The sequence below is a fragment of the Diceros bicornis genome, chromosome 28 (assembly GCF_020826845.1).
Source record: "Diceros bicornis minor isolate mBicDic1 chromosome 28, mDicBic1.mat.cur, whole genome shotgun sequence".
In the NCBI taxonomy this organism is placed as follows: domain Eukaryota; kingdom Metazoa; phylum Chordata; class Mammalia; order Perissodactyla; family Rhinocerotidae; genus Diceros; species Diceros bicornis.
In genome coordinates, this window is record NC_080767.1 from 3,362,579 (window position 1) to 3,433,498 (window position 70,920).

Sequence of the window (70,920 nt, forward strand, 5' to 3'; positions counted from 1 at the left end):
TTACTAACCTCTCCATACTCCGAACAATCCTTATAACACGGTAAAAAGCTGTCTTTTCTGAACATGAGAAGAACTTCGCATGGAATTTTAAAAGAATAAAGGAATTTGATAAATTTTTATACTGTTTGTAATACTTTAATATCAACAAGTTAAATGATAATTATGTGTTTTCCTTAACCCAAGCACCTCCCTTCATGAAGTAATCTGTCTCTCTCCTCCTTGGAACTTCCATTGCATTTCATTCCTGCATTGAGCACCATTCGTTTTCTGTTTTGTATTATGGTTCTCTGTCAGTGCCTGTTTCCTCTGTGAAATCACAGCTCCTTGAGGGAAAGTACCCTGTATTATCCTTATTTGCACCCCTTCTAGTTCTCAGCACAATGCCTGGCATACTGTAGGTGCACAATACACATTTTTTTGCACGAAGGAAGGAATTAACCAAGAGAGATTTCTATGGTGATATTACAGCCTCCTCTCCCATATAAACCAGTCCAATAGCCTAGAAATAAAACACTGAAAACAATTCAGAGAACCCTATCTGTGAAATTGCTGGTATGATGTAATTGTAAAGAAGGTTAGCAGCCTCTCCTTTCTCAGCAGCAGTACACTAAAATGGTTAGGAACCTGGGGTCTGAAGCCAGAATACCTGGATTTCAATCTCATCTCCACCACAAATTAGCTATGCGACCTTAGGCAAGTTGTTTCATCTCTCGGTGCCTCATTTTCATCACCGGCAAGCTGTAGCAACTCACAGTACAGCCCCTCAAAGGGATGGTGTGAAAATTAACGACTTAATATATTTAAAGCGTTTAGAACAGTACCTGGCACGTTGTTTACAAGTGATAGCAATATGTAGTACTATATGGACCTTATATTCCCTATTGGCAAGTTCCATGATGTTAAGGACAAAATGAGTTCGTTCTTTCATCCTCTACAGCACCTACCTCGGCGTGTAACAAATACTAGATGCTCCAAAAGTGAAGACGTGAATTGTATTTGAGGTATAGAAATTGAATGCACAAGGAAATGAAGGTATGTTAAAAACGTAAACGCAATTAATGTAAAGGGTTCTTGGCATGTCATTTGCATATCTTCAGTTACTTCTGTGTAATTAGTTGCTAGGTGCTTTAATGACCTGGCCTTTTCCTTGCCCTCTTCAGAGCGCGCAGTTTGGAGGACCGCACGTTACAGCCCTCAGCACTCGGGGCTCCTGACCAGCGGGCTATTCGGACGGTCCGAGGGGTTGCCCGCGGCACAGCGGGCACATTCCAGTGCTGCCTCGCTGCTGGAGGTGACGGGCCAACAGCCCAAGACAGCAGCGCACAGGAAGAGGGGCGCGCCCGGCCCTCGGGAAGGCTCACCCGGACACCCCGCGGTGCACCGCGAAGGTGAGCGCCCCCACGCCTGGGTCGTGGGCCTGGGCGGAGAGGTGGAGCCCGGCCGAGGCTCCGGATGAGTCCCTGTCACCTCCGAGGCAGGTGCGGCGGGGCGGGGAGGGCCGCAGCCCCGCGGAGCCCCTCCCGGCCGCCTCCTCCGGGCGGGCACTGACCTTGCCGCGGGGGCCGGGCGGGAGCAGTCCGGGCGCCACGGAGCCGGGCGCGTGCGGGGGCGCCCGTGGGCACGCGGACCTCCAGCTCGTCCGAGCCGGCCGCCGCGCCCGCGCCCCTCAGCGCCGCACTCCCGCGCGCGGCCGCCAGCCGAGGGGCCCGGGCCGCGCCTCGAGGCGCAGGGGCGGGGCGCGGGGGCGCGCGGAGGTCGCCGGGCGGGCGCATGCGCCGCAGCCGCGCGGCGGGGGCGGGGAGCGTGGGTGTGCTCGGGGCGCGCGCCGCCTCAGCCTGCCGCCCGCGCGGACCGCTCCCGGCGCTCGGCCCCAGCGCGCCGGCTCCCGAGCGGCCCTGCGCGGTGCGCGGCCCGCGGTGTGGAGTCCGCCAGCCCCGGAGCCGCGTCCCGCACCCTGACGGTCCCGGTAAGCGGGGGCGGGAGCGGCGGGGAGCCGGCAGGCGCCCTGAGGGGCGGGCCTGCGGGCAGCGCTCTGAGGTGTGTTGTGTGGGAGCAGCCTCCGCGGTGGTCCCTGTGTAAGTGGACGGACCTCGAGTGTCCTGCCTCTCCCCCTTGGGGGAGTCCCGGAGGCGGTGGGGCCTCCGCCCCCGTGGCAGACCCCTGTGTGGATGGAGACCCCCAGGGCGCTCTCTGCGTTTGCGGGCGGCCCAGCGTGGAGGGCACCGTCCCCGAGAGACCCACTGTGTAACTGCGGGAGGGAAGGGGGGTCTCGAGCTGTCTCAGTGGAAACCCGTTTGGGAACGTAGGGGAGCCTCAGGAGCCTGCGTGGGGGCATGGACCGCACCCACAGAGGACCCCTGTAGGAGAGGGCCTTAGACTGTGCCCTGGAGCTGCCTGGGAGGGGATCCTGCCGTGGGATCCAGGCCAGGGAAACTTCCCGTATGCCCGGAGGACTTCCTTTGGCCTTGATCTCTTTTAGGGCGCAGTGTGCCCCAACTTGTGTCCCTCCAACGCGGTCGAGAGGCAGGGGCCCTGTGGGGCCGCTGCCTCTGTCCATTGCTCCCGTTCGGATTTTTGTGCTCCGTGGGAGCCCAGTTGGCTCCAAGCTGGATTTCAGTGGAGGCGGGAACTTCTGTAGGAGCACAGGACACGAGGAAGGGGAGGACCAGTGAGGCCTCTGAAGCAAAGAAAGGAGATTTGAGCCCCTGGGCCTGACCTTCAGGAAGAAAGCCGTAAGAGCAGGTGGCCAACTGACTGGAGCAGGTCCTGTCAAGAACGGCCTCTGAAGGAAGGAAGAAAGGACAGTAGGATTATTGAGCACCCACGTGCCAAGGACTGGACCAGCGATGTTTCACATCTCATATAATCCTCACAACAGCCTCACGAAATTCTCTCACGCACTTGAGACTCAGGGAGGTTTAACAGCCTGCCCAAGGTCACAATCAGGGATCATTAAATCTGTTTTTCCAAGTTTTTTTGGGAAAAAGTATCAAGGGGAGGCAGAAGCAAGAGTGTATATTTGTTAATAAGTTGCACTGAGGTACCAAGCATAGGGCTTTGCAATAGTATACGCTCAGTAAATGTGCTGATTAAATAGGTGGATGAGGACAGTTTAATTAGGGATGAGACTGCTGCAGGAACTGATTTCCACTGAATCCCCAGATTTGGGAGCGTGGCTTCCTTCACTGGCAACCCCGCTAACCATGCCTCTGGGTGGCTCTGGACTTAATTGGGTCTGGGGGAGGCCTCTGGGTGTGGTCTTTGACTGGACTTGCTCTGGAGAACTAAAGGAACCCTTCAGAGGATGGAGTGTTCTGAGACCACCCTCCCTGCTGCAGAGTCCTTGAGAAAGGAAGGAGAGACAGGATCACTTTTAGGAAGCACGATCCACAGTGTCTTTGTAGCCATCTGACTACATGCACCAGCAGACATTGCTCCACAGTTACCACTTAGGACACTTCTGCCCAGCAGTGCCTCTGAATGACGAGGAGGAGAGTGGGAAAGGTGCAGAGCCAGGGAAGGCTTATTGGGAGTGCGTTGTCTGGGGAGTGCAAAGGGTCTGCGACTGACATAGCGATGCACCCTCATCTCGTCCCCTTGGCTGTGGTAACGCTTCATTCCACCTGAATCCCATGGGTGTGAATTTGGGACCAAGGATAGACTCTGGTTTCTTGTCCACAAATGGAGTGCTGAGGGAGTGAAGCAGTGGAATTCACCACAGAGTCATTCTGGGAGAGTTTTCCTGTTCCCCTGCCTCCCTTCTTCCACACAGCCAAACCTAGTGACCTCCTCCTTTAGTAGAAGTGGGTTCCTTGGGCTCCTAGGGTTACAGAGTGAGAAGAGAGATCAGGCTTGTGAGAAAACAGAACCTGGTTTACCAATTGCTGGCTTTTCTTTTTAACTTGATGGCTGCCTGAAACATGGGTGTGGCACCTCAGGCACAGCTCAATGGAGTAAATTCTGACAAACGTTTATATTGGTTAAGCACCTCCCCATTACAGACCCTTTCAGGTCAAACCCCTCTCATCAGCTTAACACACTAAAATAAAGAAGGATATATATATATATTTTTTTTTTTTTTTAAGGAAAATCAGAAGGAGCAAGCCTGCAAATATGATCTTTGCTCCAATTCAGAGATTTTGTCATTGGGGTTTTATTCCTAAACTGGTCTTTTCACTGAGGGCTCTTGGTATCACACTCATTCATGACCCTGGAAAAATTGCTAGGTGGCTCCAGGTGCTCCCCAAATATTAGACCTTGGATATCACCTCCTTAATGTCCAGCATTAAGATTACAAAAATCCTAAGAATAGTGTCTAACTCTCCCCTAATCACAACATGAGTCTGCAAGTCGAATCATTCCAGAATGGGTGTGAAGGATGTCACCAGGTGGCCTTAATCTTCTGAAAAAAACACTCTCTCCAGGGGCTGGCAGGGTGGTGTAGTGGTTAAGTTTGCGCGCTCTGCTTCTGTGGCCCGGGGTTCGCAGGTTCCAATCCTGGGAAGGGACATACGCACCGCTCATCAAGCCATGCTGTGGCAGACATCCCACATATAAAGTACAGAAAGATGGGCACAGATGTTAGCCCAGGGCCAGTCTTCCTCAGCAGAAAGAGGATTGGCAACGGGTGTTAGCTCAGGGCTAATCTTCCTCACAAAAAACAAACAAACAAACAAAAAAAACGCTCTCTCTGAAGGGAAATAAAAGGGGAGAATGGCTCACCCAATTTCACTTGAGTATACACAAATGTGTCTGGATTTTTCAGCCTTTAATCTTCCACATCTTCTCTGACCACATTGTTATGGTTGTCTTCCTCCTACATTTGCCATCTTTTTGACAGTGCTTCCTTTTCCTTGAATACAAATAGGACCTTCCCTGGCCTGTTTCCCACACTCTCTGTATTTTTTTCCAGTACACCTGTTCCTAAGTGGATCATATTTATGCAAATAGTTTCCTTTCTCTTCAGCTACAGAATCTATTATCTTCCAGTCCCACATGCTCTTCTCCAGCAGTGCTCTTGGTTTCTGCTATCTTCATTTCCCAAAGTGATTTATTCATTTCTGATGGGGATATCATTATCCACTCCACCCCTCAATCTTAATGACAAAGTTCTGACAGGAATTGCTTACCAGCTTTGGACCAAGAAACCAAGACCATCGGTGTCCAGCTGGAGACATGATTATTTTTTCATTATAACATCCCCCTCAGTCCTCCTCCTCTTCCAGCAATCCCCTCAGGGACCAGCATACATTTACTAAGTGCTACCTACTTGCCAGGCACTATGCTAGATAAATATGAGAGTTCCTTGCCCTTGAGGAGTCACATAGAATCAGTCTGCATTTCTCTAATCATTTGCTATAAAGAGTAAGAAAAGGGGCCGGCCCCATGGCGCAAGCGGTTAAGTGTGCGCGCTCTGCTGCGGCGGCCCGGGGTTCGCCGGTTCGGATCCCGGGCGCGCACTGACACACCACTTGTTAAGCCATGCTGTGGCGGCGTCCCATATAAAGTGGAGGAAGATGGGCACGGATGTTAGCCCGGGGCCAGTCTTCCTCAGCAAAAAAGAGGAGGATTGGCATTGGATGTTAGCTCAGGGCTGGTCCTCCTCACAAAAAAAAAAAAAATAAGAAAAGAAAGGGGAAAGTTATAGCTTTATAGAGTATCCACAGGAATCAATGTAGAATATGCCTTTTCCCAGGCATCACTGAAACGCAACTGCTGTCTGGTGCTGCCTCTGGCAGCCACATTCTTAGCCCTCCTGCCATTGCCTGCCAAAATTGCTTTTGCCCATGTGCTTTGAGTGAACTGGCCACACTCTTGGCTTCCTATGATGATAATGACACTACCCTATAGTTGGATATCCTGTGACGGTTTACAAAGCCCTTTTACATACATGATCTTTATTTGCTTTTGCAAAATGTTTCATCGTACTGGAGTCTTCTCACTAAAACAACAATGTATAGGCTGGCTTGGTGCTGTCATCTCTGTGGCCTGGATTAGTTTCCTATCAAGGAACCACACCACCCGTCTGGTTGTCATACTTTGGTGACTGCGTGTTATTGTGATGCTGAAAGCTATGCTACCGGGATTTCAAATACCAGCAGGGTCACCTGTGGTGTACAGGTTTCAGCAGAGCTTCCAGACTAAGACAGACTAGGAAGAAGGACCTGGCCACCCACTTCCAAAAAAATTGGCCATGAAAACCTTATGAATAGCAGCAGACCATCATCGGCTATAGCAGAAGGTGAGAGGATGGCACAAAAAGACTGAGCAGGGTTCTGCTCTGCTGTCCACAGGGTCGCACTACAGTCACCACCTACCAGCTCTTAGGCTAAGGAGAGGAATTTCCTCTTGGTCCAAAGACCAAGGAATGTACTCACTGGTCAGCCCGGGGACTTATCAGGGCTATCCTGCTACCTGGCCTCAGAAATCCAATTCTCTGGGCCTTTTTTTGCCTCCCTGAAATCCAAATACATATTCCCTTCTAAACAAGTATTTTTAGCATACCATCTCAAAAACGGTTCTTTGGGCTGATTCTTATGTGAAGGCAGGATTCCCTGCCTGTTTCTACCCTGCACCCAGCTGGCTTCATACCATCTAAGCCATGACGGAGTCCCCAGAAAGCTCCATGCCTTGGCTTGTGCTTTTGCCTCTCTCTAGAATGCCTTTTTTTTTTTTTCCTTATCCACTGGGGTAACTCCTACTCATATTTCAAAATTTAGCTCAAGCAACACCTTTTTTTTTTTAAATTCTACACTTATGCCCCCTACACATACACATACTCACACTGCATTCTCACAGGCTGAGTGAGGTTCCATTTGTTCCTTCTACCCACAGTTATTAAGCATCTGATTTGTACCTGATACATAGTAGGCCACACTCAGAAAACGTTTGTAGAATCAACAAACAAGGAAGTCACAATAATTATGATGTAATAAATGCATTAAATGGGGCTGAATCTGCTTCAGGAGCCCAGAGCAGAGAACAGGCGGTGCCTGTCCATCTTGCTGAAAAGCTCTGCTTGCTCAGTGCAGTCACACCAGCCAGTCACTGACGGTGTGATGTTCCTTAACTGTCGCTCTGCTTCTGTGGGAAGTCAGCACTGTAGCTTTTCATGAAGACTCATCACAGGGCCTCTGAGGCTACAGATCATGCCATAGTTTTGTCTTCATGTATATTAGAGCTTTGTGAGCTTCCAGTAAATATAAAACAGCAGCACCTTCGTCACGCCTTGTTCTCCAGCTAAGTCCAGGAAGACAGTTTTACTCAGTCTTTAGCCCTTCTGCTCCTTAGAAACCCTAAAAGAGCCCTGTACATTTGGGGTGACTACGCCTTCCTGGGCTGACAGAAGCCAATGCTGCTGTGCTGGATAAACAGCGGAGAATGGAGAAAGATAGGGAGGTGCCAGGTAAACCCCCTTCAGGGTCTGTAGACATTAAAAACTAAGAGTAGCCTGTAGGCTACTGCCGGGCAACAGAACTAACCAGAAACAGCCTCCAAGAGCACTGTGGTGAGGAACTGGGTTCCTAAAGGAACACCCAGTCACTGGAGAACAGCTGGACCATTTCGGGCTTGAATTTCCTCAAGGATCAGCAGAGGGTAAGGAGACTCCTTTTGATGATTTTTGTTTAAAGTCTTGAGATTGATGTTGATGTGCACAGTGAGCTTAGGGTCTGTGCTGAGCATTCTGCATTTTTTAGATGCTGGTTCTCCTGGTTTTCCATACCCTTGTGGCTGGTCACCTTTGTTAAGCATGTGGCTTTCTCTGAGGCTCTCAGACAGTCTTTCAGACACGTGCTTCCTGAAGCCAATTGTCAACCACCTTGAAATTTCTTACCTTTAGGTGCAGATGCTGCTTGTGCTGAATTTCTCCAGCCTAAATCCAGGAGGGAGGGGATACATTTTCAAGCTTCCTACACATGCCCTTATGGCAGTCGCCCTCCTGTGGGCCAGGCCACAGTGCCACAGGACTTGTCATAAATGCAGGGACTGTTGACTTTGGTAATATTAGTCTCTCTTTTCTTATCATTGTGGTTGTGGAAACAGGCTAAATTCCAAAATTCTGTAGCTCTCCCCTGTGGTCGAAGGAATCACCCATAACTGCTCTATGGTTACCTGTTCTCATCCTTGCTAGCCCTGAATTACCAGTCAGGGTCCACCTCCAGGGAAGCAGAGTAGACGTGATGAGATGAGCTGGTGACTGTGTAGTTTCTAGAAATGAGTTCTGAACATTTGGTCTGATCAGTCTCTCAGGCTAACTTTGAGGAACAAAAAGGGTACTGACAGCATGAACTCAAATAAACTTTTTATGTTTCCCAGTCATCTCTGCAACAGTCATTCAACAAAGATCTATAGAACACATGCTCTGTGGAAGGCAATGGGAACCATCTAGGTTTTTCTCCCTCTTGATCTCAGTGAAATACTGGGATTCATTTTTCCACCTGCTCATCCCAGTCTCTGGTTGTTTTCCTCTGTCCCCCAACTCAGGTTTTCTTTGCCTTGTTCCTGCCTAGGGAAGCCCTCATAACCTCCAAGCAGTCACTTTAGTTGCTTTGGAGCATTTTCGACACAGCTGCCATTCCCACGTCAAGAGTCAGATGAAAGCAAGTAAATATACTTCACATTTAGCATGCCGAATGAGGAGACTCCTGCCTGTTAGGAGGGGTGCTCCCCATGCTCATCGCAGCTATGAATCCTTATAGAGAGCTTGGGAAGAGGTTCCCTAGCTGCCTTCCCCTTCCTTCTTTCTTCACCAGCTCCTGCTGTGGAGCAACCCCTCCTCTTACTTCCACTGTTTTGCCCTTATAAATAATCCCACTGCATTGTAAGCATGTACTCTGCAGAGAATGGGTGTCTTGCACACACACATGCCAAGCTGCCCACATATGTCTTACTGCCTGACAAACACATCTAGACAGGCTTCTCTTACCCGAAGGAAGATTCTGGTTGTCATCTGTTTTCATTTCCTCCAGATCATATAGTCGGACGGTCCTATTCTAGCTGCTTGTTCCTCTCTTATTCACCGCCACCTGCTCCTGCCCTCTGAGGTTTTTTCCGTCTTCCCTAGATGCCACAAAGTCTCTGACAGTCACATCATTCTTGGGACAATGTCTTTTTATCCCTCCTTCATCCTTGTTAGGCCAGCAGAAAACCCCAGTTCCACCCACTAGCCAAAGAAGTAGTCATTAGGCATAATTTGTGGGATCTTTGCATCTTCATTTCCTTTTAACTCACTCTTCTTCCTAGGACTTCTCCCAGCAGAGGAGAGGCCAGGTTTTTCTCTCTAGGCACTTGTTTTTACCCATCACTAATCACTACCACTTGTTTCTCTAGAAATTATAGCTGATTTTGTTAATTTCTCTAACGCCCCAGGTGCACATCCTGGATATTTCAGGACACTTGCTTTTAATCATGGTGTCCTTTATATCCAGATTTGATCCTCTCCATTAAGCATTAAGGGTTTTAGCCTCACTCTTGAAGCCTAATTCTGTTGTGTCCTCACAGTTTATCTCAACATCAAAGTCATGTTGATTCAAAATGACTTGGGGTCTTCTTTGGATTTTGATAGTTTCTTTTTAATGGTTCTTCTCTGCATTTTCTGCCCTTATGGGCATAAAGTGGCCTAGAAAATTAACCGTCTCAGGTAAAAGGAATAGCAGTACTCCAAGATCCAGTGGTCAGGACTGGAAAGTGGTTTTTTATTTGTTTATGTTTGTTTGTTTTGCTGGTGGATGTCATCTTCAGTCTTCACGGAACTTCCTTTAAGGATGAACTCCCAAAACCACTGCAATGACATGACTGACAACTGAGATAGCTTAGTAGTGATTCTGGTTATCCTTCAGAAGCTGATGGTTGTGGCAGGACTACAGTGTGTTGGGAGATGCCTGTGCTTGGTTTGCTGATACACTATTAATGAGTCAGTTCACTTACAGAGTAACCCTCCTAGTTGGCTGGCCTGTGTTCAGAACTCTTATTACATTATCTGAAAAAGCCCATAAGAACCAAATGCATGCCTTTGGTTTTCCTCCAATGAATCATTCTTGAACAAGTGAATTTTGTATGGTTATTCCAGGTCTCCAAATAAGTGTTTCTCAACTTTTTTTTCCAACCCATGCCTTCTTGCTGATAAATGTAGATGTCTTGTGATTGCTCCCTAAAACTTCTAATACGATTTCTGGAAGGGGGTACCCCAACTATTTGGAGAGTTAGCACCTTCTGTATATCCATAGGAACTGCGAGGGTACTGTCAAGCTGTGCTGTTTTATAGTCCATGTTACAAGAAAAAGGTGATGGCTTTTAATATTTGCTTTACAGATATAAATATATGGTATAATTGATATGCTTTTTCAGTCCACTGTTTCTCTCCTCTCCCTGGAGTTCTGATTCATACTCCCCCACCCGCCCCAGGAACCACCTGATCGCTCTGATCTTTGTGTTCCTATTGGACTAAAACAGTTTTTTTCTCTTTTTATTTTTATAGTAGGAATATATCACAAGTTATTCAATAATTCTCCTATGGAGGTTATTTCCTCCTTTTTATCACTGTAAAGAAATGCTCTAATAAATATATTTTTACATGTGCCCACAGGTCAAAGACGATCAGCCTCTCGTGTAGAGGAGGGTTTTCTTCAGTCAAAGGTATATTAGTAGCTGTCCATCTCTGCTAGACCTTCCAACCACACAGACTCTAAGAGAAGCTTGAGAATTCCATTCTTGCATCACTCCAGTCAAGGGGAAAGCTTACCTTATACCCTGCAATGCTGTCCTTGTCTTTTAGAGGTAACCATCTTTAAATCAAAAGACAAGATGTAGTTCTCTAATCAAAAATGTAAAATGATCCTAAGGCTGTGTTTTTCAAATTGCAGGTCCAGACCCACAAGGAAGTCCTGAAATCATTTTAGGGAGTCACTGTCAGGATTGTTCTAATGAAACAGGAGAGAGAGGATAGGAAATATCAGGGAGCATCACATGTAGTAAATGTAGGATTGTTTCCCAAAACATTGGGTTCAGTTATAGATCTATGAACACGTGTTTATTACTGTGTGACAGGGTCACGTCATAAACTCTGTTTCTTATGGGTCACAGTCAAGAAATCTGAAAAACTTACCACGGAAGGTTTCTGAGGAAAACACTGTGGCCTTGGAAATAGTAATTGATCGTGAGGAAGGTCCGCAGTGAAGGGTTGTGTGTTGGTTTTGCATTTTCCCTCTTGCTGTGCCGTTCCTCTCACTAAGCTGTGGACTTGTTTTCCCACCTAACCATAGAGCACAGCTGGTGCTCTTGAGGCATGTGGGCACTGTCTGGGGACTATAGGCTCAGCATCTTCAAGAGCCCCCTGGGTCCACAGCCTCAGCAAAAGCTCAAACATACACACTCTGTCCTCTCCACCCCAGCCCCACCCCGACCCAGGCTGCATACCTTCCTTAGGTCACATGGACTTTTAAAAGAACATGAAAAAGAACAGGAGCATTCTAAATGCTTAAGACTACATACTCCAGGCACACTCATTAACAGATAGACAACTGAAGCCTGAAGCCTAAAGCAGTAAAGCAACATGTTCTGGGTCACAGCAGATCCAGAACTAAAACAAGTCACCAGGTTGCCAACCCTAGCATATTTTTATTATATAATTAATGTGCAATGTAAAAAATTAGAAAATACAGATCAACAAAAAGATGGAAAATATATATATGCATTCTTTCTTACAAAAATTAGATCATAACATGAGCATTTTTGTGACTTGCTTTTTGCATCAAAATGTTCATATATTTTGAACATCTTTCCACATCAATAAATAGACTTCTACCTTAGTATTTTTCATATTGTTTGGTCTTCCATTGTACTATAATTTAACCATTCCCCTGTTGTCCAGTATTTGTTTGCAATCATGGATAAAAAAGGACTTTTTAATCACAATTTATTATTAATTATCCACTGGGGTGTGAACAGCTTAAGCGATTTCCTGAATTTGATCAATAAACCTTTCCTCAATAAATCTCCTTTGCCATTGCTCTTTAAAAGACAATATTCCTTAGTCGTATACTTTAATTTTAAAAGTGGGGAGAGGGGATCTTTCCTCTCTTATCAGTCAGTTTTTAAATTCAAAAACGTGGATTGAGTTTCTTTGGTAGCAATTGATAGCAGGGCAAGCGCCCAGGCAGTGTAGGAATTTGCAGCACTGTAGTGCATACAAGAGCTGTTTCTGGAAAGAAGATGTGGCTATCATCAGATATTATGTGTATTAAGGCTTTATTGAAAAATCAAAAAGACTTCTCCACAATTAGTTAATTGGGAAATATTTATTACGTGTCTGTTCTCTTCCAGACACATTGCTAGGCAGTGCAGATAGACACTGTCCAGGGTAAAAACAATCTAATGGAGGAAACTGACATTGATCAGATAATCATCCTATCGAATATGTAATGACAAAGGTAAGTGCTCTGGAGCAGAGAGCATCGTGCTGTGAGCACTCCAACTTGGACTGGGGAGTCAGCAGTGACTTCGCTGAGGAACCGGTCCTTGAGCTGAGCTCTGACAGATGAATAGGCACTAATCCCATGGGAAGGAATGTTCAAAGGTCCCCAAAATAGAGTGAGCATGGCAGACAAAGACTGAAAGAATGCGAGTGTGGTTGGGACACAGAGTAAGGAAGGGAGGCCAGGCCAGCAGGGCCTCACAGGCTGTGGTAAACAGACTGATTTGGAGGACTTTATGCTGAAAGCTGTAGAAAGCCATTGAAGAGTTGTAAGCAGGGGATAACGTAACACTTGAATGTCCCAGAGACATCTTTAATTCAACATGTACAAAACCCAATTTCATTGTCCCTCTTTCTTATTTCCCAATTCCTGTAAATGGCACTACCGTTCTTCTAGTTAGTCAATTTAGAACTGCCCTCTCAATAAGTCAGACAGAGAAAGACTGAATGAAACACTGTATGATTTCACTTATATGTGGAAACTAAAAACATCTAACTCATAGAAACAGAGTTAGAATGATGGGTGCCAGGGGCTGAGGGGTAGGCAAAGTGGGGAGATGTTGGTCCAAGGGGACAAACGTTCAGTTATAAGATGAATAAGTTCTGGGGATCTAAGGTACAGCATGGTGACCATAGTTAACAATACTGTACCGTAGACTTGGAAGTTACTATGAGAATAGGGCTTTAATGTTCTCACCATAACAACAAAAAAATGGTAATTATGTGAAGTGAGGGATGTGCTAAGTAACCTTACTGTGTAAGCATTTCATAATATATATGTGTATCAAATCTTCACATTGTACACCTTAAACTTATACCACGTTATATGTCAGTTATATCTCAATAAAGCTGAGAAATAAATAGTCATGCGTCACTTAACAACTGAGATACGTTCTGAGAAATGCGTTGTTAGGCAATTTTGTCATTGTGTGAACATCATAGAGTGTACTTACACAAACCTAGGTGGTATAGCCTACTACACACCTAGGCTATATGGTACTAATCATTGGGGGACCACCCTCATATATGTGGTCCATCATTGACTGAAATGTCACATGACCTCTCTCCCTTTACCCTTGATCCAGTCAGTTATCAATTTATTCCTAAATATCTCTAATTCTATTTCCGTGATATCAAATAGACTCAGTATCATTCCTGCTGCCATCATTTCAGTTTAAACCCTCTACCTCTTGCCTGGAATACTACAGTAGCCTTCTAATTGGCCCTAACCTCTACTCCTACCCTCTGTCACCTTTTCCCCCAAACAAACTAAGGATGACTTCCTTCCCGTCCTTCAAGGTCCACTTTGACTCCCAGTAGCGTGGTCTCACCTCCCTTTAGGCACCTCTGGCACCTCGTCCTACTCTTCTTTGAGTTCCAACATTAAGTAGCTGGAGTGGTGAGACTCCGTTCTCCTGGCTTCTGTTTCCTACGATGAGTAGTCAGTGCCTTGCACAGAGTGCTGTTCAATAAGCCTTGATTATGATGGAGTGAGAGCAAAGCTAAAATGGACTCTCTGCTCCACTTCACTTAGAACCAGCATTCCTCAGCCAAACTCCACTAAGACCCTTCAGCTAGGAAATGGCAGACCAGCTTTGCAATGTGCCGTGTCATGCCCTCACTTTCCAGTGCTGTGCCTTGGTACTGCAGAGGAAGAGCAGGGATAATGTTACTTTTTAACCTGTAAAGGATATGGACCTTTCTTGAACGGTTCAGAAAATCAAAGCAGAAAATGTGGAAGTGACATTAGTGAAGCCTTAGAAGTGTGAGAAGCACCTTAGAGCTTTTAATGGGCCAGTGGTCTGTGACAGACAGACCCAAGAAGAGGCATAGCTACTAATTAGAGGGGGCAAAGGAGTGTTGGTGACCTTGACCACGTGGTTGGAGTGGTGGAGTTTCCTGACTGCCTAATTCAGGAGTCCTCTAAAAATAGCAGTTCCTTCCCTCTGACTCAAAAAGTAGGTATTTGCGAGCCAGCCCTGATGGTCTAGCAGATAAGGTTCAACTCTCTCACCACGTCCGCAGCCCAGGTTCTCTTCCTGGTCGTGAAACCACACCATCCATCTGTCAGTTGCCATGCTGTGGCAGCAGCTCACATAGAAGAACTGGAAGGACTTACAACTATGATATACAACCATGCACTGGGGCTTTGGGGAGAAGAAAAACAAAAAAAGAGAGGAAGATTGGCAAAAGATATTAGCTCAGGGCGAATCCTTCCCTGCAAAAAAAAAAAGTAGGTATTTGATGTGGATTATCCCTGGATGGATTGTGCACAGCACTTACTGGCGGAGCTTTCCTTCAATCAGAAGTCTGAAATGTGTTGTTGCAGTCTTGCTTTAAGCCTTGGGTCATCTTGTGGGGCAGAGGAGAGACTTGGGTGCTGAAATCTCCAGCTCTCTCAAAGTCGCAGAGGCCTGGGACCCCTGGACTAATTAACTTTAGAACAGGAAGGAAGACAGAGATACCATTTCACATGTGTAGAGTGCTTTCCAGTTTACTAGGCACTGTTAAGCCTATTTTCTACTGTTATACTCATGACAGCCCTGTGAAGTATACTGGGCAGATAGCCCTCATTTCATAGATGGGAAAACCAAAGTCACAGGGCCAGTCGGAAGGAGAATCAAGGTCTTCTGACTCCTTAACAAGTGCTCTCTCTACCATGCTACTGAGTCCCAGAAGAAGGAGAAACTATTTAATATTTAATAGCACTTGCCACTTAGGTGAATGGTTGAAACTGATTGGCCTGATTTGCTCAGTCACTGGCTGAGTCTGGGCCTCTCTGCTTTTTGTCCACAGAGCCATGGGGGTGTTGATGTCCAAGCGGCAGACAGTGGAGCAGGTGCAGAAGGTGAGCCTGGCTGTGTCTGCCTTCAAGGATGGGCTGCGGGACAGGCCTTCCATCCGACGCATAGGTGATCTCCCAGGGTCCCGCCGTGGCACTGTAGAGGGCTCTGTCCAGGAGTTACAGGAGGAGAAAGAAGCAGAGGCAAGCACCCCAATGCTCCAAGAAGAGAGCAGTGTCAACCGTGCAGCCTGGGAGAGGCTCCGAGATGGGCGTGGAGTGGAGCCCGAGGAGTTTGACAGGACCAACCATTTCACACCCCCTGCCTTCATCCGCCCCACCCGGAAGCTGGATGATGACAAGCCTCCAGATATCTGCTTGGAGCCCAGAGAGCCTGTGAGTGTCCAGTTAGGGCAGAATCCTCAAGTCTTAGACCTTCTGATGATCAGGGAGTGGGACAGGGAGTCCTGGGTATTGTTGAAGTGAGGCTCAAAACCAGAACGATGGAACTGAGTCTAGAACAATCTTTGAATTTCTTCCACAAGAGTAAAAATATTAGTTACCTCCTGGGTTAGTCTTAGTCAAAGACTTGAGGCAGTGGGTGATATGGAATGACACCATGGCAGGTCTTCTGCCAACCCTCCCACACGGGAATAGTACTACCCCTGTAGGAGGCATCTGGAAATTTGAGGGGGCATGAAGTTAGTGAAGGTCACAATAACCAGGAGTTGCTACTGGTATTTGGTGCCAAGAAAACCAGGGATGCTAAATGTCCTGCAGAGTCTGAGACAATCTCGCACAACAGATTATTCTTTCCAAAAATGCTAGTAGCATCCCTGTTCAAAAACATGGTCACAGAGGCCTGGGCAGCTGGAAGAGCCTGCTGGTTCTTGTCCTCCAGAGAGAAAGCTTTGTTGCCTTAACACTGGCTTCGGTTGGAGCTATTCCTCCAGGCTGCTCCAGGGAGATTCAGGCCCATGAGGGTAGCTCTGTGCTCAGTGGCCAAAGGATCTTGCTGCCCGTGCTTACACATCCCTATTCCTTCCTGCCATCTTTCCCTAGGTTGTCAACGATGAGATGTGTGATGTCTGTGAGGTCTGGACAGCCGAGAGCCTCTTCCCATGCAGGGTCTGCACCAGGGTTTTCCATGATGGCTGCCTGCGCCGCATGGGCTACATCCAAGAAGACAGTGCAGCAGAGATGACCGAGATGGCCCACACGGAAACAGGCTGGAGCTGCCACTACTGTGTGAGCGTGGACTGCAGGGATAGCGGGCTACTGCAGCATGGGGGACTTGGCACCTTTCCTGGAGGCCAACTGGGTTGCTGGGCAGTGACCTGTATCCAGTAGTAGATACAGGGGTCCTAGAGCTAGGACAGGCTTTCTATACCTCAGTACTGTTGACATTTGGGGCACAGTAATTCTTTGTTGTGGGGGCTGTTTGCATTGTAGGATGTTTAGCAGTATCCCTGGTCTCTACCCTACTAGATGCCAGTAGCACCCTTCCCCAGTTGTGACAACCAAAAATGTCTCCAGACATAGCCAAATGTGTCCTGGAGAAGCAAAATCATCCCCAGTTGAGAACCATTGAGCTAGAGGACTGAAGGCATACGATGAGGCCTAATTATTCAAAAGTAATTCTTGGAGCAATGCTTTCTCTAATAATTAGTCTGTAGTTGTCATTCATGGTACTCATCTGAAAAACCAACCTGAAATCCTAACTAGCTTGCTTCCAACAGGGATAGATTCTATCAGAGGAAAACTTAGTCCTGAGATCCTTACTGGGCTACCACCTGACTCTTAGGCACATGTGTTGTTCATCTCTGATGTGATCATGTGAATTAAATAACAAAGGTTTATTGATTCAGAACTTTGCAAATTATATATAAATGACTTCCAACTTTTTTTTTTTTTTTTTTTTGAGAAAGATCAGCCCTGAGCTAACATCCATGCTAATCCTCCTCTTTTTGCTGAGGAAGACTGGCTCTGAGCTAACATCTATTGCCAATCCTCCTCCTCCTTTTTTTTTCCCCCCCCAAAGCCCCAGTAGATAGTTGTATGTCATAGTTGCACATCCTTCTAGTTGCTGTATGTGGGACGTAGCCTCAGCATGGCCAGACATGCGGTGCGTCAGTGCTCCCCCGGGATCCGAACCCGGGCCGCCAGTAGCGGAGCATGCGCACTTAACCGCTAAGCCACCGGGCCAGCCCACCTTCCAACTTTTAATGAAACAGAAAGCCAGATTCATGTCCATTTCTCAGTGCACCTGAATAGAGTCCAAGTCTTGCTTTATTGATCTGTCGTCCTGCAGATATCTTCATTATTCACTGATTTCAGAGTAAAGAGCATCTGCTGATCCCCTTTTCTCCCTACTGCCGAGAAAGCAAAGATATGCCACTTTCTAACAACTAACACTTTATCTGTGGCTTGTCCATGAGATGAAGTATGGAACAGCTATTTCCAGCCACTTAAACACCATTTCCCCAGCTGGAGTATGCCACAGCAGACCCTGCTCTACAGACCATCTTCTCTAGTCACCACCCCCCCAAATGCCAGCCTTTTGATTTGCAGCAACTCTGCTTTGCAGTGTTCTGCTGATGTGGGACTGGGTTGAAGGTGTCTCCTTCCTAACCCCCAGGAATACACAACTCCCTTCTTGGCTTTCTGTCACAGTCCTACATCATTACCAGCACTCTCTACCTAATGTTTTACAAAGGCTTCTTCCAAGCTCCTCCCCTTTCTTTCCTTCCCTTCACAGCCAGGCTTCTTGAAAGGACTTCATCATCTCCTTGTGGCTCCTCAACCACCTGTAATTTGACATCTGTATCCATCATTTTGCTGAACCGGCTCTTCCTCAGGTCACCAGTGACCTAATTGTCAAGTCCTGTGACCTTTTCTCAGGCATCTTCTTATTTGACCTCTCAGACATATTTAGCACTTCCTTATTGTCCCCTCTTTTTTTAGGGGACAATACACAAAATATGGAAACTAGAGAAAATAGAAAATCAATAAAATCCCATCATACTTGTATAGCCACTGTTATTACCTCCTACATTGTGCAGCTCTCTTTTCTTAGCTTCCAGAACATTCTACTGATTCTCTTTCTACCTTCTTCTCTGACCATTCTTTCTAAGTGTTCTTAGTTTCTTGTCCCAGTCCTAAATGCTGGTGTTTCTCAGGGTTCTGTTGTTAACACTCTTCTTTTTTCACTGTACACTCTCTCTCTGGGTAACTTCATCCACTCCAGTGGCAACAGCCACCATATAAACACTAATGACTCTCAAATCTGTGTCCAGACCTAAATTTCCTTTGTCTCTTGGACTTACCTCCATCTTGATGTCTCACAGGTACTGCACACTCAGCATGCCCCAGAATGAACTCATCTTTCTCCTAAAATCTGCTCTCCCTCCATTTCTTCTCTCTGTGAATAGTAATACCACCCCCACCCCACTAGTTACCAAGGCCAATTTCTCTCCCTCATCCCTCACACCTAGTAAGTCAATAGGTCCTATTGATTCTATCTCCTAATATCTCTCAGCTCTCTCCCCTCATCTCCATTCTCATGTCTTAGCTTAGCCACTTATCTTTTCTTACTAGTACTATGCAACAGCCACCTAACTGCTCTCCATGCCTCTAGACTTTGCCCCTCTAATACCTTCTCCACACAGCAAAGATCTGACTATAGCACTCTACACTTAAAAACCCTTTGATGACTCCCCTTTGCTCTCAGAATAAAGGCCCAATTTGAGGGGGTCAATAAAGGGCATTTGAGGCCTTCACAGTCAGGCTTCTGCCTACCTCCCTCCCTTGTCTTATCATTCCTCCCTACCCTCCCCCAACACACATACTCTTTATGCTGCAGCCTCGCTGAACATCTCACAGTGTTACGCACTGTTGTGCCCAGCATATGCTAGGTGCTTAATAAGTGTTTATTGAAAGAATGGTTTGAGTTCTTTATGAAATCCACAAATGAATATTCATGAAATGTCTGCTCTTGTTTTTTGCTGGTATAATTTTAAGGGAAAAAAATAATCTACTAGAAAGAATCTTTGATAGTTTAAAGATTGTAAATTAATGTTAACAAAATAACATAACAGTGCTCTTTTGGAATTAAAACTTTTATGGCACCACAAAAAACTCACTTGGTTTTAGGAATTTTGTCATGATGGCATCTCTTTCAGAACCATTCTGGATTTATTTAAAGTGATACAACCCACTAGGAGCAGAGTTAGAATTAAACGTTTTTTTTTTAACTAAAATACTCTTTGAGCACAGTCTAACACAGAAGCCAAATATGTAAAATGGATAAAGATGGAGCTGCTCTGGCTGATAGAGCTGGGGATTCACAACCCTGCCTGCTTACTAGCCCCCTTCTCCCTTGCAGCAGCTTCCTGAGGCATTTGCAAGGAATCCCTAGGGTATCTCAGATAATAATTTATAAACCACTACTTTAGTAAAAAGGATTCAGAGCAGGAGTCAGGATACCTGGATTCTGGGGAAAATTCTGCCCCAGAGTTGGGCAACTCAGAGCAAATCCTTTCACCTTTCTGGGGCCTCAGTCCCCTTGATTGTGAATGAGAGTCTGGATTAGATGATCCCAGAATTGCCTTTCAGTTGAAATACAATTTCCATCCCTCTTGATTCTTGGCCTTTCTTTCCTACTGGCCTGTATGGCCACTGACTCAGCTCTTCCTTGTTTTCAGGACAACCTCAACTTGCTGCTAACTGAGGAGGAAATGTACAGCCTCACAGAGACCTTTCAGCAGTGTAAAGTCATCCCTGGTAAGGCTGGATGGTGCTGCTGGATGCAGAGGGGCTGGGAAGAGTTCTCCTTCATACTTTCTAAGATGAACCATGAAAGGAGTATTCTGGAATTTGGAGTGTAGGGGGTAAATGGGTCCCCGTTCCCAACCTGTTGGCCAGCAGGGGCACCCACCCTCAGCCATCGCCTGAGTTAACCTAGCTATGAGAGACAAAGACTCACCAAGAGCTGAGGTTGTAGGGGCTCTGAAGGGTACCCCAGAGGTGAGTGGAGGTACCCCTGAGGCTGAGGAAGGGGTGGGCATGGCTAGCATGGGGTGCCTCCCCACAGATTGCTCCCTGACTCTGGAGGACTTCCTGCGCTATCGCCACCAAGCAGCAAAGCAGGGGGACAGTGACAGGGCTCTAAGTGAGGAGCAAGAGAAGCAGGCAGCCCGCCAGTTTGCAGCTCTGGACCCTGAACATCGAGGACACATAGAGTGGCCTGACTTCTTGTCCCATGAGTCCCTCCTACTTCTGCAGCAATTGCGTCCCCAGGTGAGGGCCAGCTGGGGTGAATGTCCATGGGCTCCTGGGTGACAGAGACCTGGGAAGCATGCCGGGCAGGTTGGCGGAGCACTGGGTACTGTCTGAGCATGGACCAGAACCAGGAAAGGGCTCAGGTTCTGTCCAGTGACAGGTGATCCAGTGCGGAGGCTGGGGAGACTGCCCAGGAAAGATTGATTTGCACTGGACCCCACTGCAACTGTTGGTGCTACCAGAAAGGCTCTGGGCAGCTCCAAAGGGAGGTTGCAGAGGTGGTAATGGAGGTCAGATTCTCTATGGCTTGACAGTTTACAAAATATTTTCACCTCCAAGATCTTAGCTTGTCTCTTCTTCTCCAGAATTCTCTATTAAGGCTTCTGACAGTCAAGGAGCGAGAGCGAGCCCGAGCCACCTTCCTGGCATGCGGCAGCAGGGGCACTATCAGTGAGGCAGAGTGCCGCCGCGCCCAGCACTCTTGGTTCTGCAAACGCCTCGCAGGGGCTCCTTCCTGCAGTGTCAGGTCTGCTCCCTACCAATCCCTGCGCCACTCATATGCCCTCCTCCTTTTTCCATGCCAAATAGCCCTTGGTGTGAAAGGTACCTCCCTGGTTCTCCTGCCAACAGCCAGGAGAGGATCATCCTGTGTGACTCCAGTGGCCAAGGCACAGGGCAGCCTCTGCTCCAAACTCTTGCTCCATGTCAGAAAGCTTGGACATTTGCACATCCGGAGCCATGGGTTCACCAGAGTTTGGGAGGGGCCAGGCCTTTCACTGTCCCACTCCTAACCACATACCCTTGTGCCCAACAGCATGAGCCATGTGGGTCGCATAGCAGACAGCAGCCCAGCCAGGAGCAGCAGCAAGAGCCAGGACAAGGCCCTGCTGCCCACAGAGCATGAGTCCAGGTGAGTGGGACCTCCTCATCTGGCTGTCCACATCCTCAACCCCTCAACAGCATTACCCACTGCCACCCCAAAACAGCAAGTGCCCACCGCAGAAACCAGGCTCCAAGAATGCACGTTTGACTCCAGGTCCATAGGCCAGCCAGTTGGTCTCTCAGTTTGGAAGCACAGTCAGACATAACCATGTCAGGGACAAGCCAGAGCTTCCCTGAGTTTTGCCCAGCTCAAGCCATGCTGCCACGGGGATCACGCCTCATGAGCCTCAGCTCTGCAACAAGCCTCACAAACCTGTTCTTTGCTTCCACTCCAGATTTGTGGACTGGCCTACCTTCCTGCAGGAGAATGTCATCTACATCTTGGCTGCTCGCCCCAACAGCACAGCCATTCATCTGAAACCCCCAGGATAGCATGGAGCAAGAAGCTCAGTTGGGGGACAGTGGCGTTCTCTCTCTCCTTTCCTTTCTCCCTTTCCCTGACCACCCTCTGGTACTGAAACTTCAGGGGATGGGGCATTGCCCGCATCTCAGTTTGTCACTAAGCTTTATGGCACTGAAATCACCATTCCACTCACAACAGAGGCAGTAAATGCATTGCCCAGGGAGAAGCCCTGGGAGCTGTGGCAGCATCCACTCCTGGACCACCCCCTGCCCTCACATCATAGACTGGACCTGCCACTGCACACATACACATGCCTAGCTGTCCATACCTTCAGCAACCTGGTTCTTTTTGGTTGAAAAAGGACCAGAGTTCCTTTGTGAAGCCTCTGGTATAGATGAGGGGTCTCTACTTACTCCTCCTACTGGCCAGTTCTGATTTCTAATAGGTAAGTCTCTGGCCGAGTGATTCTTAATAAGGGGGCATATCAGACTCACATGTTCTCCTCTATTGAAAACCCCTACTGTGGTGAGCCGCTGTTCTGGTGGGTGTGTGCTGTGTCCCTCAGCTGTGTTTGGGTGGGAAAATAGTTGAAAACCACCACTGCACTTCAGCCAATTACTTATTTAAATTGCAGTTCCTGGTGACAGAGAAGGCAACTAGTCTGTGGAGTCCTAATCAGAAAAGGGAGAGGCAGCCTCTCCCAGGGACCCAGCATTCTAGGAATCTCTCAGCCAAGTTGTTTAAGTCCTGATGTCTTTAGCAGAACGGTCAAAAACCAAGGTGAGCCACCCTGGCCCCTGTTTTTCAGATGGGAGCTCATGGCCCAGAGCCCAGGGGACCTGAATGGAACAAGTATGATGGCAGGAGGCACAACCCTTTGTGTTAGATGCTTCACCCAAGTCAGCTACCAGAGAGACCCAAAGCCTGAGCTCCAGTGAGGACAAGGTCCGGATGGAAGAGCAGAGGAGAAGGCTCATGCTTTTCCACCCTTCCAGCTCAGCTGCAGACCTAGAAAAGTGTCCCGTTGTGTGGAGAACAGAGCCAGCCTCTTCCACAGCCCAAGAAAGAGCAGCTCCACAGAAGCTCTGAGCAGGGATTCCTTTGACCCACCCTGACAATGAGGATAAGGGGCTGGAGCTAAGAAGAGGATTGGCACCTCAGCTTTCTTGAGCAGAGCAAGTTGCAGCAAAACCTCACAGGAGGCAGAGGCTTTCCCTTCTCCCATCACTGAGATATGGCCTGAGTTGCTGCGTCTCCCTGCTGCTCACTACATGTCCTTCCCCACCAGCCTAGGGCCTGGGCCTGGCATGGAAGGACTTAGGGGACAGGCAGAGGCTGCCACAAGGCCACCAAGCCTGACCTCCAAGCCCCAGCTGTCCTTCCTAAGTTCTCATCAGGTTTTCAAGTCAGTGCCTGTTGGGGGTCAGCCCTGGCCCTGGGGTTCAGGTTTCTGTTTCCAACCTAATGACTTAGATTTAGCCAGATCTGACTACCAAGAGTTATTTGTGGGAGTTAGCTCAGTCATGCATAAGCTAACATATCCCCATTACTCAAGGCTCTTGTACTAAATTGGATGCTTACAGCATAGTGCTCAGGGTTGAGATGCTCAGAGAAAAGGGGGGAGCTGCAACCAGGGGCATGGTGAGAGCACTATATGGTCTCTTGCAGAAACTGCCTGACCTAGAAGCAGGGTGAGAAGCTTCTGGAGTTGGATTGTCTAGAACTGAAGTGAAGCAGATAGAAGATGAATCTAGGTTCATGTGTATGGACCTGAACAACCCACAGCTTTTTGTAAATACTCCTTAGCCATAGTCCCAAGACTGATCAGTAGGAGGGGCCATTATTCAGTCCAGCCAAAAAAAAAGGAAAAAGAGAAAGCACATGACCCGGGCCCAAGGACTGCGTCTGAGGCAGCCGGGCCTGGGATTTTGCACTGAGAAGATTAAAGCACATTAGCACAAGGGCTCTCACTTACTCTCCTGGAAAATCACCTTCTATGCCAATCGCCTTGGGCTGCTTGATCTCACAAAGTGAGCATTTTGAGTAGTGACACGCTGTAGGCTTTGAGAGCCGAACAGCTTTTTTTCTCCTGCTTTGTCATCAGTCACAGGGACTGGAGGTCCACCTTGTTCCCTGATCCCTCACAAATCAAGGTGATGCGTTCCTCTCTGGAGCTGCAGCTTCCAGATTTCTGTGAGTGACTGGTGAAAGACTGTGGGCGAGATGAGGCTGTCTGTATCCCAGGGCCTGGCAAAGCAGGCCCCAGAGTTCTTCCACAATAGGATCAGGCCCACTTGAGATTACGCCTCTCCCTATTCTAGGACAGCAAGCTTCCTTGGTTGGGGTGTGCTGCAGAGGGCCCAGGGGACACTACTCCCAGCAAAGGATAGAGTTCCCAGCCTACCAGAGTCCTAGGAAGCAGAAAAGCATGGAGAAGCAACCAGCCTCTTCTCTGTAGGCTTCTGGCTTTTTACCAAAGGAGAGGTTCCATTGCTCAGCCGTTTGAAAGTTGGAGAAGCCCCTCCCCAGTCCCCTGTCCAGGCTCTCCCTTTGCAGTATCCTAATTCCCGGAGCCCCTCTGCAGTATGTGTGGAGATGTTCAAACATTTATAAACTTAGTGAAGCCTGTTCCCTTTCCTTCCATCACTGTGACTGTCTGCAGTTCTGCCAAGTACAAAAATTAGTGTCTGACTCTAATAAGGATATGAGAAAATGTTTAAGTCTTTTCCTCTTGGCTGCCCAAAATTGAGATGAGTGCTTTTTCCAAGCACCACCCACCCCACCCCCCAGCCAAGGGAGACTGGGGTTACATACATGCTCTCTGAAGACCACTTGCCATAAGCCTCTTTTGCAGCAGTCCCCTTCCCCATGCTCAGATTTAGAGACAGGGCATCTCGATGACACACTGGAGCTGCAGGGACAGAGGATCAGCTGAGGCAGTAGCAGTGGCCGTGTAACCTCTCCAGGTCTGCTCCATGGTTTCCTCTCCCAAGACCAGCCTTCCCCAACAGATGCAGGCTCTGTGCTTTTGAGCAATGGCCCTTTGGATCCCAGGGATGGAGCAGTTCCCTCACACCTAGGTATTGACCCACTCTCAAGTGCTCCTCTTCCTTTGAGGACAGCCCTGGCCAGAGCCGTGAGCACAACTGCTTCTTCCTGCCCTCAGCCCAAGCAACTGGGGCTACAGGGCAGACACTGGCCTTTCTGGCCCTGGTGCTCCCCATGGAATGTCATCCTGGCCTTGTTCGAGTGGCCCAGTCTGGGGGTTCCCCCATTCCTATCACGAGTATGGGAAGCACAGAATCAAACTGCCTGGGAAGAGGGCACCTCACTGGGGGATGAGCCCACGATAGTGCATAGGCCTCCTGGCCCAAAGCACAACCTCAACCACTAACCATTGCAGGTCTCAAGGCTTCAGTAAGAGTGGTGCCAAGAAGCCCTAAAGCCAGGAGGGAAGCTTGGCAGAAGCTGTCTGGCAGTGCCCCAGGCCAGCCATGACCACCCCAGAGCCAAGAGTAACCTCCAGGCAGGATTGGTAGCAGGCTCTAGTGATCCTCCAAATGTCCCCTTCAAACCAGCAGAGTGAAGGCAGATGTATACTGGGCATTAAAAGGCAGAACCACCTTGCTGCCAGGATTTCAGGGCATCCTGGCAGCACCTGTAACCATAACCTTTTTTACTCTATTTACAGTGGAATAAAGTTGCTACTTTCTCCATACCACATAGTTTGAATTTGCCCAGGATAGCTCTCTGGGCCCCTGGCTGCAGCCCAGACAACAGAGGTGTCCTTGAGTGGAGGATATTAACGCATCATGCCTATTCCCAACAGCTCAGTCCTGGAGTGGGGTGGACCTGGACATTTTCCCTGCTGTTGCTTTCCTGCTGCCACTGCTTTTGACAACGTTGAAAGAAACAGGTTATGGAATTTCCATTAGACCCAACTAGCATTAAGGAAAACCTCCTTCCCTCTGGGCCACATGCCCCAATGACCTAAATCATGGAGAAAGTGTCAGGTCTGGTTTTGGCCAGTGACTAAGAAGCCCAATTACATTCCAGTTTGTATAGCATAAGTTGGCATGACCACAGATGAGAACATCAGGGTATAAGTAGCAAGGCCTTTCCATATCCATGGTGAAACAAAGACCTTCAAGCTTAGTCTCGTTTAAGAGACAGCCTAAGATCTGTCTCCTAGCCAAACACAGGCTTGTGAGGGGGCCCTGAGAGCACTCAAGTAACAAGAGAGGACCCAATGCCCTCTGGTCCCTCATGCCCTTCCTATGTGCTTTTCTGCAGAAGGTAACTTGACAGTAAGCTGAGGGGAACATCCCCAAGCCCTGTCTTCCCATCACTACAGCTGCATGTTCCTCACCATGGCTCAGCCTTCACTCCAGAAGGAGCTCATGCTCCCAGAGGCTGGGCACAGTGGAGATCATAATAAACAGACTGTGATGCTATTTCAACTGCCTGTTTGCTGTTGTTTGGGGCACCTGCTGAGTTTCTATGTGGTTTCCTATCATTGGCCAATTCCTGAGTCTAAGACCGGAGGAACTGTGACCTCCAAGAAGGAGAATACACTTTGCCTCTCTTTCTAGAGCTTTCCTAGTGCTAACCTTCCCAAGAATCAAGTGATGGGTCGGGGTAGGAGGAGGCAGGGGCTCCATCATGACACAGAGGAGAAACGGGCCAGAGTGAAGAAAGCAGCCAGAGTGTTTGAAGAAATTGAGGAAGAGTTAAGGCCTGCGAGCCTGTCTGTTATGTATTGCGCCGCCCCCCACCAAGGGCCCATTTTAGATGCTTTCTCTTCCTAGTTCCTGCTGAGCTACAAAGTGAGGAAGCTATTTGGCTGTGTTTTCTCCTGATCTTCTGGGCCCTCCTTAGTATGAAAGTTTCCTCCCCATTTTTGCAAATTGTTTTAATGTGATATGATAGGGTTGGGTAAACCGTCTCAAAACCTAAGGTCTGGGGAAGCTTTCAGAGGACTATGGAATCCTCATTCATGCCATGTATCTGGTAAGAACAGAGCCAGCACCTGTGGGCAGGAAAGCATCTCTAGACTGTGGATCAGGGGCAGATCTACCTCCAAACCATAGAGATCCCAAACACAAACAATAGCTAACATTTTCGAGCATTTACTATGCACTGGGCAGTTCTAAGTACTTTGTATAAAGTAATTAATCTTCAAAACAACCCCGTGAGATTCGCATTACGGATAAGAAAAATGAGGAACAGGGAGGCTGAGAGTTTCGCAAGGTTACATAGTCACATAGCTAGGAAGCAGGGGAACCAGGTAGTCTGGCTTCAATGCCCACGTTCTTCACCACTTTATTGTGCTGCCTGTCAAAGTACACCTCAAGGAAACAGGTGCTGTATGGCCTAGCCCCTCCCCATTCCCCCTCACCCCAGGGAATAGATATACAGGTAGCCAGGCCTGTAGCTATGTCACTGGATTTCTTACCACCTGCACAGCTCATCCCACTCACAAGGCTCCCAGACCTCTCCTCCCTGGAGTTTTCCACAGAGGTCCATCAGGCATGGAGACAGCTTAATGACATCCTACAGGTCCCTTCTCCTTGTCTCCAGGCTCAGTGAAACTGAGCACTGGACAGAAAAAGAGGCATAAAAGCCGGGCCACTGTGGACATTAATGACGTGCGGTTTTCCCCAGCTTCAGTCCGGCAGTCCTGACTGGAACTTTAGACCCTCCTAGGACTGTTCCTCTACCAAATGCCACTTGTTCCCAGGGCTGGCTGGAGCCTTGGTTCCACACAAATTCCCACCCACCCTGTCCTGCTTTGGCTCAAGTGCACTCCTCTTTACCTCTGGGGAGTCATTCCCCAAAAGGAAACAGTGGCCGCTAAATTTGCTAAACATGGAGTAATTAGTGTTCTTTCTCCCACCTCACCCAAAGGGTTGCTTGAAGTTTCACCTTGCTGGACCTCAGTTTCCTTATCTGTAAAGATCTGGAAAAAGATTTTTGTCCAGCCTGCCTCCTGGGCTGGTAGTTGAGTGAGAACAGAATGAGCTCAGTAAAAGGAAAGGGCTTTATACACTGTAAAACACTGAGTGAGCAGCGAGGATTTCTGGCCCCAAGTGAAGGCTGTGTGTGTATCATCTTCCACCCACCCACAGACCCAGGCATAGCTGGGGGGGACTGCCAATGGCCTCTGTCCACAGTGCTGAAGTCACAGCCAAGCCAGCTAGGGATCTTCAGTCCCTTTTTTTTTTTTTTTTTGCAATATACTAATTTATTCATATATCTATTCACTTTACATTATTACATTTTAACATTCATCAAAAACAAAAGTACATAAAACATCAATAAAAAAAAAAGTACAGAACGCCTCACAAATGTGCTTGTCATCCTTGTTCAGGGGCCACACTAATCTTCTCTGTATTGTACCAGTTTTAGCATATGTGCTGCCGAAGCAAGCACTTCAGTCCCTCCTTGTTCCACCTTTAAGTAAGTATCAAGTACAGAGATTTCCAAGCCCAAGGATTGCCCTAAAACTCAGAAGGTATTGCCAAAATGTTTTTTATTTCATGATCTTTGTTTTTTAAAATAAATACAACACTCCTTTCAAAATCATAATAGGTACAAACGGGCAAGATGTGATTTAGCAGCTCAGGGAGAAAAGAGGTTGCAGCCTTCACTTGGTATGGGTGAACAGTATGAGGTGGCTACCAAAAAACTGATTTAACCTGAGGCTACAAGGAAAGAATTTCAAAGTCAGAAGAGGGAGGCAGGCCAACTCATCTGTATACGGCACTGGCATTCCTGGAAAAAGCTAATCAGAGCCAGCTAACACGAACTGAAACCCAGCCAGGGAAATATGGTCTTAGTGGTTGGAATTGAACAAGGCAGAGGAGGAACCTGAGCGGTGTTCACCCTGGAGAGGAGCAGGCTTGAGGGATGCAGATGGCTGATGATATCTGACACATAGGACAAATGAGGTCGATGGGACCTCAAGGACAGAGCTAAGACCAAAGGTGGAGGAGAGGCACATTTCCACTTAATAGGACCAAAAGATAACTGGATACCAGGGAAGATAGCGACGCTGTATAAGCATACGACAGAAATGTTGAGTTTAGGGGTGGGAGGCCTTACCAGGTATCCAGTCCTCTTGAGACCTGCGATTCCAGCAAAGGGTTAAGCACCTTCTGGTACACGCCCAGCCCTGAGGCCAGCTGAGCTGGAGGGAGATCCAGGACTATGTGGACCCACATGACCCCAAAGCATCAGCATCGCTGGATTGGGAACCTTAATTTCTTTAGTTCAACCTCTTAGACCAACTGTTGTGCCTCCAGCTCTGGGTCCTGACCTGAGAGAAAAGATCCAAGATCTCAATATGCCTAATATCCCCTTCCCAGGTGGGGGCTCTGGGAAGCTTGCCTCTCAACCTGATGTTGCACGCCCTCTGCTGGTCATTCCTAATACTGTCCTTTCACCCCAAAGCAAGAAATAACTCCTTTGAACCCTTGTGGTACTGGTCAGTGTAGGTTCAGAAAGTGCAGGGAGACGCCAGGCGAGTACCAGGGATTTAGATCGCTAGTCAGTGTTCAGTCAGCGTACAGGATCAGAACTGAATCTGGGGATGAGCTCAAGTATCTGTATCAAGATGAGGGATCATCCATGCCTAGGAGGACGACTGAGGCTGAGCCTGGGTTTGGGGAACTGTCTGGTCCGGGACTGAGAGCAAGGTCAGCGTCTCAGGCTGAGGCCAAAGTTAGGACTCAGTGTGGGACTGAAGTCTGGGCTCAAGTGGCAGCACGAAGTATGTATCCAAGTGAGATGCTAAGAGTCTGACCTCAGAAAGCAGTCAGTTTACATCCAGAGTAATGGGATCAATGTAGCATTCCTACAGCAGGTGGAAGCATCAGGTAATAAGCACCAGTCACTGGAGAACTCAAGCAGAGATATTGCCAGGAGAGAAGAATAAGGGATGGGGGGCAGAATGAGGTAGTCACTAATTTCTAAGGGCCTCCCAACCTTAAAGATGGTAATGGGCAGGCTAGGGCCCCCTTTCTCCTCAGAAGGTGGATCCCAGCATTCTAGTTCCAGCTTCCTGTTAAAGCGTGTCACCAACCCTAGTAGTGCCACATACAAATCACAGGTACAATTTGGGGACAAGAGAGGTCCAAGGGCCAGTCTCGTCACTGCAGAGAGCTGGCAGCTGTGGGAGTAGTCTTCCTTTCCCTTAGGAGTCTCTGTTTCTATCAGCAACAGAGCCTGGCAGCCTCCCACACCCAGGTCTTAGCAACTGTGGGAGCCCCTGGCAACTGCTGCCATGGTGATAAGACAGGGAACTGAGCATGGGCTGAGGGGGTGCACTTCCTCTGGAGCCTTCAGGATATGTGCAAGATAGGGGGCTCCCCCTCCCATATACAGTCTGGGAGGGAACATGTGCTCCTGTTGAAACGCCTCCTCACTGGCACCCACCCCCGCCCCTACCCTTGGTTCCTGTTCCCTCAGGGTGAGGAATTGAGGGGACATCTTGGGTTATGACGTCTCAATGGGGAGCGAGGGTAAGTGGGGGTGTTTGGATGCATGCATATACCAGCAGACACAGTGTCAGGGTGCTAACAGCCAGGAAGCCACACTTCATCCACCCTTTGCCATGCAGACACAGGCCTACACAGTCATTTAATCATACATGTACACTAACACAAAATCACATGCCTACAGCAAATAACAGAATCAGGCACACTACAACACAAAAATAAATACACAGGTACACCCTCACTCACAAATCACATTACAGATACAACAGTACAAATAACTCCCAATCACACTCAAACATTTACAGACACACACACACCCAGATAGCTGTGAACATACAGAGTAACGGTTAACTTGTTGAGCATTAAGTACATTTGAAGCTCAGAACAAGGTGCATTATATGTGTTACCTTAATTAACCCTCACATAAACCTATGAGAGACTGTTGTTGTTGTCTATCCCCATTTTACAAGAAGAAAATGAGGCACAAATGTGGCAAGTAACCTCACAAGGTCGACAGTCTGCCCCCAGAGCCTACATTCTTATACCCTATGCCACACTGTGCACCCTGGTGCCTCACACACACACCTGATGCCCAGGGCAATGGGACTCAGGGCGGCAACAGGAACCTGGCAGACGGAGTCAGTGCCACCAACACCTGAAGTCACAGCCCAACACCCTCGATGGGCAAGGACTACAATTTAACATTAGCAGGCACCAGGTAAGGGCCGGTGACTAAACTTTCTGCCTCCGTGTTGGCAGAGGCAAGGCTGCAGGAGGCAAAATAGAGAGAACTGGAATAGGAAGAAGCAGAGCCACCCACAGCCCAGGCCCCCATGAGTCTGGAGGTGGGAGAGTGGCCCCCAGACCTAAGGAGCCAGCACCAGTTTTGGGCCCCCTCATCCTACCTTGCCCATCTCCATGTCACACTATCGCATCCCCTCACCACTCCGCCTCCCCTCCTATCCTCATTCCTCCTCGCCCCACCTCCCTGTCCCATATTTTTGCTGCTCACCTCATCTCCCCTCCGTTCTATTCCTTGTTCCCCACTTCCCCTTCCCTTCTCATTCCCTCCCCTCTCTCCTCTCCTCTTCCCCCTCACCCCATCTCCCCTCCCTCCTCTACCCATCCCCCTCATCCCATCTCCCCTCCCTCCTCTACCCATCCCCCTCATCCCATCTCCCCTCTCTCCTCTCCACTTCCCCCTCATCCCATCCCCCATCCCCTCCTCTCCCCATGCCCCTCACCCCATCTCCTCTCCCTCCTCTACCCATCCCCCTCATCCCATCTCCCCTCTCTCCTCTCCACTTCCCCCTCATATCCCATCTCCCCTCACTTCCCCTTCATCCCATCTCCCCTCTCTCCTCTCCACTTCCCCCTCATCCCATTCCCCCTCCCCTCCTCTCCTCATCTCCCCTACTCCATCTTCCCTCCCCCCTCCTCCCCCTCTCCCTCACCCCATCTCCTCTCCATCCTCCTCTTACTCCACTTCCTTTCCTTCCTTTACACCTCACACCCCTTTAAACCTGGGATCCCCACAGTGAGTACTAGAAAGGAGGCAGGTAGTGGAGAATATGCAGACCTGACCTCAGGACCCCTAGACCTCTCTCTTGCTCTGCTCTGCTCTGTGGCCTAGGAAATAATGCTCTCCAAGCCTCACTTTCCAGCTCTATCTAGTTTGCATGACCTCATGGGTATCCAAACTCTGTCTCTGGGAAACAATGAGAGCTTCTGCCCGGCCCTTCTTTTGTCCTCAAACTCCCTAAGAACTCCTTCCCCCTCTTCACCCTCGATTACCACCTCCCCACCGGCGCACCCTATAGCACAGATGGGCCTGGGAGACAGAGACGTGGGCGCCAGGCACCGTGTCTGCTCAAGCGTCGGCTTCCGCTGGCAACCTCCTCCGCAGCCCTGACTGCTCTAAACAGCGGGCACACTGGGGCTGAGATTTAATGGGGGGGCGGGGGGAGGTTGGGCTCAGATGGGAGACTCTGAGGGTGTTAAGAAAGGAGATCACGTGGAGCTGAGATGAAAAGTTAAAGGGGGGAGCTAGGATAGGGGAGATCATGGGAGTAAAGAATTAAGAATAGGACGAGACAGAAAATTCTTAGGGGAAAGGCAGGACCAAGAGGGGAAAGTAAAGGGGGGCTAAATTCGAGAACACGAAGGGGAAGTAGGGTGAAAGATTATAGGGGAATTTTAACGGGGATTGTGGGAGTTGCTGAGAAAGGGCTGCTCATGAGGGAGCCGGGATGGGGCGTTATACAGAGAACGAAAAGGGGACTCAGAAAGGAATCATGGGGGCGCTAACCCTGGGAGAACCTGGTTATAAAGGAGGGAGCAGAATGGTACTTAAACTCTGCATGTCGACCGGGGTCCGTTTTGAATTTCAGTTAGGTCACGTCAGGTCAATTCCGGGTCAGGGTAAGGTAAAGCTAAATCAGGTCCGGTGGAGGTCAGTTCCCGGGTTCGACGGAAGACAGGTAAGAAGGGGTGACTTTTGACCCTGGTGCAGGGACTACACCTCCCAAAGTGACCTATTCTCTCCCCTCCCCTCCTAAACGAAGAAAGGAAAGAATGCCCAGAGCCACCGCCAACTGGTGGGCGCAGTTTTCCTTTAAGGCTGACTTTGACGTTGCACGGGTTCCAGAAGTTTCTCTCGGGATTCGAGCGGCGGCCAGTACGTCACACCTTCTCCAACCGGAGATTGGACTAATATAGTTGCCCGCCCCCGTTCGGCTCTGAGCCCCACAGACCAACCAATAAAATTAAAGGGCGCGTGGAGTTGCCGCCCTCTGTCCCGTTCACCAATGACACGACGAGATAGCAAAGAGGCGTGGTTGATTGATCCCAGAGCGCACCAATCAGACTCGTACCAATCACTGCCCGGAATGTGTGCGCGTGTGGCCGGGAGACAGGGGCGGAGCATGGGCGCCTCTCACAGACCGCTCGTTGAAAGCCTTCCAATGACAGCAGAGGCCGAGCTGAGTGACGGGCACACGGCGCAATGGGCCGCGCGGAGGCGGAGCCGTGGGGGCGGTCCCCGGGCCCGCTGTCTGCCGCCGGCGGGCAGGCGACTCCTGTCCCGAGTGGAGGCGGCGGAGCCGGAGCCGGGAGCGGGCAGCGTGCCTGACGGACCGCGGCGGCGCCCGCAGCTCCTCACCGGTGAGGGCGCCGAGCCAGGACTCGGGAGGTCCTGGAGGGGGTCGTTGCAAAGCCAGGGGTCTTGGTGTCGGGGGTTTGGGACATGGAGGGCCCATCGGCTCTTCTGCCGTGGGGCGCGGCGACTTGGGGTCTGCAAGGTGCTCGATGTCCGCCACCCTCTCACCGGGGGCAGCCAGAGTCTGAGCCAGGCACGGTCGGCCGGGTCAGATTGGGTTCCGCGGGGCAGAGGCGCTCCGAGCCGGCCCAGCCAGCTCCGGTGACATCACCCAGCACGCTCCCGCCGAGCCCCCACCCCTCTCCTCCCCTCTCCTTCCCTCTCGTCCTCTCTCCTCCTCTCTTCCCCTCATCTCCTCGCCTTTTGTCCTGTCCGAGCTCTGCTCTGCCCCGCCCCTCCCCGCCCATCTGCGAGGGAGGAGACTCCGCGTCAGGGACTTCATTGAGTAGGTTCTTGGGCATTGGGGTCGGGTCCTCCCCGGAGAGAGAGGCGAGCGGTGCTCACTGCCTCCCAGGCCCTCACAGACAATCATACCTTGTTACAGGTACACACGCTGCCACTCACAAGTACACACTCGCACTGCCAGCCTCCTGTCACACTGCCATTCAGCCGTTCACAATCAGCCAGATATTGCTGCACCTGAGAGCAGGTGGCTGCTGGACCCTATCCCTTCACCTTCCACACCTGGGGATCAGGTCCAGCTCCTGCTGCACTGGACAGGCCTTGCTGGGCAAGTGCCTCTGAGAACCTGAGGAGGAGGCTTCCAGAGCCGCAGCTTTCCAGGCAGGCTCCAGTGGAGCAAGCAGAGGTGAGGGGCTGGGCTGGGCATGTTTAAGCGCACAGTGCTCTCCTGCCCATCCCCAGCATCACCCCCACTACAGGCCCGAGGAGCTTTCCGGAGCTTCCCACACTTCTGGGGAGAAGACTTCTTAGCCAGCTTGATGTTTAAAATTCAGCTGGAGCCCTTAAAACTTCGAGCGTGGACGCTGAATGGGTTTGTAAAGTTTCGGTAAGTCCCTCCGGAGAAGGGCACTCATACCCATACCAAGTCAATTCTCCATGTCACATCCCCTCCATTGCCATTACTCCATCTGTTACTTCCTCCATCTCATCTTCTTATCCCCATTACGTATAAAAACCCCCCTTTCTACCTCACCCTTACATTTGAATGAACTGCACTCATTATTCATCTCCCATACCAAACCCTTCAGGCATCCATTTTCCATAAACATCTCCTCCAGTATTTCAACTCTCTACATCTCTTTCTTTCAACCCATTGGTAACCTATTTTCCACCTCAGCCATTTCCATTTGTCATCCCTCATCCCCCTCCATCAGTACTTCATTTTCTGTATCAACCATCTCCCCTCCCTATACCAGTCCCCCTTGCCATTCCTCCTCATTTTTCATTCCTGCCTCTACATTAACATCCTCTTCATTCTTCTCCATCAAAGTCAGTGCCAAATGCTATGGGGCTCCTTTGTCATTCTAACACGTGGCTTGTGGGTAGGGGGAAGGAGGGAGGGAGGGAGGGAGGGAGGGAGGGTGGAAGGAAAGGAGGAAGAAAAAGGCAATTCCCGAAAGAGCTTGCCCCGCGTCTGTGGAGTCAAGAGAATTATAGGTCTAGAACAGCTAGCAGGTGGGTGCCAGGGGGGAAGCTGGCCGGAGGAAGAGGTAATGCAGGGACAACCAAGGGAAGGGTGGGAACACTGGCAAGCCATTCCACTTGCCCTCTGCCTAGAGGCTGCTGTAGTTCTCTGGGGGCACCCTCTTGGTGTGCTAGGGTTCTTGCCCAGTCTCAGGGGAAAGAAGGTGTGGGCTGAGGCAGAGATAGCAGACCACCCCCAGCTCCCTCTCAGACGGCTTTCACTGCTGCTTCCAAAAATGGCTGCCCTCCCCCAGATGCTCTTTCTTCTCTGCCTCCTCCAACCCCAGCCTCTCCCACCAGGCATGACACGCTGGTAGGGGGAGAAGGGGGAGTACTCGCCTTTATGGAGCCTTCTCTTCGTCAGAGTGAGGTGACTCCCAGAACCATGAGTCAACCCAGCCACCTGCAACAGGCCCTATGGGGGCAGGAGCTAGGGCTGTTGTCTCTGCCTACCTGGGGCCTTGAGGCCTCCCCTTACCCATTACAGCCCTCACTGCTGCCAGGAAACCCCGTACACCTCACTGAAGCAGTCAGAGGCAGAAAAGCAGGCCTCAGCTGTGGCTGCCAGCCCAGGACATTGCTAGAAAGACTCTAGTTCTCCGGGCTTTGGCAGGAGCTGGCCAAGTCTCAGAAAGGCTGGAGAGTGGCTTCTGGCCATTCCCCCAAATAGCTGTAGCTACAGGAAAGTCCCCTTCCCTTCATATCCAACACAGAGACAGTGGCAGAGGGAGATGAGAGTAGAAGAATTAGAGCCCTAGGTTTCTCCCTCACATAAAAATGCCCTGCACCCAGCTTAGAAGGGACTATCAGAGGAGTATGGGCCTGGCACTGGGACAGATCCTAAACCACAGGGCAGGTGAGAGGGTGGGAGTGGTAGGGAAGGGACTAAGGAAATGGTGGTTAGTGCCCAATTGTCTCCTAACAACTAAGTTTAAAAAAGGCCCTACCCTCAGAATGCTTTTGTTCACTAACACTGGTGCTTAGGCAGCACAGTATTAGTGAACAAAACATGTTTTCACACACAGTTTTGTGTGTAGACACTGGGAAATTAGTAAAGGGAACTGTTGCCCTGGTTGGGGGAAGGACAGTGTTACCCCCCTGCTAATGAGGGAGTTAGAAATGGCAATTTCCAAAGGCTGTGCGTCATCCTGTGATCTGAGACACATGTGATGCTTAGCATAGTCTGGGGATCAAGGGCAGGGAGACCTGGGGTCTCCAGTGGCAGAGAGGACTCCAGGCACCCACACCCTGACTCAGCCTGGCTGGCCAGGACAGCTGCCTGAAGACCCAGGCCTCTGCCCAGTCCTGGGCCACTGCCCCAGCTGCCCTTAGCCCAGGCACCATGCCTGAGGCATCACGTAGGAGCCTACAATGCTCAATGACCTCACCCAGTCCACTGATCCTTGCCAGCTTCTCTACGTGGATCTGTCAGTCCATGGTGCTGCCTCACCCAACAGGGCTTCTCGGGGGTCCTCAGTCTGGCCCAAGGACCTGGGCCTTAGCCTAGCCCCAAGAAGTGGGCCACAGCCCCCAGCTTCCTGCTGGGAAAACCTGCTGGGAGCTAAGGAAAGAATCACAGAATCCTAGAATGTCAGAGCTGGAAGAGATCATCTAGTCCAAACTTTTCATTTTATTTATGGGGAGACTGAGGCCCACAGAACAGGCATGACCTGCTGAAAGTCACACAGTGAGTCACTTAGGGCTTGCAGGATCATCAGGAGCAGGGCTGGGGCAGAAGGGAAAGGGGCATCAAGGATTGACCCTGGGTTTCTTTCAGAAACAAGGAGACCAGTGCCGGTCCAGTGGCTGTGATGGGCAAGGATTATTACAAGATTCTTGGGATCCCGTCGGGAGCCAATGAGGATGAGATCAAGAAAGCCTATCGGAAGATGGCCTTAAAGTACCACCCAGACAAGAACAAAGAACCCAACGCTGAGGAGAAATTTAAGGAGATTGCAGAGGCCTATGATGTGCTGAGTGACCCTAAGAAACGGGGCCTGTATGACCAGTATGGGGAGGAAGGTAAGAGGGCTATGCTCCAGCCTGATACTGGACCCCTGTCCTTGTCTGGGGTCCTGCTATGAGACCCTGTTCTCATAGCAGGGAACTGGAGGTTGAGGAGGGGGTGAGGGAGGCAAGTGTTCCCAGCACTGACACCCAGAGGAGAGAAGAGACCACCCACTTCCCAGCCTCAGCTTACCATAGTTCTCCCCGCCTCTCCCTGCCCCTCTCCATCCTCAAGCTCAGGCCTTAGAGAGGTCTGAAGCTAGAGCCAGAGGCCTTCCCCCTCCCTTCCTTACCTCCCAGCCTTATTAGTCCTGCCTGCAGTTCCTGCAGCTTCATTGGCCGATCAGGAAGGTCAGGGAAAGGGAGTGTGTGGCTCTCTGAGGACAGAACATCTACATTCATCAGCATAAAAGTTTGGCCCTAAAGCAGCCTGGGAATTAACCACTGGAGCTCAGAGCTAGAGAGATGGTCGTCCCCTCCCTGCCCCGTTCAGGCCAGCAGAACAGAGGTGGAGTTTCGCCTCCCTGAGGAAGTGGCAGGGATCCAAGGGTGGAAGGGGAACTGCTGCTGGCATCTGGCCCCCTCCCTGGGGTAGCTGGTGGCAACGCACAGAGTAGCAGGAAAGGCCCAAATAAAGCCTCTGAGAGGGCGGCCCCTCCCAGCACATCCCACGGGCATGATGTAGCTGCTAATTCTGGGCCTGCCCCTCAGGGCCGCCTGGCATCCGCCAGCCACAGGCACCTGTCAGGCTATATTAAGAGACACTGTCACAGCTGAGGACTCTCCTTCCCTGGAGGAACTGTCCTTCCTCCCCAACGGCATCCGCCTTTCTTCCACATTCTCCTCCTCACTCTCCCCACTCGTGCCTCAAAATTAGATGGGCTAATGTTCTTTCCTCTCCTCCTTGCTTTGTGCTCCATGCCCCTATCGTCTGTGCACCCCAGTCCTCCAGCCCCTTCTTCTTATTCTCCATGCCACTAGTTCCTTCCATTTTTCCCTGCTCACCTACTAAACTTGCCAACTGCCAGATTCACCAGGCATCTGCTGGAATCCCCAGTATTCTCTCAGCTAAGAAATTTTTCTATCTGGGTTAGAGGGATGGCAGCTGTAGGGGTGGGGGAAAGGGAAGCAGTGCGGACACTGTGCCACCCTGTGGCCTGTCTAGGAACTGCACTCATTCCTCCAGGGGCCTCCCCTCTATTTAGGAAGAAGGCGGGAGCTAAGAGAGCTAGCCTAAGGAAAGGGTAAAGCTCAGCCCCAGGCCCAGACACCAGGTTCTAATGCAGATCTACATCCCGGGAGGGCTCCTGAGGATGCAACACAACCCTAAGGAGACATCCAGGACCTGGGGAGGGAGAAGCAGCCTTGGAAATGTGGGTTATATTTCTGTCTGCCCTGCCCCCTCCCCAACTGCCAGCCAAAACAGTTGTGCACACAGACTTTGTGCACAGCCCTGGCTGGGGACAAGTTGTTCCCAGCTTGAAAAGCGGGTGGTAGGGTACAGCAGGAACCCCTACAGAGAAATTACCCCATCCTGTCATCATTAGTCCAACCTCCCTCTCTCACTGAGCTCTGCCAAGCTTCTTGAACTCACCTGATAATCAGACCCTCAATAGAAGGAAAGAACAGATCCTGGGTTTTAGGAGAAGGGTCAAGAGGCAGCTGCCACGAGTCTCTGAACTGCTGCCACTTGCCCTCTCTAATGAAACCCAAATCTGCCCTTGTGGTCCCAGGAAATAAGAGGCTAATTTAGGCTCAGGCTTCCACAGCCAGTTGAAGTTCTAGATAAAAGAGAAGAGTCTCTTCCCCTAGCCTGGGCCCCACTCCTGAGTCTACATATTCTAGACCATTTCTCAGTGGTAATGCCTCCGCTGTCCTCCCCATGCCCCCACTATCCCCATCACCACCACTACCATCCCCCCATGAAGGCTGCCTCCAGGAATCTGAGCCCCTTAGACAGGACCTGACTCTAAAGAGAGCAGCTGGGGTCACCGCCTGCAATGTGCCAGCTCAGTCATGCATTTTGGTCCTCTGACATCAGGTATGGGGTGTGGGACTTGCAGTTGTATAGCTCCAGGGAGCTCCATTTCCACTGTAGTCTGTGTCTGTCCGATGTGTGAATGGTGCCCCTGGAGTTGTGTAACACTGTGAGCCCTGAGTGTAGGAACAAAACATTTGAGCTCCTCATCTCCAAGCTAATGAGCTTTCCTGCATTTTTGGGCCTTTCTGATCTCCCATTTGGGCAGAAGTCAGGGAAAGAGGGAACTGTGCTGGCAGCAGAGTGAGAGTGGGCTTCCTCCTGGACTGTATCCCCTCCTTATTTAGGACAGGTCACTTACTAGCCCCCTGTGTGGTCAAATCCTGTCTGATTGCCTCTTGCCCTATGTGTCTTTGGAGATAAGCAAACATTTAGGAGCCAGGTATGACTTGTAATGTGACCCCAGGCCAGCCACTCAAGGCTTTGTGAGACATCTTTGGGTGATGGGTACATGGAAGAGATTACAGGACTGGAAGTCACATCCTCCAAGTCTTCCAGTCTTAGCTTTTCCACATATTTGGGAACTCAGCTTCTTTGAACCTCAAGATGTGCTTTATTATTAAACAAATACTTAAGAGTAGAAATTAATCTTGCCAGAGACTTTCCTTACTCTATTAGGCCAGCCCTCTCTGGGAGTTCAAGGTTGCTTCTTTCGCTAGGCCCGTGAACTGGGAGCAGGCAGTGGGAAGAGACTGGGGGAGAGGGGGTAGGGCTAGCCACACTGCCCCTAACTTCTCCTCCTTCCAGGCCTGAAGACCGGCGGTGGTTCGTCAGGTGGCTCCAGCGGCTCCTTTCACTACACCTTTCATGGGGACCCCCATGCCACCTTTGCCTCCTTCTTTGGTGGCTCCAACCCCTTCGATATCTTCTTTGCCAGCAGCCGCTCCACTCGACCCTTCAGTGGTTTTGACCCAGATGACATGGATGTGGATGAAGATGAGGACCCATTTGGCGCCTTCGGCCGCTTCGGCTTCAATGGGCTGAGCAGGGGTCCGAGGCGAGCCCCAGAACCACTATACCCTCGGCGCAAGGTGCAGGACCCACCTGTGGTGCATGAATTGCGGGTGTCCTTGGAGGAGATCTACCACGGCTCCACCAAACGCATGAAGATCACAAGGCGGCGCCTCAACCCTGATGGGCGAACTGTACGCACCGAGGACAAGATCCTGCACATTGTCATCAAGCGTGGCTGGAAGGAAGGCACCAAGATCACTTTCCCCAAAGAGGGCGATGCCACACCTGACAACATCCCGGCTGACATTGTCTTCGTGCTCAAAGACAAGCCCCATGCACACTTCCGCCGAGATGGCACCAATGTGCTCTACAGCGCCCTGATCAGCCTCAAGGAGGTGGGGCCTGGGTCAGGTTGTGTGTGTGCATTGGCGGGGGAATGATGGGGACTTTCTTTCCCCACTTCAATCTTTTCCTCCCTCCCCAATCACTCTACCCCACCTTTTCCTCACTCTCTGCCTCATTTTCCCCAGGCGCTGTGTGGCTGCACCGTGAACATTCCCACCATTGATGGTCGAGTGATCCCTTTGCCCTGCAATGATGTCATCAAGCCAGGCACCGTGAAGAGACTCCGTGGGGAGGGCCTGCCCTTCCCCAAAGTGCCCACCCAACGGGGAGACCTCATTGTCGAGTTCAAAGTTCGCTTCCCAGACAGATTAACACCACAGACACGACAGATCCTTAAGCAGCACCTACCCTGTTCCTAGGCTCAGCCCCAGCCAGCCTAGAGTCTACCACAGCAATACCCCCCACACTCACCCCACCCAATGTGCACCCAGTTTGATGTCCGCTGGACACTGGTAACTTTTTCTAAAATGCAAAAAAAGCCACTAGTTTTCAGGAAAATGTTCCTGTCCCTGACCCCTTTCAGAGCTGGGCTGCCTTGGGGGAGTGGGAGGGAGGTGGGGAGAGCTAGCCCAGGCCAGGGGTCAATTTTCATGTCACTAGCTTTGAATCCAGTTTCCACTCCAGTGGCTGGAGAGTGACCCGAGTGCTACTTGAAGATAGATTCCTTGTCCACACCTGTAAATAGCATGTCCTCCTGCCCCTCTCAGCTTTGCTAATACCTCTCCTCTCCCTCCTCTTTGGCTTCCTCCTGTTGGGAGAGGAAGAAGATAAGAAGGGCACTGCTTTCCCACCCTAGCCCACCCCCAGATCCACAGTGTCTAAGGTTATCACACACATATTCATGCACACAAAGCATTCACCTAGAGCTGTCTGTGCCTCTCCAGGGTTGAGACAGGAAGGGAAGGTCCAGCACCCATGAACCGGGCCACTGAGCACGAGACACTTTTCATTTGGGGCAGGGAGGTGAACGGGGCCTCAGCAGCCTCCTTGACAGCTCCCTGCCCAGACCCTGCAGAGCGCGAAGTTCTGTCCTCCCTGCTGCTCTTAGGAGTGTGCGAGGGTGGAGGAGGGGAAGGGGCCTGCTGTATTAAGGCTCAGAGGTGGGGGGCAGGGTCCATCTCCCAGCCTTCATCAGGAAGGGAAAAGGCTTTGGGGTCAGGTGGCAGCTATTCCCCACCAAGAGATTCAGGGTCACAAGTTTCTCCCCACACCTCTGAACTCAGGGTCTAGCCACCCCCAAACTTCAAATCCCATTTTTGTGATATGTGAAACTACTTATTTCTTACCCTTCATGAAGGCTGTGTGGGGAATTTCCAGCCCTTTGATGTCTGTGTGACCCCACCCTGCTCCCACAGTTATATAAAGGTCAAATAGTGAAGGAGCTAGGGGAAGACTGCTTCAGCCAGGTTCCGGGGTGGGGTCTCTAGGTTCTCTCACTTTGACAAGCCCCTGAATGTTTTTATAGTAGTTTTTTTGTATTTTTTTGTAATGACAGTATTATGGAAAAAAATAAAGTATTTTAAAAATACTGCATCTAAGCAGGAGCCATGAACCTGGGATGGGGGTGGGTGTGCAGTGCCACTGTCAGCTCCCCCCCAGGGCCCTGGTCACCTCAGAGAAGCCTAAACAGGCCCTCAATATAAGGTGAAGCTGGCTCCTTCCTTCCTCTAAGCCCAGAGTCCTGAGATTTCCAAAACGTATACTGCACACAGAGCAGAGACGGAAGATACCACTCAGCTATTAAAAGAGACAAGTTATTTGGAGAGAATAAATATCCTTGGTTATGGGAAATAGAGACTATCCTCTTTGAAGAATGTGCTAGCATGAGAACTAATAGATTTTCTCTCCATGGACTGGAATTTTCCTCTGAGAGAAATTTTCCTCCTAGGAGAGCATGGAGGAGACCTTTCTGGCTGACTAGAAGAGACGCATCCCCAGAGACAGAGCCTGGGGCAATGGAGAGGGCGGCTGGAGGCACCCAGTATCCTTGGCCCATGTTGGCAGGGCCTGGTGGGGGACACAGGCTCCTTGGGAGACAATGAACACCACTGCTGATTCTTAAATCTCACAGTTTTTTGGGGATGTCTGCGCTGGGCTCTGAGCTCCCTGTGCCTGCTGAGACAGCGCTGGTCCTCAGGGCCTGCGTGCTGACTGTGTGACGCACTTGTTACTCTCCTTGGATCTGGGTGGAGAGGAGTCCTCCAGTCGCAGGAATGCCCATCCGCAGCCTCTGCCTGGGCGTGGACTTCCTCCTGGTGCTGACTTGCCTCCCCAGATTCCTCTCCAGGATCAGGCCCATGACGGCCATGCCCTCCTGAGCTTCAGTGTCTCCAGTGCCATGATGACAGCTCTGCCTTCCCCTGGGCCTAGGCTCCACACAGAGGCTGACACTGACTAGGCTTTTAACAGGGACCTTCCTGTCCCTGCATTTTTTCCTGGGACAACGCCAGTGAAAAAAAGCTCCTTGTCCTTTTATCCAAGGTAATTTTGGGAGGAGCCTGTTCCTTCCAGTGCAGAAACCAAGGGGTCTTGCTCACAAGGGTGTCTGCTAATCCCTGGGCCTGGGCAGGGAGATCCCCAATCCTGCATCTCCTACTTGATGCTCTCCTGCTTAGGTCTCCTAGGCTTGTCCCTCTCTTCACTTGGGGCTAAATTCTTGTCCTGGCTCTTCCCTGAGACCTGAAGCTTTGGGATCCAGGTCTGCTGGGCCAGACTGCCCCTGCTCTGGCCTCCATGTGGACATACAGGACCTAGAAAACTGTCACATCCCCACTGAGCACTCTGGGAATGGGACTCAGACCTTAGAAGCTAGGCTGTCTGAGGCCAGGGGCACTTCAGTGCAAAAGCCCTGAAGCTGGCTCTGCGTTACCTTCTTGGATGTTGCATGGGGGATTTATGGCCCTTTAATATCTGTGTAACCCTACACACACACACACACACACAGCTGTATAAAAGTCAGAATAGTTAAAGAGCTGGAGGAAAGACTGGTTCAGCCAGGTCTTGAGGAGCAGGGTCTTTATCGGGTTTTCTCACTTTAACAAGCACCTGAATCTTTTTATAGTAGTTGTGTGTGTGTGTGTGTGTGTGTGTGTGTGTGTGTGTAATTTTGCAAATGACAGTACTATGAAAATCATTAGCTCATTTGTTTGACAGTAATATGTTCTTTAAGGCTTGGCCATCCCAAATCTTGGGCAACCAGCATTCTTGGTGGTGGGGGCATTCCTTCGTCACTGGAGCCCCGTGACCACTCAGATAGCCCTTTAGCTTCTGGGCATCTCCCAGCTCACTGATTCTCAGAACATTTTCCCATTGTGGCTTAGGAGCTGGAGTCTTCTTGGACTCCACTCTCTCCCTGGACTCTTTGGCCCTTGAAGGAATCCCTAAATTAATCTCCAACATCTTTTTCCTAAAGTGGAAACTGCAAGAAGATGCTCCCCTCTGTGGTGATACCCTCCAGACACTCCTCTCTGTTCCCTGCCTCTGGGGCACTGCTCCTCCATGGCTGGAGTCTGTTGGGACACACTCCACTTTCATCCCTTGAGTCATATCCTGCCATTGCTTCACTTGGAGTGACTCTGGACTGCCTCTCTTGTCCCCCATATGGTCCCATTCTGCCACGATTTGTCCGTGATGGTGGGTGTGAGAAGCCAAAAAGTTTATCTGCTCTTCTCCTCAGACTGAAGGTCGTGTGAGCCATGAGCAACATCTCAAGGCCCTCTGGCCTTCCTTGCTCACAGCTGAGGGGACAGGAAGAGGACTATCCAGAATGGGGACTGAGTCTTTAGTGATTGGCTTGTCTCTCGATCTGCGTAAGGGTTTCCTTCAAAGAGCTAAGCAATCTCAGCTTAGCCATCCATGAAACATGGGTGGCTAAAAGAGAAAGGTGCCTGGGGAAGGGGCCATGATTGGGTCTCTCTCAACTTCACAGTTTTATGGATTCAAGGACCTTGAGAGGTAAGCTCTACCTCTGCCACACACAAAACCATATAACCTGGGCTTCTTAGTGCTTGTCTAATGCCTATATCAAGGAAGGAAAGCTTCTAAGAGGTATTCAGGCAATGTTCCTGATTCATTGAGGGTACCAAATTTCTAGTTTCCAAGTGGCTATATGACTTCTCATGAGGGGTCAATGTATTGTTGGCAGCAAGCCATGAACAATACACATCTGTAGGGATCCCACTGTGATAGATCTGCCTCAGCTTCTTGCCAAAGTAAAACTTCAAGGCATTTTCCAGTTTCTTCCAGTCTATGTTTTTATTAACACATTGATAATTCATTTCCCAAGCCATTCCCTGAGTGACTCAAGTCACTTTTTATCTCCTCTGCAGAATCAGCCCCCAAAACCTTAACTGGGTAGCTTCCTGAATTCCTTGATAGATTACATTTGGGGCCTTTCTCAGGCTATGCCTCAGACACTTCCCTAGGTCATTCTCTTACTAAAACTTTGCTGGGCCCCTCACATGGAAACTTCTGGGTGCCACAATCTAGTCTTTCTTAGATCCCTGCTGCTTTGGCCCATAAACACAGAGGGCTGTGAAAGTCTATGACTGATTGTTCCTTAGCTGAGACTTGTCTGTTAGTTGCCCTGAGGCTGCATCACTGCCAGAGGCTCTTGGGTCCTATAGGCCAGGACACACCAGTGTTAGATGAGATTCTTTCAAAGGTAGTGCTCTAGTCGGTTCAAAATAGTATTGCTTATAGAAAATTCTCTAGGAAGACTGGACACTGGCACATAGGCCTGGGAGGACAGGCTGTACTGACAAAGGTTAAAACCCACAAATTTTCAATCTGCTTCTGTAACAGGTGTTAAATTTCAGTTGGGGTGAGAGACTGTACCTCATGCTGGGTCCTAGGAAAAGATGGTCCAGAGACCCTAATCTGGGCTGGACAAGAAGGTAGTAGGAGTGGGAGCAAGGATTGAAGGTGGGCCTGGGGTAGGGGCTGGGAATGACACAGGGTTCAGGGTTGGGGATACAGTGAGGAATCTAGCCTGCATTTAAACCGAGGGGTGGAGGAGTGGACATTAGAGATTCCACTGAATAAAACAAATGGAGACTCTAGTGGACAGTAACCACCAGAAACCAGGACAGTAGCCACAAGGGACTGACTGTGCAGAGAGGGGAGACCCTAGAAGAGCTGGCTCCATTGATGCTGCAACTGGTCCCCCAGGTTTGGGGATATGGGAGCTGCTGAAGACTGTGTAGTTGCTCTGGTTTGTCATCAGTGCTACACAATGGTTGGGAGCATGTCAGAAAGTGACTCTAAAATAGCCCTCAGCAAAGACTGGGAGACTCATTGGTTCCAATGACTTAATGAAACCTCTGTCCAATCATTAACTGACCTCTAAGCTAACCAAGCAGAGACTTCAGTGGCCACACACAACAAAGAATATAGACTTTACAGAATTAATTCAGAAAAGTCACCATGCAACAACAAACTCTGGAGAGAATATGATTTCTACAGTTGCCACATTATTTAAAATGTCCAATTTTCAACAAAAACTACAAAACATGCGAAGACACAAAAAAGTGTGGCCCATACACATAACACAAGGGGAAAAAGTAATCAACAAAAAGTGACCCTGAGGAAGCACAGATATTGAACTTACTAGACAAAGATTTTAAATCAGCTATTTAAAATAGGTTCAAAGTAAAGAAAACTGTTTTATTTTTTTATTTATTTTGTTTTGTTTTGTTTTTCAAAGTATTTCCTTTATTTGCTTTGATAACAGTATAAAGTACATAGAACAAGTATTATGATTCCTATTTCCAAGATGAGTAAGTTGAGACAGAGAGTAAAGTTATAAAGCCAGTACTTAAAAATGGAAAATGTGAAAACAATGGATCACCAAACAGATATTACCAATAGGAGATAGAAGTTATTTTTTTATTGATGTTTTAATAGTTTATAACATTGTGAAACTTTTGGCTGTACATTTTTGTTTGTCCATCACCATATATATGTCTCCCTTCACCCCTTGTGCCCACCCCCTACCCCCATTGCCCCTGGTAACCACAATACAGTTTTCTCTGTCCATGTGTTTTGGTTTATATTCCACATATGAGTGAGATCATACAGTGTTTGTCTTTCTCTTTCTGGCTTATTTGACTTAACATAATACCCTCCAGGTCCATCCATGTTGTTGCAAATGGGACAATTTTGTCTTTTTTTATGGCTGAGTAGTAGTCCATTATATATATATATACCACATCTTCTTGACCAATCATCAGTCAAGGGACACTTAGGTTGCTTCCACTTCTTGGCTATAGTGAATAATGCTGCAATGAACATAGGGGTGCATAAGCCTCTTTGGATTGTTGATTTCAGGTTCGTTGGATAGATTCCCAGTAGTGGGATGGCTGGATCATAGGGCATCTCTATTTTTAATTCTTTGAGGAATCTCCATACCATTTTCCATAGAGGCTGCACCAGTTTGCATTCCCACCAGCTGTGTATGAGGGTTCCTGTTTCTCCACATCCTCTCCAACATTTGTTGTTTTTTGTCTTGGTAATTATAGCCATTCTAACGGGCATGAGGTGATATCTTAGTGTTGTTTTGATTTGCATTTCTCTGATGATTAGTGATGTTGAACATCTTTTCATGTGCCTGTTGGCCATCTGTACATCTTTGAAGAAGTGTCTGTTCATTTCCTCTGCCCATTTTTTGATTGGGTTGTTTGTTTTTTTGTTGTTCAGTTGTGTGAGTTCTTTATATATTACGGAGATCAACCCCTTGTCAGATATATGTTTTTGAAATGTTCTCTCCCAGCTGGTGGGTTGTCTGTTCATCTTGATTCTGGTTTCGTTTGTCTTGTAGAAGCTCTTTAATCTGATAAAGTCCCACTTGTTTATTTTTTCTTTAGTTTCCCTAGTCTGGGTAGGCATGTCATCTGAAAAGATTCCTTTATGACCAATGTCAAATAGTGTATTGCCTATATTTTCTTCTATGAGTTTTATAGTTTCAGGTCTCACCTTCAGGTCTTTGATCCATTTGGAGTTAATTTTTGTGAATGGCGATAGCAGATGGTCCACTTTCATTCTTTTGCATGTGGCTGTCCAGTTTTCCCAACACCATTTATTGAAGAGACTTTCCTTTCCCCATTGTATGTTCTTAGCTCCTTTGTCAAAAATTAGCTGTCCATGTATGTGTGGTTTTATTTCTGGGCTTTCAATTCTGTTCCATTGATCTGTGTGTCTGTTTTTGTACCTGTACCATGCTGTTTTGATTACTATTGCTTTGTAGTATATTTTGAAGTCAGGGATTGTGATGCCTCCTGCTTTGTTCTTTTTCTTAGGATTGCTTTAGCTATTCAGGGTCTTTTTTTGCCCCATCTGAATTTTAGTATTCTTTTTTCTATTTCCATGAAGAATGTCATTGGGATTCTAATTGGGATTGCATTGAATCTGTAGATTGCTTTAGGTAATATAGACATTTTAACTATGTTTATTCTTCCAATCCATGTGCATGGGATGTCTTTCCATTTCTTTATGTCATCATCGATTTTGCTCAATAATGTCTTATAGTTTTCATTGTATAGGTCTTTCACCTCCTTGGTAAGATTTATTCCTAGATATTTTATTCTTTTTGATGCAGTTGTAAATGGTATTATCTTTTTGAGCTCTCTTTCTGTTAGTTCGTTATTAGCATACAGAAATGCAATTGATTTTTGTAGATTGATTTTGTACCCTCAGACTTTGCTGTAGTTGTTGATTATTTCTAATAGTTTTCCAACGGATTCTTTAGGGTTTTCTATATATAAAATCATGTCATCTGCAAATAGTGAGAGTTTCACTTCTTCGTTGCCTATTTGGATTCCTTTTATTCCTTTTTCTTGCCTAATTGCTCTGGCCAAAACCTCCAGTACTATGTTGAATAGGAGTGGTGAGAGTGGGCAGCCCTGTCTCATTCCTGTTCTCAGAGGAATGGCTTTCAGTCTTTCCCCATTGAGTATAATGTTGGCTGTGGGTTTGTCATAAATAGCCTTTATTATGTTGAGGTACTTTCCTTCTATACCCATTTTTTTGAGATTTTTTATCATAAATGGATGTTGGATCTTGTCAAATGCCTTCTCTGCATCTATTGAGATGACCATGTGGTTTTTATTCTTTGTTTTGTTGATGTGGTCTATCACGTTGATTGATTTGCGGATGTTGAACCATCCCTGCGTCCCTGGTATAAATCCCACTTGATCATGGTGTATGATTTTTTTAATGTATTGCTGTATTCGGTTTGCCAATATTTTGTTGAGGATTTTTGCATCTATGTTCATCAGCAATATTGGCCTGTAATTTTCCTTCTTTGTATTGTCGTTGTCTGGCTTTGGTGTCAGGGTGATGTTGGCCTCGTAGAATGATTTAGGAAGAGTTCCATCTTCCTCTATTTTTTGGAATAGTTTGAGAAGGATCAGTATTAAACAGAAGTTATTTTTTAAATACAACCAAATAGAAACTTGGAGTTTAAAAGTCCAATAACTGAAATAAAAATTCAATAGGAGCTCAAGAGCAGATCTGAGCAGGTCGAAGAAAAATCAGTGAAGTTGAAGATAAGTCAATTGAGATTATCCAGTGTAAGGAAGAGAAAGAAAAAATAATGAAGAAAAATGAACAGAGCCTAGGAGACCTGTGGGACACCAACAAGCATAACAACATACAAATAATGGGAGTCCCAGAAAGAAAGAAGAGACAAAAAGGGGCAGAAGTAATATTTGGAGAAATAATGGCCAAAAACTTCGCAAGTTGTCTACACATCCAAGAAGCTCAACAAATTCCAAGTAGGATAAGAGATCCACACTTAGACACATCACAATCAAAATGTCAGAAGACAAGACAAAGAGAGAGTCTTGAAAGAGGCAAGAGAAAAGTGACTCATCACATATAGGGGATCCTCAATAAGATTAACAGCTGATTTCTCATCAGAAGCCATGAAGGCCAGAAGGCATTGGATGACATAGTCAAAGCTCTGAAAGAAAAATTCTATACTCATCAAAACTGTCCAACAAAAATGAAGGAGAAATCAAGATCTGATAAACAAAAACAGAATCCACTGATAGCAAATCTGCCCTACAAAAAATACTAATGGGAGTCCTTCAGACTGAAATAAAGGAAACTGGACAGTAACTCAAATCCACATGAAGAAATAAAGAGTAATGGTAAAAGTAACTAGAGAAGAAAATATAAAAGATAGTATAAATGTATATTTGTTTGTAATTCTTTTCTTCTCCTATCTGATTTAAAAGATGCCTGCATAAATAAATAATGATAGGGCCAGCCCCGTGGCTTAGCGGTTAAGTGCACATGCTCTGCTACTGGCTGCCCGGGTTCGGATCCTGGGCGGACACTGACGCACCGCTTGTCTGGCCATGCTGAGGCCGCGTCCCACATACAGCAAGTAGAAGGATGTGCAACTATGACATACAACTATCTACTGGGGCTTTGGGGGACAAAAAAGGAGGAGGATTGGCAATAGATGTTAGCTCAGAGCTGGTCTTCCTCAGCAAAAAGAGGAAGATTAGCATGGACGTTAGCTCAGGGCTGATCTTCCTCACAAAAAATACAAAAAAGAAAGTCTGATAAATATGTATTGATGGGCACACAGTGTATACAGAGGAAATTTGCATGCCCATTAGAGCACAAAGGAGGAGGAAGGAAATGGAGCTATATAGGAGCAAAATTTTTATATACTATTGAAATTGCATTGGTATTAGTCCAAACTAGATTGTCATAAATTAAGATTTATTAAGATAAAGATAAAATAAAATAAGATAAAGATAAGATTTATTACAACGAATTAATTAAGATAAATTATGATAATTCCAGTCCCAGGGCAACCACTAAGAAAATAACTCAAAGATATAGTAAAAGAAATGACAAGGTGCCAAAGCTGGAGGTACCATGCTCCCTGATTTCAAACTATAGTACAAAGCTATAGTAATCAAAACTGTATGGTATTGGCACAAAAACAGACACATAGATCAATGGGACAGAATAGAGAGCCCAGAAATAAACCCACACTTATATGGTCAATTAATGTAAGACAAAGGAGGCAAGAATATACAATGGGGAAAAGACAATCTCTTCAATAAACGGTGTTGGGAAAACTGGACAGCTACATGCAAAAGAATGAAACTAGACCACTTTCTTACATCATATACAAAAATAAACTCAAAATGGATTAAAGACTTAAATGTAAGACCTGAAACCATAAAACTCCTAAAAGAAAATATAAGCAGTCAGCTCTTTGACATTGGTCTTAGCAATATTTTTTTAACTTTTTTTATTGATGTCATAATAGTTTATAACATTGTAAGATTCCAGTTGTACATTATTATTTGTCAGTCACCATATAAATGCGCCCTTTCATCCCTTGTGCCCACCCCCCAACTCCCTTCTCCCTGAACCACCAAACTGTTCTCTCTGTCCATGTGTTAGTTCATATTCCACATATGAGTGAAGTCATACAGTGTTTGTCTTTCCCTGTCTAGCTTATCTCACTTAACATAATACCCTCCAGGTCCATTCATGTTGTTGCAGATGGGACGACTTTGTCTTTTTTTATGGCTGAGTAGTATTCCATTGTATAAATACCACATCTTCTTGATCCAATCATCTGTCAATGGACACTTGCGTTGCTTCCACTTCTTGGCTATAGTGAATAATGCTGCAATGAACATAGGGGTGCATAAGCCTCTTTGGATTGTTGATTTCAAGTTCTTTGGATAAATATCTAGAAGTGGGATAGCTGAATCATAAGGTATTTCTATTTTTAATTTTTTGAGGAATCTCCATACTGTTTTCCATAGTGGCTGCACCAGTTTGCATTCCCACCAGCAGAGTTCCCTTTTCTCCACATCCTCTCCAACATTTATTATTTTTTGTCTTGGTGATTATAGCCATTCTCACAAGTATAAGGTGATATCTTAGTGTGGTTTTGATTTGCATTTCCCTCATGATTAGTGATGTTGAACATCTTTTCATGTGCCTATTGGCCATCTGTATATCTTCCTTGGAAAAATGTCTGTTCATATCCTCTGCCCATTTTTTGATTGAGTTATTTGTTTTTTTGTTGTTCAGTTGTGTGAGTTCTTTATATATTAGGGAAATTAACCCCTTGTCAGATATATGATTTACAAATATCTTCTCCCAGCTCGTGGGTGTCTTAGCAATATTTTTATGAACTATCTCCTCAGGAAAAAGCAACAAAAGCAAAAATAAACTAAAATGCTTTTGCACAGTGAAGGAAATCATCAAAAAAATGAAAAAGCAACCTAATGAATGGGAGAAAATATTTGCAAATGATATATCCAATAAAGGGTTAATATCCAAAATATATAAAGAACTCATACAACTCAATAGCAAAAAGTCAAACAATCTGATTAAAAAACGATCAGAAGACCTGAATAGACATTTTTCCAAAGAAGACACACAGATGGCCAACAGACACATGAAAAGATGCCCACATCACTAATCATCAGGGAAATGCAAATCAAAATCACAATGAGATATCACCTCACACCCGTCAGAGTGGCTATTATCAAAAAGACAATAAATAAAAGTGTTGGTGAGGATGTGGAGAAAAGGGAAGCCTCGTACGCTGTTGGTGAGAATGTCAATTGGTGCAGCCACTATGGAAAACAGTATGGAAGTTCCTCAAAAAATTAAAAATAGAACTACCATACAATCTAACAATTCCTTCTGGGTACTTATCCAAAGAAAATGAAAACACCAATTCAAAAAGATATACAGTCGCGTGCCACATAATGACATTTGGTCAAGTACAGACTGCATATATGACAGAGGTCCCATAAGATTAGTACCATACAGGGGCCGGGCCAGTGGTGCAAGCGGTTAAGTGCGTGCACTCTGCTGCAGCAGCCCGGGATTCGCTGGTTCGGATCCCGGGCGTGCACCAACACACTGCTCATTGAGCCATGCTGTGGTGGCATCCCATATAAAGTAGAGGAAGATGGGCACAGATGTTAGCTCAGGGCCAGTCTTCCTCAGAAAAAAGAGGAGGATTGGCATCAGATGTTAGCTCAGGGCTGATCTCCCTCACAAAAAAGAAAAAAGATTAGTACCATATAGCCTAGGTGTGTAGTAGGCTACACCACCTAGGTTTGTGTAAGTACCATAGGGGAGAAAGAAATTTTCCTCTACCTGTCTAGGTTCTTCTTGCTGGTCTAAGAATTAAATTGACATGAGACAGATTAACAGAAAAACAAACAGAAGTTTAATAACATGTACACATGGGAGAAAACGAGGAAAACCAAGTAACTCACCAAAATGGCCAAAGCTCTCACCTTAAAGACCATTCTCGGCTAAAGATAAAAGAAGATGTTGGGGATGAGGAGAGTCAGGGACTTCAAAGGGAAGGAAAGCAATTCACAAGTATGTGAAAAGGAGCAAACATTTGGAAAACAAGTGTTTGGCCACACAGAAACAGAAGAACACAGAGGGGAGCCCAATAAACAGGCTTTTCTAGGTTCCTCCCTGTCTACCACCTAGCTCATGTTATGCTAAGGTGGTAGCTCATTTCCTGGACAGGTCTTTTTATCTGAATTCTTTTAGGCAGTTAAGGAAGATTTAATAAGAAAAACTTTCTGAATCTTTTATTTCTTAAAAATAATCAGCCTAAACTAATTCTCACATTAGAGAGACACATTTTGGGGTGGCAAATTTTGTTCCCCTTCGGTACACTCTATGATGTTTGCACAATGACAAAATTGCCTACCAAAGCATTTCTCAGCACATATCCCCATCATTAAGCAATGCATGACTGTATGCACCTCACTGTTCACTGCAGCATTATTTACAATAGCCAAGATATGGAAGCAACCCAAGTGTCCATCAATAGATGAATAAAGATGATGTGGTATATATATACAATGAAATATTACTCAGCCATAAAAACGAATGAAATCTCGCCATTTGCGACAACATGGATGGCCCTAGAGGGTATTATGCTAAGTAAAATAAGCTAGACAGAGAAAGACAAATACCATATGATTTCACTTATATGTGGAATCTAAAAAACAAAACAAATGAACAAACAAAACAAAACAGAAACAAACTTATAGAATCAAAGAACAAACTGGTGGTTGCCAGAGAGGACAGGGGTGGAAAGATGGGCAAAACAGGTGAAAGAGATTAAGAGGTACAAACTTCCAATTATAAAATAAATAAGTTACTAATGTACAGCATAGAAAATATAGTTAATAATACTGTAATAACTTTGTATGGTGACAGACGTTTAGTAGACTTGCTGTGGTGATCATTTCGTAATGTATATAAATGCTGAATCACTATGTTGTACACTTTAAACTAACATAAAATTGTATGTCAAAAGAAAGACATAAGAGGGGCCAGCCTGGTGGCATAGTGGTTAAGTTCACGTGCTTTGCTTCAGCAGCCTGGGGTTCTCAGGTGCAGATCCCAGGTGCAGACTTATGCACTGCTTATCAAACCATGCTGTGGCAGGCGTCCCATATAAAATAGAGGAAGATGTGCACAGATGTTAGCTCAGTGCCAACCTTTCTCAGGAAAAAGAGGAAGATTGGCAATAGATGTTAGCTCAGGGCCACCCTTCCTCACCAAAAAAAAAAAAAGATGTAAGAAATATAAAAAACTAACAGTAAAATAGTATAGTAGGCATAAATCCTACTGTATAAGTAACTACATTAATTATGAATGGATTAAACTCTCCAATTAAAAGGAAGAGATTGGAAAAATGGATTTTAAAAACACATAATCCAACTATATGCTGTCTACAAGAAACATACTTTGGATTCAAAGACACAAATAAGTTAAAAGTAAAAGTATAAAAAAAGATATACTGTGCAAACAATAACCAAAAGAAAGCTCTAGAGTGGCTATACTAGGACAAAGTAGACTTTAAAAGAAAAATTATTACAATAGAAAAAAAAAGGACATTTTATAATGCTAAGAGTCAATCCATTAAGAAGATATAACAATTATAAATATATATGTACCTAACAACTAAGCCCCAAATACATGAAGCAGAAACTGACACAACTGAAGGGAGAAATAGACAATTCAACAATAATGATAGGAGAGTTCAATACCTCACCTTCAGTAATGTATAGAACAACTAGGCTGAAGATTAAGAAGGAAATAGGAGATTTGAACAACAGTATAAATCAAGTAGACCTAACAGACACCTATAGAGCACTCCGTCCAATAACAGTAAAATACACATTCTTTTCAAGTACACATGGAACATCTCCAAATTAGACCATATATTAAGCCCTAAAAAAGTATCAATAAACTTGAAAGGATTGAAATCATACAAAGTATGTTCTGTGATCACAATGAAATGAAAAAAAATCAATATTAAAGGGAAATTTGGGGAAAAAAAGGAATTTCGGAAGTTCACAAATATGTAGAAATTAAACAACACACTCCTAAATATCCAATATATCAAAGAAAAAAATCCCAAAGGAAATTAGAAAATACTTAGAGACAAATGAAAACAAAAACACAACATACCAAAACTTATTAGATGCAATGAAAGCAGTGCTCATAGGGAAATTTATAGCCGTAAATGCCTATATTTAAAAAGAAAATCTCAAATCAACGACCTAACTTGATACCTTAGAAAGTAGAAAAAGAAAAGAAAAGTAAACCCAAAGCAAGCAGAAGGAAGCAAATAATAAAGACTAGATCAGAAATTAATAGAGTACAGAAAAAAATCAATAAAACCCAAAGTTGGTTGCTTGAAAAGGTGAAAAAAATTGACAAACCTTTAGCTAGATTGACTAAGAAAAAAAGAGAAGACTCAAATTACTAACATCAGAAATGAAAAGTGGGGACAATACTACCAACCTTACAATGATAAAAAGGATTATAATAGAACACTATGAACAACTGTACATCAACAAATTAGATAACCTAGAAGAAAGGGGCAAATTCCTTGAAAAACACTATGAGGGTTAATTTCATGGGTCAACATGACTGAGCCACAGGGTGCCTAGATATTTGGTCATACATTATTCCAGGTGTTTCTATGAGAGTATGTATTTGGGTGAGATTAATATTTAAATCAGTAGACTGAGTAAGGTAGATTTCCCTCCCTGATGTGGGTGGGCCTCATTCAATCAGTTGAAGGCCTAGATAGAACAAAAACACTGACCCTGCTCAGAATAAGAGAGAAGTCTTCCTGCCTGACAGCCTTTGAACTGGAACATTGGTCTTTTTCCTGCTTTCAGACAGAACTGAAACATCAGCTACTCCTGGATCTCGAATTTGCCAGCCTTTAGACTGGAACTACATCCCTGGCACTCCTGGTTCTCAGACCTGTGGACTCAGACTGGAACTAGACCATCAGCTCTCCTGGATCTCCAGTCTGACGACTTAATCTGCAGATCTTGGGATTTGCCAGCCTCCATAATTGTTTGAGCCAATTCCTTATAATAAATCTCTTTATTTTATATATCCTATTGGTTTGTTTTATACACACACACACATATATGTATCCTACGGCTTCTGTTTTTCTGGAGAACCCTGACCAATACACATACAAATTACCTAAACTGACTCAAAAGGAAATAGAAAACTCAACAGATGCATAACAAGTAAAGAGACTGAATCGATAATCAAAAGCCTTCCAACAAAGAAAAGTCCTGGACCTGATGGCTTCACCAGTGAATTCTATCAAAAAATTAAAGAATTAATACCAATACTTCTCAAACTCTCCCCAAAAATTGAAGAGGAAACACTGTCTAACTCTTTCTATAAAGTCAGCATTACTCCGATACCAAAGCCAGATAAAGAAAACTTAGATTAGGGGGGCCGTCCCAGTGGCATAGTGGTTGGGTTCATGCACTCTGCTTTGGCGGCAGCCCGGGGCTCAGAGGTTCAGATCCTGGGCACAGACCTACACATCATCAAGCCATGCTGTGGTGGCGTCCCATATACAAAATAGAGGAAGATTGGCACAGATGTTAGCTCAGGGCCAATCTTCCTCAAGCAAAAAAAGAAAAGAAAATTTAGATTAGAAAATAATAAATTTACAAATTCTAAGTTTCTAAATTTATAAAATAATAAATTCAAATAATAAAATTAGATTAGAAAAGTAAATTATAGCCCAACATCCTTTATGAATATAGATGTAAAAATCCTCAATAAAATAGCAAACTGAACTCAATAGCACATTAAAAGAATTATTCACCATAACTAAGTGGGATTTATTCCAGGAATGCAAGGATGATTCAACATAAGAAAATCAATTAATGTAATACATCATATTAATAGAATAAAGGGGGAAAAACACATGATCATCTCAATTGACACAGAGAAAGCATTTAACAAAATCCAACATTTTTGTGATAAAAACTCAGAAAACAAGGGATAGAGGGAAAATTCCTCAACATGAAAATGGGTATTTATGAAAAACTCACAGCTACCATCACACTCCATAGTGAAAGACTGAAAGTATTCCCCCCTAAGATCAGGAAAAAGACGATGATGCCTACTTTCACCACTGCTATTCAAAATTGTACTGGAAGTTCCAGCCAGGGTTATTAGAAAAGAAAGAGATAGATGGCAACCAAATTGAAAAGAAAAAGGTGAAACTATCTCTACTCGCAGATGGCATAATTCTTTTTGTTTAAATTTTTTTGAGGAAGATTGACCCTGCGCTAACATCTGTTGCCAATCTTTCTCTTTTTTCTTTTTTTTTCTCCCAAAGTCCCAGTACATAGTTGTATATCATAGTTGTAGAGTTGTAGCTCTTCTACGTAGGATGCCACCTCAGCATGGCTTGAAAAGCGGTGCGTAGGTCCACGCCCAGGATCTGAACCTGCAAACCCCGGGCCGCCGAAGCAGAATGCAAGAACTTAACTACTATGCCACCAGGCCGCCCCAACATAATTCCATATGTAGACAATTCCAAAGAACCCACAAGAAAGCTAGTAGAGCTAATAAATGAATTGAACAAAGTTGCAGAGTACAAGATCAACACACGAAAATCAGTTGTGCTTCTCTATGTATCATAAATGAACAATCCAAAAATGAAATTAAGAAAGCAATTCCATTTACAATAGCATATAAAAGTATCAAATACTTAGGAATAAATCTGACCAAGGGAAGGACTTGTATGCTGAAAACTGCAAAACATTGCTGAAAGAAATTAAAGAAGAGCTAAATAAATGGAACAATATCCTATGTTCACAGATAGGAAGATCTAACTTTGGTAAGATGTCAATATTACCGAAAGTGACCTGCAGATTGAACAAGGTCCCTATCAAAATTCCAACAGGCTTTTTTGCAGAAATGAAAAAGCCAACTTCAGAATCACGTGGAATTGCAAGGAGCCCCAAATAAATAGCCAATATGCACATGAAAACACGCTCAACTTCGTTAGATACGAGGAAAATGCAAATCAAAACCACAATGAGAACCACTTCCACCTAGTAGGATAGCTATAATTTTAAAAAAAGAAAGAAAATAAGAAGTGTTCATGAGGATGTGGAGAAATTGGAACCTTCTTGCGTTGCTGGGGGGAATGTAAATAGTGCAGCTGCTGTGGAAAACAGTTTGGTAGTTCTTTAAAAAGTTAAATATAGAACCACTATATGACCCACCAATTCCACTCCTAGGTACATATCCAAAAGAATTGAAAGCAGGGACTTGAACACATATTTGTACACCAATGTTCATAGCAGCATTATTCACAATAGCCAAAAGGTGCAAATAACCCATTTCCATCAAGAGATGAATGGATAAGCAAAATATAGTATATACATACAATGAAATATATCAGCCATAAAAAGAAACGAAAATTTTTATATATGCTACACGGATGAACCTTAAAAACATTATGCTAAGTTAAATTAGCCAGGCATGCAGTAGGACAAATATTGTATGAATCTACTTATATGAGTTATCTAGAATAAGCAAATTCATAAGAACAAAATGTAGAATAGAGGTTACCAGGTGCTGGGTGAGGAGGGAGGAGGGACTTATTATTTAGTGGATACAGAGTTTATGTTGAGGATGATGAAAATGCTTTAGGTATAGATACTGGTGATGATTACACAACATTATGAGTGTGTCTAATGCTTGAATCTGAATTGTACACTTACAAATGGTTAAAATGATAAATATTATGTTATGTGTATTTTATCACAATAAAAGCATGAAGTTTAGACCTAAAACTAATACAGTGTTATATGTCAATTATATCTCAATAAAAAAATAACTAGGGCCGGCCCCGTGGCTTAGTGGTTAAGTGCGCGCACTCTGCTGCTGGCGGCCCGGGTTCGGATCCTGGGCACACACCGACACACCGCTTCTCCGGCCATGCTGAGGCCGCATCCCACGTACAGCAACTGGAAGGATGTGCAGCTATGACATACAGATATCTACTGGGGCTTTGGGGGAAAAATAAATAAATAAAATTATTAAAAATAAATAAATAAATAATTGATTGATTTAAAAAATGACATCAAAATGGATCAAAGACCTAAATACAAGAGCTTTATAAAACTATAAAACTCTTAGAAGAAAACACAGCAGTAAATCTTCATGATCTTGGATTTGGCAATGGATTCTTAGATATGATGCCAAATGTGTGAGCAACCAAAGAAAAAAAGTAGATAAATTGGGGTCGGCCCGGTGGCACAAGCGGTTAAGTGCGCACACGCCACTTTGGTGGCCCGGGGTTCACAGGTTCAGATCCCAGGCACGCACCGACACACCGTTTGTTAAGCCATGCTGTGGTGGTGTCCCATATAAAAAGTAGAGGAAGATGGGCACGGATGTTATCCCAGGGCCAATCTTCCTCAAGGAAAAAAGGGGAGGATTGGCATCGGATGTTACCTCAGGGCTAGTCCTCCTCACAAAAAAAAAAAAAAAAATAGACAAATTGGACTTCATCAAAATTAAAACCTTTTCTGCTTCAAAGGACACTATCAAGACAGTGAAAAGATAACTCATAGAATGTTAGAAAATATTTGCAAATCATATTTTTACAAGTATCCAGAACACATTAAAAAAACTCTTACAACTCAACAACAAAAAGATAATCTACCCAATTTTAAAATAGGCAAAGGACTTGAATAGAAATTTTGCCAAAGTAGGGCTGGCCCTGTGGCTTAGCGGTTAAGTGTGCGCGCTCCGCTGTTGGCAGCCTGGGTTCAGATCCTGGGCACACACCAACGCACCGCTTCTCCGGCCATGCTGAGGCCGCGTCCCACATGCAGCAGCTAGAAGGATGTGCAGCTATGACATGCAGCTGTCTGCTGGGGCTTTGGGGGGAAAAAAAATAAATAAATAAAATCTTTAAAAAAAAAAAAGGAAATTTTGCCAAAGTATAAGATATATAATTGGTCAACAAACACGCGAGAAGATCTCAATGTCATCGGTCATTAGGGAACCCTTGTACATTGGTGGGTAATGTAAAATGGTACAGCTACTTTGGAAAATAGTTTTGTGGTTCCTCAAAAAGTTAAACATAGAATTATCATATGACCCAACAATCTCCCTCCAAAGTATATATCCAAGAGAAATGAAAACATATATTCCCACAAAAACTTATACATGAATGTTTATAACAGCATTATTCATAATAACCAAAAGATGGAAACAACTCCAATATCCACCAACTGACAAATGGAAAAACCAAATGTGGTATATCCATAAAATTGAATATTATTCAGCCATAAAAAGGAATGAAGAACTGATACATGCTACAACATGGATAAAACTTTTAAATCTTATGCTATGTAAAGAAGTCACATATATTGCATGATTCCGTTTATATGAGATAACCAGAACAGGCAAATCTATACAGACAGAAAGTAGATTAGTGGTTTCCAGGGGCTGGGGCAAGGGAGGAATGAGAAGTGTGATAATGGGTACTTCTCTTGTTGAGATGATGAAAATGGTTTGGAATTAGATAGTGGTGAAAACTGCACAACCTTGAGGATATCCTAAAAAACTACTGAATTGTACACTTTAAAGGGGTGAATTCTATGGTATGGGAATTATATCTCAATTTTTTAAAATATTTTTTTAAAAAATGAATAAGAGGGAGCCATGCCTAAGAAGGGTAATACCCTGAGAAAAGGTAGAATCAAGTGAGGCGAGATGGTCCAGTCACAAAGTCTAGCTGGAGAGCAGGATCTGAGGGTGCTCTGAAGAAAGAGGGGGAAAGGCAAGGGTTAGAGGTGGAAGACAGTCCAATAAGAAAGTGGGATTCAATGGCAAAAACGGCTGGTTGCTGAAAGGCACCTGGTAGTGAGAGTAATAAAAAGGCTGGTTATAAAGAGAAGCCCAGTCTTGAGAGTGAAAAGGAGAGAGTTTGCAGGGAGATAGGCTCTAGTAGCAGAGATCCTGGAACAAAGATGAAAAGTCAGGCGTGGGGTCAAAGAAGATTAAGCGAATAAAAAGACAAGGAGAGCTCCCAGTGGTAAGGAGAGCTCCAAAAATGGAGAATCAGTGGATGAGTAAAATAGGTCAGTGAAAATATGAGGGCAAACGGCAGAGTGGTCTCTACTGGCAAAAAGAAGGCCAGTGATGGGAATGAAAAGAGTGATGTAGGCCTGGGATCCACTGGGAAGTTGGGGTAAAATTAATGGAAGGGAGACTGAAGAAGGCTAAGATGGGGTATAAGGTGAGAAGACATGCCTCTGTAGAGTCCTCAGGCTGGCAGGGTGATAAATAGGAGAGTATGAGAGGGTTCACACAGAGGGGCTCTTGGTTGGTTTTCTAGAGGGTCTGGTGAGAGGGGGAGGCCAGAGAGAGAGAGAGGCCTCAAGCAGAGGACCTGTGGAAGCTAAAGGGAACACAGAGGGAGCAGTATCTTCCCCAACCTCCCCAAACATCAGAAGATCAGCTTCTACAGTCACTCTATCATGACCCTCCCAGCAGGGATCTTGCTGCAAACTGTCCTCATCAAGAAGCTTGCCCAGATGGCTGCAAAAGACAGGAGGAACAAGCTGTAGCCCAGAGCAGAACGGGGATGGAGCAGGCCTGGCAGGAGTCACATTCCCCCACATCACTGACTTCATGATACTTCTTTTACTCCTCATGCAGGGGCTTTCTTTCACATTCCTGTCTCTATAGGTTTCTCCTCCCATGTCAACCTCCGTGCACGGGGGCCCTGGACTGACACTGGCCACGATAGGAAGAGGGGTACAGGAAAGAAGGAGAAGGATTTATCAACACCTGCTTTCCAAAGAGCAAGCAGGTCCCATGTCACATGAGCTCCTTTCTGGCAAGCTCTCCAATCTGGGAAACCAGGAGACTTGGTCACATGTAGTGAAGGTAGGAGCAAAGGGATCTTATGGGAGGCTGAGCAAAATGGTCCTCTGGGGGAGGCTCTTGGGAGACTAGACTCAGAGAGCCCCGAGCCCCAAGCATTTGACCTCAAGGTCAAATAGTCAGTGACAACAACTGACATGCTCAAGTACAGAATAGCGTTTTGTATTTTATCCCATCTGAACCTCATAACCACGCTGTGGGGGATGCACGCCAAGTGTATCTCAAGGAGGAATCTGAGCCTTAGGAAAGTAAAGCAATTTGTTCCAAATCAGGACCCAAAAGGTCCACCTCCAGATATTCCACTGCATCTCACACCACCACCTAGTGGGCAAGACCCACTGGCCAGCTCCATCATTCTTTCATTGCCACGGATGGGCCTAGGAGGGAACCTGAGAAGTGTTCCGGGTTCCGACCCCTTCCTATGAGTCTCCCTGCTGAGAACTTTGTTCTCAGAGAGGGATGGGCTCTAGCAGCTGATATCCTCAGAGATAGTGTGCCTGGGTCTCAGGGAAAGGAGAGATTTAGTTTAACCCTTGAGAGCTCTGGACTGAATGCTCCCTCTTTGCTCCTCTTCTTCCCTCTGCATTGAGGCTGAAACACAAGAAATGAATGAGAGGCTTGGACTCAATTCTTATTCTCCCCTCTCTAGGCAAATTGCAGACATTCATTATATATGAATAATATAATTTTCTACATTGAATTAATGAATTTCTGTGTTCTTATCCAAAAAGTCATTCTGCAAGTCACTGAAGTATTTTCTATTTTTTCTTCTTTGAAAATCTCAAACAAATGTTCTCTGTACGTGATTTTTAGTCAGTAGTCCTTACTGCAAAGGGCAAACGATCTCAGACCACAGGAGCATGTGTGCTCCATTTGATAGGATTTGTCCCCTGGGCACAGAGCTTAGACTCTAGCACCTCAGCATTGCTCTCCAGATGAGCTCAATCATAAAGGAAACACTTGACGCAGAGACACCTGAGAAGGTAAGGTGACTGATGAATGTGTGTTAAGGAACTTTGTTCTCCTGCAAGTATCCAGAACTGTCTTCCCAATTTAATCCTGTGTTGTCACATATGGTAGCCACGAGCCACATGTGGCTATTGAGCACTTTGAAATGTGGCCAGTCTGAATTGAGATGTGCAGTAAGTGTAAAATATACACTGGATTTTGAAGATAGTACCAAAAAAGGATGAAAGATGTCTCTAATAATGTGTTTACCTTGTTTACATATTGAAACGACCGTTGAAAGGAAACTTCCTATTAAATATGCTATATATTTGCTGGAAGTGTCTCAATACTGTCGGTTTTACTATCTGTGAAAATTTTTTTACACAACCAACAGCTTTTTCATTTTTTCTGCTGTAGAGTACTCTTCTGGTGTTTTTCACCCAAAAAACACACTTTTTCACAGCAGATTTATGCAGCATTGGTGATGACCTTTGGGCATCAGTTCTGCCTCACTCTGTAGTCAATTCTGAGGACTCACTCAAGTGAGTTTCCTCCACAAAACACAAAGGAAATCATCTGACAAAAGCAATTTCAGTGCACAATATTACACACAATATTATGTACACAATAACGGCACAGTAATTATAACATGCCAAAAAATATATAAAGAAACAACTGTATATGTTGTTAAAAACTTGAGGTCTCTATACAAATACTTTCAATTATTGATGAGAAAATGGATCATGTCTTGTCACACTTTTAAGTGTTTGGGTTTTCAGTTAAACACAGTGGATCAAATATACTTGTTTATCTCCTTTCTCACCCAAGATTCCATTAAAAGCAAATGAAAAAGAAAATACACTATTGAAGATGACAAGAATGGGAGGGGATACATAAGAGATGCCAACAAACTTCTGACAGACAGAAATCAAATGGAGGAGTGGTAATTGACTTAGCAGAGCAGAAGTAACTACCAAGTTAAGCACTTACAGAAGAGGACAGGGGAAATGAGCCAACTCACCCCACGAACCTCAACAGACCCAGAAAGTGGGGAAGGACTGAGGCATGAGGCAAGGAATTGCAAATGGATTACCGATAATTTTTGACCATGTGGTATGCAGGCTTGAGAGACTATAGGTATACATAAAACAAGATAATGAGAAAACTGAGTACTGGAAAAACAAAATATTATTAAAAAGGAAACATAATTAGAGTATACTGTTTGACATAACAGTAAACAATATTTATATAGCCTATTTAATATAAATACTGAACATTGATTTAGCCAAAAATTATAATATAACTCTATTAAACAGTATGGGGGAAGGAAAATGGGGATGGTTGTGAAAGCCTGATCTTCCTCTTCCATAGTTAGAAATCAATATATAATGTCTAAAATTAATAAATCAAGAGCCGGCCCCGTGGCTTAGCGGTTAAGTGCGCACGCTCCGCTACTGGCGGCCTGGGTTCGGATCCCGGGCACACACCGACGCACTGCTTCTCCGGCCATGCTGAGGCCACGTCCCACATACAGCAACTAGAAGGGTGTGCAACTATGACATACAACTATCTACTGGGGCTTTGGGGAAAAAAAAAGGAGGAGGATTGGCAATAGATGTTAGCTCAGAGCCAGTCTTCCTCAGCAAAAAGAGGAGGATTAGCACGGATGTTAGCCTAGGGCTGATCTTCCTCACAAAAAAATAAATAAATAAAATAAACTAAAATTAATAAATCAAGAAATATTGGTAAAAGTATATTTTTTAAAAATAAGGAAGTCAACAATACAAAAAATAGCCAAAAGAATCTAAAGTTTGTTGCCTCTGGTAAGCAGGACTTGCTGTAGAATAAAGTGGGAGAAAAGAGGCTGTTTTTTATTAAAAGACTTAAATTACCATCTGACTTTTAAAACAATGTGCATATACTACTCTGATAAAACTAATTTTAAAAATAACAAAGAAAAAAGCAAACCAGCATTTGACAGAGTAAAAATCTGCAAGCAAGCCTGAAACAGAATCCAATTTTTAAAATGAAGTCTATAAGATTTCCATTTCTGGCAATTTAACTAGGCTAGATATTGTGAAATGCCCTTCTACTGTAAAACACTCAAATGCTAGATAAATCAGAGCAAATACACTTTTAAATGCACTGCTGAGCTCACAAGAAAGTAACGGAAGCTCTCAATAACAAAAGAAGGAAAGAAAGAAAGAGAAACAGAGAGAGGAAGGAAGAAAGGAAAGGGAGAAAAAAAGAAGGAAGAAAGAAATTCTAGAGCCAAAATTAGATGGAAAGCCAACACAGACACCAGGGCTGCTCTGAAAATATGCCCAACCCAGAAACCTCAAGCTTTGCTGGTTATCAGCCCCACCAAGGAATAGTACAGTATTTGGACTTGACAAAGTAGGGGAGCTGAATCCAAGAACTGCACATAAAGCCAGGCACCCAAAAGGGCTATATCTTGAAGATGTGAACAGAAAAATCTGCATGCTGGCAACAAGAACTAACAAGAAAACCAGTGTGTCTCTGGTGACACTAAGAATAGGGAGGCAAAACAGATTTGAGAAATAGACAAAATTAGCAAAACTGAGCGAAAAGACTAACAGCATAATACTAATAATTTTCCCTAATAATTTATAATCACAGCCCTAAGTCATACAGCCCTGGGACTTGAATTTACACCATATTCACAGTCTGAGAAACCCGAACCCAAGAAATAAATAGAAATAGTTCCAGGTTGGTAGTGTCCCCTACCACCCAGGAGAAACCAAGACAAATCATCTCAATCCAGGCCCTTCAGGATTCACGAAGTTAAAGTTTAACCAAATATGAGCTCCTAATAAAATATATCAAATGTATGAGGAAACAGACCTCCATAAGCAAGAATCTAGAAAGACTACAAACTGAAAAATAAAACATGCTCAGACTGCAGATATTGAAATTATAAGAAAAAGTACACAAAGTAAATAGACTTAAAGTGTTTTAAAGGATGTTTCAACTGAAAGGACAGAAACAATCACTATCTAGAGCAGAAAGAAGGGACATTTAGCCCAACCTGGACCTTCAGGGTACGTTCCCTGAGAAGATGATACCTGAATTGGGATAAAAGGACAATTAAGAGTTAGCCAGGTGGAAAAACATGGTGAGGGCATTCCAGGCACAGAAATGAAAATTGTGATGAGCAAAGATATGGAAGCAATGAATGGCATGGGGAACTCAGGGGAAACCACAGGCATTCCTCTATTACTAGAATAACAAATGCAAGCAAGTAATGGCAAGAGAAGTTAAAGAAGTAGAGAAGGATCTGCAGGTGGAGGGTTCCCTATACCATGTGGGACGTATGGCCTCACTGAAGGATTTTAAGGAGGGGAGTATTATGGTCGTTTTTTGTTTTAGGTAGATTATTTTGGCAGTAGTTGGGGAAAGGATTTAAGATGGACAAAGCTGGAAGAATGGAGATCAGCTAGAAGGCTGTTGCACAATTTATGGAAGAAACAATGAGGGCCTGAACTACCAGGGTGACAGTAAGGATCTGGAAGAGAGACAGACTTGGAAACAGCAGATAAAATTAGCAAAAATTGGTGACCAATTGTTGCAGAAATTAATAAAAGAAACCTTAACTAAATTGGAGTCAGGAAGGCCTGTAGGGGGAGCTCTCACACCCTATCCCACATCGTCAATTACACTAAACAGGAAAAGAGGGAGGCTTGCATCTTGACCTGAAATAAAACTACTTTGCTACCGAAGGAAGATTTCTCTCCCCACTCGGCAACAGCCCAGCCAATGAGACAGGTGGTAGCTCAGCCAATGAAAACCACTGCTTCTCTGAACTGTTACTTTTCTCCCAGTGGACTTTCCTTTGGAACAGCCTCTCCCTATTCCTCTTTATTCTCTATAAAAGTAGCTCCCTTGCTTTGTTTTCTGGATTTGCCTATGGTTTGCCATAGCATGCACATCCAGAATTGCAATTCTTTTGGCTATTCCTGGATAAACTCATTTTGAGGATAAAATAGCAGGCAAATTGGCTTTTTAGGTTGACACTATTTACAGGAAAGATGAAGGGGGAGCAGTGTAGAATGGCTCCTATGTTTCTTGTTTGGGTGACTAGGTGATACTAAGTGTTTTGGGGAACAGAATAGGAAGAGCTGGTTGGGACAGAAAAGGAAAAAGTCCTAAGATATAAAGATGTTAGGCCTGGGGTACCTGTGGGAAATGAAGCTTGGGGATGTTTAGCAACCAATTGTAATTTATGAGACTGAGGCTCCTAGAAGTCAGTGCTGAAATAACTAACCACATGAGTAGCTGACTGACTACTTCAGACGATCTACTTTGGAGAACACTAGAGTCATTAAAAATGAGGTTTAGTAAGAGTTTACAGTGTTCAGAAAAGGTTTATGCTAAAATATTAACTGCTTTCCTACCTTACAAAAACTTACGTGTATTTAACAATGTAAAAATATGAATAGCAGGGGCCAGCCAGTGGTGTAGTGGTTAAGTTTGTACCCTCTGATTTGGCAGCCCAGGGTTCACCTGTTGGGATCCCAGGTGCAGACCTACACACTGCTCATCAAGCCATGCTGTGGTGGTGACCCACATACAAAATAGAGGAAGATGGGCACAGGTGTTAGCTCAGGGCCAATTTTCCTCACCAAAAAAAAAATATATATATATGCATAGCAAAGTGTGGAAAGACATACATCAAAATGCTATGGAAATTACTTGGAGATTGGAAGCTTATGAGGTTCTTCCTTCTACTTTTTCACATCTTCTAAATTCAGTATATAATACTATCATAAGGGGAAAAACTGTTTAAAAAAAAAAGCAACATTTCCTCCGACCTTTAGTGGGACATTGCTAGAGTTCCCATCAAATACAGGACCTCACACATCGTAGCCCCTCAGTAAATGCAGTCAAGTACCAATACCTGAGATTTGAAGGCAGTTGCCTCTGATTTTCCTACCTTCTAGAAGCCTGCAGCCGTCGGGCTGTCCTGTCTGCTGGAGGCCTCACCACTGTCGGCCTCCGGAGATGCGATTCTGGGTCTGCCTCCGCCCCTCAGGTCTTGGCCTCAACTCTGCCCGCTGACGCTCCGCCCTGAGGGCCTGTGCGGCCCACCCACCACTCCCACCGCTCCCCGCGGCCTCACGGCTCCCTTCATGGTCTCTGAAACAACTCCTCTGGGACCGTGGGCATCATCCCTCTGTGGATGCCAGCCCTGAAGGGAAAGTTTGAGAAACTGACCCCTCCCGTAGGGGCAGTTCCGCGAGGTCTCACTGTCCTTCTGACCAGTCTTGACATTTTCAGGACACTGCGCCTCAGGGGCTGTGGGCAAGCCCGTGCCAAGCCCATGCGGCAACTGGAGATGGGTTGCTGGCCTGGGCCCTTAACTCGGCGTCTCCTACGGAGCGGGGCACTGGGGAGGGTAGGAAAGAGGGCGTAGGAAAGGGACAGGGGAGGCGGAGGGAAAGGGAGAAGAACGACTGGCGAGTTGGGCAGCTTAGGAGGCCGCGGCCGGCTATGGCCGCGGGTCGACGCTTGGAGGCTCCGCGGCCGGTCTCGGGCGCAGTCGCCCCACCCAGAGGACCCGCTGGCTAGGTGGGGGAGTCCTGCAGCGGAAGGGCCCCCGCCCGAACCTCGAACCTCGGCTGTGAGCTTAACTGCCCAGCTCTGGTCTCAGAGGAAAGAAGGAGGCGTACTTCGGCGTCCTGAGGTGATGCCTCACGAGGCAGCAACCAGGAAAGCCTGAGGAGACAGCCCTGAGGCCCCAGCCGGGAGCGTACTGAGCTCTATATACTTAGCACCAGATGCTGGGGTTAAAGAAGTGACCTGGGTAGACAAGTTCCCTGCCCTCATTAGATAATTAAGACACAAGTTACAATCTAGTGTAGGAAGTGCAGGTGGGGGAGGGGAAGATAAGGGCACCATCCTAGCTTGGGAGGGTCAAGGAAGGCCTCCCAGAGGGACAACTTGAACTGTAGCAGGAAGGAAGGAGATGGGATGCAGTGGTTTTTAATAATGAAAAGTTCCCATCTGATGGCTTCTGGTTCCTCTGAAAAGTGGAAGTCTGCCACATATGCTAGGGGTGGGGGAAACAGAAGTGGAAGAAAGTAAAGAAGGTTAGAATTGATTTTGAGTAGGGTGGGAGAATTTACTAAGGAATAAATGACTTAAGTTCCACGGGCAGGAAGCTTTGCCTCTTTTGATCACCCATGTATCCCAAATACTTAGAACAATGCCTAGCACATAGCAGGCACTTAAACAGAACGCATGAATAAATGCTTTTCAAGTGCTGATGGAGCTGACCTTTAGTTGTAGACCATGCTTTTGGCACCAACTTACCCGTAAGTGTGATTTTTTATAATAGGGCTGAGCTGCTTCCTAGAGGGCAGGTCTGGCAGAGGCACACAGTTGGGGTTTTGCTTGGTAGAAATGATGAAAGGAGAACAAATTGAGAAGTGTTTAGGATGTTGATGGACCATGAAGTCTATCGTGGAGAGGGAGAAAATAAAGGCAAGGGGTTGCTCATGGACAGGGAGAAAGTGGGAGGATCAATGGACTGGACAAGATTGAAGAATTGCTATCTTTAGGACAAATCTCGAGGTTGAAGTCAGAGGGTGGGATGCCAGACTGTATTATTTCAGAAGGCAGAGCAGCTCCTGATGATGAGGCTTCAGATATGGCCACAGCTGAACTGGAGCAGAGGTAAAGGACTCTGAGATGAAAAGGTCTAGGAACTGAAAGTCTAGGTCATTGAATGGTCTATCCACACAAGATTTTTGAGTCTCCTATAGATTCTTCCCTTCAAGATCCCTGCCCTGGGCCGCATCCAGCCCCTTCCCCAACCTTCAGAGGATTGCATTCACACTTCAACTTAAGCCTCAGATCCCAAAAGGGTGATGATGCTGGGCCAGAAACCAGAATGGGGTAGTTAGAGAGGGCTCTAGTGGACATCTGTTTTGTTTTGTTTTGTTTTGTTTTGTTTTGTTTTGATGCTGGCATGCATGCACCTCTCTGGAAACAGTTTATGTCTATGTCCTCTGGAGGAACTACCCAAGTCTTCAGTCTCAGCGCTTGTGCAGGTGGAGTGCTCTTCTCTCCACACACTTACTCCAAGGGTGTGTATGTCAGAAGACCTGTCAGAAGAAGCATTCTATTCAATACCCTGTGAGCACTTCAGTGACTAGTTCAGTGATGGATACCGGACCAACTGGAAACCATAAGGCACCATGTTGTCAGAGCAACAAGGCATTTTCAGCTTCACTTGAACTTGCTACCACACAAAACCTCAGAATAAAATCAGCACAGAAGACAGAGAGCCAAGAAATAGAAACTGAATCCTGATGACATTGAGTTGAGTCCCTGCATCAGTCCTACTACCTGAAGCCAGCCCAACTCCTGAACTGTTCAGCTATGAGTCAGTACATTCCTATTTTGTTTACGCCTGTTGGATTTTATTTTCTGTCACACATATCCAAATGATTCCTCACAATACAAGGGGTTATCAATCCCTGGCTCTGCTTTCTAGGATATATATATAATATATATTATATAGTTAATATATATTAACTTTTCTGTGCCTCAGTTTCCCCTTATGTGAAAAGAGATAACAATACCTACTTCAAAGAGTTGTAAAGATTAAGTGGAATAATAAATGTTAGCGTATAAATTTGTCCCACAACACTGAGGAGCAAGAAATATCACATTACTTAATTTTTCTAAATTAAATTAAATCTGGCTCAAAACTCCCATTTACTAGGGTTGGAAGACATCCAATATTAATCATGACTGGGGGGCCTTTTTCACTCTTTAGCATCATATACACTGACCAAAACAAAAACACTTAGGAAAGCACCTCGGGTCTTGAGTCTGTCATGATCTAGACCCGTTCAAAGGCAGGTGGCTTCACAGCATCTCTGCAAGTATGCAAACCAGCATCTTTTGCTGCAGTTCCCAAGACCATGTGCTAGATGCTTAGTGCCCTAACCATTAAGTCAGCTCTCCCCATCAGAAGTCCTGCTGCCTCCTAGTGAACTTCTGTACAGACCCTGTCACTCATGGAACCCATTGCTACATCTCTTTTCTCAAGTCCCTGGACCCACTACTATCGTTGGGCAACTTCTCTTCTTTCAACCCAGCACCTCCTCCATCTTCTCCTTCTCAAGAACACCCAGCTA

At 46.2% G+C, this 70,920-nt stretch overlaps 2 protein-coding genes and 1 non-coding gene across 6 annotated transcripts; 2 read left to right on the top strand and 1 right to left on the bottom strand.

Moving 5' to 3' along the window:
- Positions 1-1,892: 1,892 nt before the first annotated feature.
- PHF24 (PHD finger protein 24) lies at positions 1,893-24,267 on the top strand. 4 transcript variants are annotated; one of them, XR_009215844.1, is made up of 10 exons: positions 1,893-1,966; positions 12,322-12,428; positions 15,269-15,650; positions 16,317-16,502; positions 19,958-20,036; positions 20,347-20,552; positions 20,900-21,060; positions 21,349-21,444; positions 21,752-22,264; positions 22,628-24,267. XR_009215844.1 is itself a non-coding variant. In XM_058523418.1 (9 exons), exons 3-9 carry the CDS (start codon positions 15,273-15,275, stop codon positions 21,846-21,848), a joined length of 1,203 nt encoding a protein of 400 aa, XP_058379401.1. In that variant the 5' UTR covers positions 1,893-1,966; positions 12,322-12,428; positions 15,269-15,272; the 3' UTR covers positions 21,849-24,267. The 4 variants fall into 4 exon arrangements, 3 of the variants coding, with proteins under 3 accessions (XP_058379401.1, XP_058379402.1, XP_058379403.1); XM_058523418.1 differs by having other exon boundaries at positions 21,752-24,267; XM_058523419.1 differs by lacking the exon at positions 12,322-12,428 and having other exon boundaries at positions 21,752-24,267.
- A 3,877-nt stretch (positions 24,268-28,144) lies between these two features.
- LOC131393843 (U6 spliceosomal RNA) lies at positions 28,145-28,251 on the bottom strand. The gene has a single exon (XR_009215988.1). It is a non-coding gene; the product is annotated as a U6 spliceosomal RNA (small nuclear RNA).
- Positions 28,252-34,288: 6,037 nt separating this feature from the next.
- Positions 34,289-42,493, top strand: DNAJB5 (DnaJ heat shock protein family (Hsp40) member B5). Its single transcript, XM_058523421.1, has 4 exons — positions 34,289-34,483; positions 36,899-37,143; positions 39,914-40,515; positions 40,651-42,493. Exons 1-4 carry the CDS (start codon positions 34,302-34,304, stop codon positions 40,882-40,884), a joined length of 1,263 nt encoding a protein of 420 aa, XP_058379404.1. The 5' UTR covers positions 34,289-34,301; the 3' UTR covers positions 40,885-42,493.
- Positions 42,494-70,920: the final 28,427 nt, after the last annotated feature.

Coding starts and splice junctions, on each gene's coding strand:
- PHF24 (XM_058523418.1), top strand. CDS start 15,273: ATGGGGGTGTTGATGTCCAAGCGGCAGACAGTGGAGCAGGTGCAGAAG. Junction 16,503..19,957: donor GCTGGAGCTGCCACTACTGT/GTGAGCGTGGAC, acceptor CCTTGTTTTCAG/GACAACCTCAACTTGCTGCT. Junction 21,445..21,751: donor CCCACAGAGCATGAGTCCAG/GTGAGTGGGACC, acceptor CTTCCACTCCAG/ATTTGTGGACTGGCCTACCT.
- DNAJB5 (XM_058523421.1), top strand. CDS start 34,302: ATGTTTAAGCGCACAGTGCTCTCCTGCCCATCCCCAGCATCACCCCCA. Junction 34,484..36,898: donor AATGGGTTTGTAAAGTTTCG/GTAAGTCCCTCC, acceptor GGTTTCTTTCAG/AAACAAGGAGACCAGTGCCG. Junction 37,144..39,913: donor TGACCAGTATGGGGAGGAAG/GTAAGAGGGCTA, acceptor TCCTCCTTCCAG/GCCTGAAGACCGGCGGTGGT.